At 41.0% G+C, this 72,089-nt stretch overlaps 1 long non-coding RNA gene and 1 other non-coding gene across 2 annotated transcripts; one reads left to right on the top strand and one right to left on the bottom strand.

Annotated features, from left to right (window-relative positions):
• The first annotated feature begins 24,421 nt into the window (after positions 1-24,421).
• Positions 24,422-44,274, top strand: LOC129627152 (uncharacterized). The gene is made up of 3 exons (XR_008702450.1): positions 24,422-24,623; positions 34,844-34,961; positions 43,972-44,274. It is a non-coding gene; the product is annotated as an uncharacterized LOC129627152 (long non-coding RNA).
• Positions 44,275-69,988: 25,714 nt separating this feature from the next.
• On the bottom strand, positions 69,989-70,095 carry LOC129627456 (U6 spliceosomal RNA). Its single transcript, XR_008702605.1, has one exon. It is a non-coding gene; the product is annotated as a U6 spliceosomal RNA (small nuclear RNA).
• Between the last annotated feature and the right edge of the window lie 1,994 nt (positions 70,096-72,089).

Raw genomic sequence — 72,089 nt, 5'->3', positions numbered from 1 at the left:
TGTGCCCTGGAACAAGAGCAGCCCCTGCAACGGAGAAGCTCTTAAACCACAACTAGAGAAAGACTGTGCACAGCAACAAAGACCCAGTGCCACCAAAAAAAAAAAAAAAAAATCAAAGCTTAAAAATGCATTATATTCACATGCTGATGTATGTATAGACATCACACATACAAGCATATGTATGCCCTAAGTAAGTCTCAAACTTGCTTAGTCCTCAACTACACAATACCAACTAATCTGATATTGATATGTTACCATGTTAGTAAAACCTACATTTGTGAGCCCCATCATGAATTATAAAACTGACTTGAATCACCATTTTGTGCTCTTTGCACTGAGTATAAGGCTTTAAGTGTACGCTTCTGTCACTCACTAGCTGTAAGTCTCTTGTGCTGTGGCTCAGCTAGCATTGATGGACACTCACTACAGGCTGGGCAGCGCTGTAAGTGCTTCACACACCTAACTTAATCTTCTCAACAATCCCATAAGGCAGGTACTATCATTAGTCATACCATTTGAAAATAAATGTGAAGAAAAGAAGACACAGAAAGCTAAGTAGCTTGCCGAAGATCACATAGCTACAAAGACAGTCCCAAGAGTTAAACCTTGGCATTCTTGTCCAGAGCCCTTGAGCTTATTATTAACCAGTTTGTTCTCTGTAACCTCTCTAAATTTCAGCTTTTCCTCTATAAAATGGTGTTAATATATATAGAAGTATTAAGGAGATCAAACCAGTCCAGTCAATCCTAAAGGGAATCAACCCTGAATATTCACTGCAAGGACTGATGCTGAAGCTCCAATACTTTGGCCACCTGATGTGAAGAGCCGACTCACTAGAAAAGACCCTGATGCTGGGAAAGACTGAGGGCAGGAGGAGAAGGAGATGACAGAGGATGAGATGACTGGATGGCATCACAGACTCAATGGAGATGAGTTTGAGCAAATTCCGGGAGATGGTGAAGGACAGCGGAGCCTGGCATGCTGCAGTCCATGGGGTTGCAAAGAGTCGGACACAACTTAGCGACCAAACAACAACAACATATACAAAGAAGAATATATAAAATAGGATACAGCTCCTAGTAAATGACAGCTTAAAAACAGATTAGGAACGAGTTACAAATTAATAAAGCTGCAGAAGGCCTATTTGATGGGCACCAGGAACCCTGCTCAATTCCCTGTGCTCAACTACCAAGTGAAAAAGTCAATTGTCAACTGGAATGGTGTTTTTAAAAAGCAAAATAAAACATGCATTAAAATCTAAATCACAATTCTGGGTGAAAGAAACCAGACATAAAAAAGTAGATGCTATATGTACATTCATATAAAACTCTAGAAAATGAACACACTAATCCACAGTGACAGAAAGCAGATCAGCGGTTGCTTCCGTGGGGAGTCAACTCAGAGGGGTGGACTACAACGGGCACAGGGAAGCTTTTGCAGCGTAGTAGTGTTAGTTGCCTGGAGAATCCCAGGGACGGGGAAGCCTGGTGGGCTGCCGCCCATGGGGTCGCACAGAGTCGGACATGACTGAAGCGACCTAGCAGCAGCAGCAGTGTTAGTCGCTCAGCTGTGTTGGACTCTGTGTGACCCCACGGACTGTGGCCCACCAGGCTCCTCTGTCCGTGGGATTCTCCACGCAACAATACTGGAGTGGATTGCCATTCCCTTCTCCAGAGGATCTTCCCAATCCAGGAATCGAACCTGGGTCTCCTGCATTGCAGGCAGATTCTTTAGTGTCTGAGCCACAGGGAAGATCCCTAGGAAGCTTTTGAGGTGATGGAAATGTATGATATCTTGATAGTGATGATGGTGTCACAGATACATACTTCTGTCAAAACTCAAGCTGAACGCTGTTCAATGGGTACAGTTAACTGTATACAAATCATACCTCAACAGAATTATGTCAAAACAAAAAACATTAATATTTTTCAAATAAGCAAACTGCCCTGATTATAACTCTTAACAATTTTTAACTTCATCAAAGTAAAAATTAAATGTTAGCCAGCATACTGCCAAGTTGAGAATATATATAAGGAACACAGACTATCAAAGCTCTATAAAGGAGGAAAAAAGAATCTTCAGCTGATAAAGTTTTTAGAAGAGTCTTACTGAGTACTCCCCTAAGCAGCAGCACTTTTCTTCACTAAATTAAGACCAGGGTATATGAAGTTTACAAACTGAAAAATAACTTTCTAATATTAAATTTCTGGTTTCTTCAACAAAGGTGCAAGACAGGGAACCTTCTCTTTTTTGTTCAAGTTCAAATCAACCAAGCCTTTGTGCTCCTATTCTCTTTCTTCTTTGAAATTTCCATTCCAAGCTTAGCAAGGAATGTGAAAGGGGAACAGAGTCAAAGGCCAAAATTTGACTCGTGAGATTCAGAATTCCAATCTTTGTCACTCTACAAAGGGTCTGAGAACCACAGAAACTGTATCCTACTGGGTTTGGGAATATTATGACTAAATTTACTAAATGCGAAACCAAATGTGGAATGGCCTTGAAAATTCAAAAATGGTATTCATTCTATTTTAGATCCAAATTAGAGTAAGAAATTATTTTAAACAATTTTTTAGAATAATTTTAAGTGACGTAAAATAAGACCGTTGAAAACGTTTTTGTACGAATAAAATCCTAAAGAGAAAAGGTCTAAAACTTTAAGAATTACTTTATATAGAATATATAAAAAATTCTACGTTTGTAAAATACCTCTAGTCCCACAGATTTGCTTTTCTTTTACAAATTTATTTTGTTAATGTCTTATGACAGCATATTAAATACTTTCCAATATTAGTTCAGTGACCTAGTTTGCAGAAATATGACTTTATCACAGGAGTATATTTATCTTAAGTCAAAGGGGAGCTCCTGCAGCAGCCCATAAAATCTGACTTTGCTTCAGGAAGTACTTTTAACATGTCAAGTATCATGAATGGTTGTGAATTATAGTCTGACTCAAAAGATAAAACTTTACAAACCAAATTCATCACAATTAATACTTTAAAATAAGCATTTTAAGGCATTCTTTTAAAGTGATCTAAAATGCAAGATAATCAATTAAAATTTTAAAAGCTTATTTCTCCTTAAAGTCAGAAATCACTAAATGCAATTAATTCTCCACTACTTGTGTATTTTCCACACTTTTCGATTTAGAAGTTTCCTAATTCCTGGCTGGTTCCCCTATCACACAATAGGCTCTTCAATCCACTTCACCAGGCTGTTGTTTGCTTAGGGAAAACCACCGTAATAATACTAACCCAAATAGAAGATAATAAGTCAGTCTGCTGGGTAATGCACGTATCCTAAAAATATAAGCCATGAGCTTAAAGAATAAATACAATCAAACAAATTTCATTTCCTCAAATGCCTATCCACAAAATGTTAATCAGGGGTACTAAGGGGTATTAAATTACAGTATCCTCTTAAAAACAAAACAACAGAAAACTCTGTCTTTCAAGGTCAATTCAAACATCATCTGCAACTGATCCTTTCCACACATGATCCTTTTCTCTTTGAATCCTCGCAGCACTATATGCCTATTTATGGCATTTACCAAGTTCTTCCTTAAGTTTCAGTCATTCAGATAAAAACATATTTAATAAAAGTTACTAAGTCTTAGACACTGCAACTGGGAGCTAGACAAAAAAGGACAGCTGGGATTTTTAAAAATAAAGTTTCTGTACTAATATTACTATTTTAAAAAGACAATGTGTTTCTTACAAAAAAACCAGAAAACACAAACAGTAAATGAAAACCACAGAAAACACAATAAACTGTGCTAATTCAAGAACAATCACTGTTGGTCTTGACAAAAATCTTTCCAGATCACTTACACTACATGAACATGAATACACTTCTTTTCTTCAACAAAAACAGGATGATACCATATATAGTATTTTATGATCTCTTCCTATTTATTTCCTATTAATTAATGTATCAGATTTGGCTTCCCTGGTGGCTCAGTAGTAAAGAATCCACCTGCCAAGCAGGAGACTCTGGTTCAATCCCTGGGTCACAGAGAGTCCCTGGAGGAGGAAATGGCAAAGCCACTCCCGTGTTCTTGCCTGGGAAATCCCACTGACAGAGAAGCCTGGAGGGATCCATCAAGTATAACCATTAGAATTTGACAGGCAAAGATGGAGATAAGATGATTATTTAGGCAGAAAGAGAATGAGAGGTCTAGAGATAACAAAGCGGGTATGTTTTAGTCCTTTACTTTACTATACTACTTACAAGTATAAACACATACTGTCGAAAGCTTCAAGTCACTTTGACCTCTCCCCGCTCCAAAAAAAAAAAAAAGGGGGGGGGGTGCCCAAGTAAAACACTGGTGTTCACAGAAAAGTGGTATCTCTGGTACTCCTGTCAGGACTACCATTACTAACCCCAACAAACCCACAGCTACTTACAATTCCAGGAGATCATGTGCTTGGGTACAGCTCTACAACCTCTACACGACTACCACCACCTCTTCTGGAATTCACAGTTTATGAAGTTCATTAACTCACTCAAACATTTACTTAGCAGTTACCTATGACTGGTTCCAAATACGAAAAGGAGTACGTCAAGGCTGTATATTGTCACCCCATTTAGTTAACTTATATGCAGAGTACATCATGAGAAACGCTGGACTGGAAACACAAGCTGGAATCAAGATTGCCGGGAGAAATATCAATAACCTCAGATATGCAGATGACACCACCCTTATGGCAGAAAGTGAAGAGGAACTCAAAAGCCTCTTGATGAGAGTGAAAGAGGAGAGTGAAAAAGTTGGCTTAAAGCTCAACATTCAGAAAACGAAGATCATGGCATCCGGTCCCAACACTTCATGGGAAATAGATGGGGAAACAGTGTCAGACTTTATTTTTCTGGGCTCCAAAATCACTGCAGATGATGACTGCAGCCATGAAATTAAAAGACACTTACTCCTTAGAAGGAAAGTTATGACCAACCTAGATAGCATATTCAAAAGCAGAGACATTACTTTACCAACAAAGGTTCATCCAGTCAAGGCTATGGTTTTTCCTGTGGTCATGTATGGATGTGAGAGCTGGACTGTGAAGAAAGCTGAGTGCTGAAGAATTGATGCTTTTGAACTGTGGTGTTGGAGAAGATTCTTCAGAGTCCCTTGGACTACAAGGAGATCCAACCAGTCCATTCTAAAGGAGATCAGCCCTGGGATTTCATTTTTTTTTTTTTTTTTTTTTAGCACAGAAAGAGTTTTTTGTTTTTTTTAATACCAAAAATCATTTACTTTGTTGCAAGTATAGGAGTCAATGCACATTTTGCCATTTAAGAGGAAAGAATGTGTGGATATCTGAGGGAACATATTTGTGGCTTGTTTCCATGATAGTTCAGAGCTCCCTATCCTGCCTGCCTAAAAGAGATCAGCCCTGGGATTTCTTTGGAAGGAATGATGCTAAAGCTGAAACTCCAGTACTTTGGCCACCTCATGCGAAGAGCTGACTCATTGGAAAAGACTCTGATGCTGGGAGGGATTGGGGGCAGGAGGAGAAGGGGATGGCAGAGGATGAGATGGCTGGATGGCATCACTGATTCGATGGACATGAGTCTGAGTGAACTCCGGGAGTTGGTGATGGACAGGGAGGCCTGGTGTGCTGCGATTCATGGGGTCGCAAAAAGTCGCACACAACTGAGCGACTGATCTGATCTGATCTGATCTGATGTGTTAGGTACTATGTTACCTGCTGGCCCTACAAAGATGAATAAGGACCTCAATAGCAAGTTCTGCTTTCAAAAGCAAATGTCCTGCAGTAGGACCTGAACTAAAAAATGAGGACGAGTTCGTACCCAATACAATGGCTATTATTCCAAAACAAAAACCCAGAAAATAACTAGTGTTGGTGAGGATACAGAGATACTGGAACCCTTGTGCATCGCTAGCAAAAATGTAGAATGGAGCAGCTGCTATACAAAACAGTTCGGAGGGTCCTCACAAAATTAAACAGAATTATCATGCTATCCTAAAATTTCACTTCTGAGAATAACCAAAAAAAATTTAAAGCAATGTCTGGAACAAATATTTATACATCTGTATTCACAGCAGCTATATTCGTAATAGCCAAAAAGTGGAAGGAACTCAAGTGTCTGATGCATGAATGATTAAACTAAACGTTGGGCATAAATATGCAATGAAATATTATTCAGTCTTAAAAAGGAAGGAAATTCTGACACTTGTTACGACGTGCATGAATCTTGAGGACACTGGACAAAGTGAAATAAGCCAATCACAAAAGGACAAATATTTTATGATTTCACTTAGATGAGGTACTGGAGTAGTCAAATTCAGAGAGAAAGAAAAAAAGTAGAATGGTGGTTGCCAAAGGTTGAGGGGAGGGGAGAACAGGGAATTAGTGTTTAATAGGTACAGTGTTTCAGTTTCAGAAGCTGAAAAAGTAAAGGATAGTGGTAATGACATACCAAGGTGACTGTACTTAATGCCACTGAACTGCACACTTAAAAATGACTGGAATGGGGGAATTCCTTGGTGGTTTCACGGTTAGGACTCTGAACTTTCACTGCCGGGGACTGGGTTGAATCCCTGGCTGAAGAATTAAGATCCCACAAACTGTATGGCATGCCAAAAAACACACAAGAAAAGATTCAAATGGTAAATTTTATGTTATATATATTTTGTGTACATGCATGCTAAGTCACTTCAGTCATGTACAACTCTTTGCAACACTATGGATTGTAGCCTGTCACACTCCACTGTCCATTGGATTCTCCAGGCAAGAATACTGGATTGGGAAGCCATGCCCTCCCTCGAGGGGATCGCCCTGACCCTAGGCTCGAACCCACATCTCCTGCATTGGCAGGCAGTTGCTTTACCACTAGTGCAACATGTATATTTTGCCACAATTAAAAAAAATTCTGAGGAATATTATCTATAAGTGCTACTATGAAATAGCCAGGATATATTGTTAAGTAAAAAAAAAACAAGGTAGAGAAAACAAACAGTATGACACTATACCAAAAGAGCGTGGAAGAATATATAGCTATACACAGATATTATATAGACATTTTCTACAATTACTATAACTTTTAATGGAAGGATAAACAAAAAGCTTTAAAAAAAACCAACTACCCCCAAGGGAAGGAAAGAATAAGGTTAGGATTCAGCTGGTAAAGAATCCAGCTGCAGACTCGGGTTCAATTCCTGGGTCGGGAAGATCCCTTGGAGAAAGGATAGGCTATCCACTCCAGTATTCATGGCCTTCCCTGGTGGCTCAGATGGTAAATAATTTGCCTGAAATTCAGGAGACCTGAGTTCAATCCCTGGGTTGGGAAGATCCCCTGAAGGAGGGCATGACTGCCCACTCCAGTATTCTTGCCTGCAGAATCCCCACGGACACAGGAGCCTAACAGGCTCCAGTCCAGTGGGTCTCAAAGCGTCAGACACAAATGAGTGACTAGGCACAAACACAGTCCAGAAACTAGACTCCTCTCAATGTACCTTGTCATAGATCTCAAGTTTTTAAACATGATTATAAAATAAATTTAAACAAAAAAAATTTTTAAGTCGTTCCTCAAAATCAAAATGAAAAACAAACCTACACTGTATATTGAGTTAAACCAAACAGAGGAGTGCTTAACTCTGAAACACAGCAATCTGACTGCACATCCTTGGTGAAATGCATCCTAAGGACATAAGAAATACAAAGAAACCTTACAGTGCTTTCAGTAATGATACTGATATTATGCTGAAATTATGTCATGTCTGTATATCATAAGGTTTCGGTATGAGAAGAAACAAAAATTCTAAAATTTTAAATAAAAACTCTCCAATAATATTTCATTACAAGTTATCAGTATAAACTCATGCTGAACTTTCTTTTTTTAAAAAAGTATTTCCTAGCTCCATCTTTGAAGAGACCTATAAATTCCTAACCTAGGATCAATAAGCATAGCACCCAGAGAGCAGTCTGTAAACGTCCGTGACAATTCCTTCCAACTCAAAGGAACCAGCGCTCACAAAAGAAACTGATAATTCAAGTTCTGAGGCAGAATTTTATGAAATGAGGTTGGATCATACCAGAAAGCAAGGAAGCAATCAGAAACCACTAGGGTAGTATCAAAAACACTTAGGAGCTATCTTGAAGAGGTGCTCACTGCCAAAAGCAGAACAGACTGAGCCACAACAAAATAATAACGGCAATGGACTGAAACCCATAAAATATGATAAAAATCCATGACTTCATAATGATACTTGAAAGGAGAATGATGATATTTGAAAGGAGAAAGATCTCATTAGTCACTTTTGAAAGATTCTTATGAATCAATTTATTATCCTAAAAACTAACAAAGGAGAACAGCTGCATATTTACTGTCTTTTTTATATAAACCGAACACAAGAGTAACTCAACAGTCCAATAATCAAAATGAGGAAGTTTCTGTTTATAAAGTATTCTAGCTGAGAAACGAAGAATGACAGAGTATCACCATTTTACAAACCCCTAATAAAATTCTAGACCTAGGGAAAGATCGACGGCTGCTAAAATTATACAGAGTAACAAGCAGATATTACAGGGCCTTGGAACTATTCTTTCAAAACAAAAACAGACAGAGGAACATGGTCAAAAGCATCACAGGGATGCAAACAGCAAAATGAAGTCTGAGATAATCTGCGGGGCAAGTGTGTTACGAGAAAAAAGGAAGATGGGAAACGGAAGGAGAAACTATAAATTAAGAGGCATATCAGTTCAGTTCAGTAGCTCAGTCATGTCCAACTCTTCGTGATCCCATGCACCGCAGCACGCCAGGCCTCGCTGCCCATCACCAACTCCCAGAGTCTACCCAAATCCATGTCGATCGAGTCAATGATGTCATCCAACCATCTCATCCTTTGCCGATCCCTTCTCCTCCTGCCCTCAATCTGTCCCAGCACCAGGGTCTTTTCCAATGAGTCAGCTCTTCGCATCAGGTGGCCAAAGTATTGGAGTTTCAACTTCAACATCAGTCCGTCCAATCAACACCTAGGACTGATCTCCGTTAGAATGGACTGGTTGCATCTCCTTGCAGTCCAAGGGACTCTCAAGAGTCTTCTCCAACACCACAGTTCAAAAGCATCAATTCTTCAGCACTCAGCTTTCTTTAGAGGCCAACTCTCACATCTATACATGACCACTGGAAAAACCACAGCCTTCACTAGACGGACCTTTGTTAGCAAAGTAATGTCTCTGCTTTTTAATATGCTGTCTAGGTTGGTCATAACTTTCCTTCCAAGGAGTAAGCATCTTTTAATTTCATGGCAGCAATCACTATCTGTAGTGATTCTGGAGCCCCCATAAATAAAGTCAGCCACTGTTTCCACTGTGTCCCCATCTCTCTGCCATGAAGTGATGGGACCGGATGCCATGATCTTCGTTTTCTACATGTTGACCTTTAAGCCAACTTTTGCACTCTCCTCTTTCACGTTCATCAAGAGGCTCTTTAATTCTTCTTCACGTTCTGCCATAAGGGTGGTGTCATCTGCATATCTGAGGTTATTGATATTTCTCCCGGCAATCTTGATTGCAGCTTGTGCTTCTTCCAGCCCAGCGTTTCTCATGATGTACTCTGCATAGAAGTTAAATAAGCAGGGTAACAATATACAGCCTTGACATACTCCTTTTCCTATTTGGAACCAGTCTGTTGTTCCATGTCTAGTTCTTCCTGACCTGCATACAGGTTTCTCAAGCGGAAGGTGAGGTGGTCTGGTATTCCCATCCCTTTCAGAATTTTCCACAGTTTATTGTGATCCACACAGCCAAAGGCTTTAGCATAGTCAATAAAGCAGAAATAGATGTTTTGCTGGAACTCTCTTGCATTTTCCATGATCCAGCGGATGTTGGCCATTTGATCTCTGGTTCTTCTGCCTTGTCTAAAACCAGCTTGAACATCTGGAAGTTCTCTTTCCACGTATTGCTGAAGCCTGGCTTGGAGAATTTTAAGCATTACTTAATTGCCAACATCCGCTGGATCATGGAAAAAGCAAGACAGTTCCAGAAAAACATCTATTTCTGCTTTATTGACGATGCCAAAGCCTTTGACTGTGTCGACCACAATAAACTGTGGAAAATTCTCAAAGAGATGGGAATACCAGACCACCTGACCTGCCTCTTGAGAAATCTGTATGCAGGTCAGGAAGCAACAGTTAGAACTGGACATGGAACAACAGACTGGTTCCAAATAGGAAAAGGAGTACGTCAAGGCTGTATATTGTCACCCTGCTTATTTAACTTCTATGCAGAATACATCATGAGAATCGTTGGGCTGGAAGAAGTACAAGCTGCAATCAAGATTGCCGGGAGAAATAGCAATAACCTCAGATATGCAGATGACACCACCCTTATGGCAGAAAAGTGAAGAAGAACTAAAAAGCCTCTTGATGAAAGTAAAAGAGGAGAGTGAAAAAGTTGGCTTAAAGCTCAACATTCGGAAAACGAAGATCATGGCATCCGGTCCCATCACTTCATGGCAGAGAGATGGGGACATGGTGGAAAGAGTGTCAGACTTTATTTTTCTGGGCTCCAAAATCACTGCAGATGGTGACTGCAGCCATGAAATTAAAAAACGCTTACTCCGTGGAAGGAAAGTTATGACTAACCTAGATAGCATATTCAAAAGCAGAAATATTACTTTGCCAACAAAGGTCCGTCTATTCAAGGCTATGGTTTTCCCAGTGGTCATGTATGGATGTGAGAGTTGGACTGTGAAGAAAGCTGAGCACTGAAGAATTGAAGCTTTTGAACTGTGGTGTTGGAGAAGACTCTTGAGAGTCCCTTGGACTGCAAGGAGATGCAACCAGCCCATCCTAAAGGAGATCAGTCCCGGGTGTTCAATGGAGGGACTGATGCTGAAGCTGAAACTCCAATATTTTGGCCACCTCATGCGAAGAGTTGACTCATTGGAAAAGACTCTGATGCTGGGAGGGATTGGGGGCTGGAGGGGAAGGGGACGACAGAGGATGAGATGGCTGGATGGCATCACCGACTCGATGAACATGAGTTTGAGTGAACTCCGGGAGTTGGTGATGGACAGAGAGGCCTGGCGTGCTGCGATTCATGGGGTTGCAGAGTCGGATGCGACTGAGTGACTGAACTGAACTGAACTGAACTGGAGTGTGAGATGAGTGCAATTGTGCGGTAGTTTGAGCATTCTTTGCCTTTGTCTTTCTTTGGGATTGGAATGAAAACTGACCTTTTCTGGTCCTGTGGCCACTGCTGAGAGTTCCATATTTGCTGGCATATCGAGTGCTGCACTTTCACAGCGTCATCTTTTAGGATTTGAAATAGCTCAACTGGAATTCCATCACCTCCACTAGCTTTGTTCGTAGTGATGCTTCCGAAGGCCCACTTGACTTGACATTCCAGGATGCCTGGCTCTAGGTGAGTGATCACACCATCGTGATTACCTGGGTCGTGAAGATCTTTTTTGGACAGTTCTGTGTATTCTTGCCACCTCTTAGTATCCTCTGCTTCTGTTAGGTCCCTACTATTTCTGTCCTTTATTGAGCCCATCTTTGCATGAAATGTTCCCTTGGTATCTCTAATTTTCTTGAAGAGATCGCTCGTCTTTCCCATTCTATTGTTTTCCTCTATCTCTTTGCACTGATCGCTGAGGAAGGCTTTCTGATCTCTCTTTGCTATTGTTTGGAACTCTGCATTCAAATGAGGATATCTGTCCTTTACTCCTTTGCTTTTCCTTCCCATCTTTTCACAGCTATTTGTAAGGCCTCCTCAGACAGCCATTTTGCTTTTTTGCATTTCTTTTTCTTGGGGATGGTCTTGATTCCTGTCTCCTGTACAACGTCAATTGTACATTGGAGACAAATGTACTGTACCGTGTACTTGGCAATTGAGACAGTTCAAAATGGTGTGCCAAACTCAGGAATGAGCAATCTTGTTTCTATCAAAAGCCACAATACTCGGGGAAAAGACAGACATCAAGTTAAGAACTTCAGAAAAATTTAATGCGTGTGTTTGTGTATAAATGCACGTTTTGTAAAGAGAAATAAACATACTAACATACTAACAAGGATCTTTTCTCCAATTTAATAAATGGACATTCACCCCATTTATTTGAACATGTTCCAATTTCAATCGAAGTACTGAGGAGGAATTCTCTATACCCAATGAAAGAACACCCAACTTGTTGATTGTGAACAATAATAAGCAAATTTGAAATAACCCAAATTCTGCAATTTCTCTCCTGGCATCCTTAGCTCAATACCATGTATTATTTCATTCGAAGCACTCATTTTGATTTCACCAAACATCAGTACAGGAATGAACCCAAGGCAGGCTTGAAGCCTGGGTCTGCTGAAAGATGCTTTACCTAGGAAATGTCTTTCGACTCATCCAGTCCCACAAAGAACACTCAAGAATGTGCTGGGGTTACCTGCTCCAATTATTTGCTCCCACTAAAAGCTGGCAAGCTGATCCAAAGTTCCTGGATCAGAGACAGGACGGTGTCATCAGCAGACAAGTCCTTGTAAGGACCTAAGAATCCTTACTTCTATTTGCAAGTGTGCTGTGTTGATTGCTGAATTTCCATATCCTTTGCTATTACAGAAACTTTACACTCTCAGACTGTCAGGAGACTCTGTCAGTGGCATCACTGGCCTGATATGACAACCAAGCCAACTATCCCCGACATCACTTCATATCACCAGAGCTTTCTCTTACACATCTAGGTGCTCTCCCTAGAATGAGTGAAATTCAAAAAGATGCAGTCTCACTGCCAGCAAAATGTCTAGCCTATATGGGCATGTTTGAAGAGAGGACAGAGACAGCTCACCATGCCACCACCATTATGAAAGCCCCAGGAGCCCACAATGAGAGATGCAAATTCATATGAAACAAATACATCGTCTTTCTAGTACTTTCTCTCTAGGGTCACTTAGAAATGAAATCTGGAATAGAATGAACACTTCTGGACCATCTATTCTGCATCATGCATTGTGCTAGCTGCTTAAATCTCTCACTTAATCCTAATAGCCATTCAAAGTATTTTTGTTATTAGTGCCTTTTCACAAATGATTTTCACAAAGATGTTGAAGTGAAGTGAAGTGACTCAGTCGTGTCTGACTCTTTGCGACCCCATGGACTGTAGCCTACCAGGCTCCTCCGTCCATGGGCTTTTCCAGGCAAGAGGACTGGAGTGGGTTTCCTTCTCCAGATCACAGAGATGTTAGGTGACTTAATTTCAAAGCCAGAGGGATGGTATGGGGAGGGAGGAGGGTTCAGGATGGGGAACACATGTATACCTGTGGCGGATTCATTTTGATATTTGGCAAAACTAATACAATTATGTACAGTTTAAAAATAAAATAAAATTTAAAAAAAAATAAAAAATAAACTAAAAAAAAAAAGTTCAAAGTCTGAAAGCTACTACGTGAAAGAGGCAAAAGTTAAACCCAAATCAGTATATAAATCTTTATGACTTCTTTCTTACAACTCTATTTGCTTTCCAAAGGGATTATACTGACTTAAAATGATACCAGAACCAAAGATAGTCCTCCTTCATTTTTTTGGTGAGAGAACTGGGTAGTTTTAACACCCAACAGGGACTACCATGCAAGGAACCAAATTCCTATATTAAACCAATACCCACAGTCTATACCAAATCTCTCCTTACCAGTTAGACTGTGTGTAGTCAGTGGAAGAGCAGAAATATTTTATTCAACCTCTACAATATTTTCAAGTATTTGGACTATACAAGTTGCCTTCTACGTTTCAAAATCTATCAATAATCATCTTTCTACAAAATTTCTCAGATTTATGCTAGTTTACTTGGAAGTATTAAATCTTTGAATTTTACAATAAAATGAAGATTCCAAAACAAGTAGTATTCGATTTGCTGAAAGCACTGTAACAAAGGATTAAAGACTAAAATTAAGACAACAACAACAACAACTTTAAATTCTAGGTACTATGTAGCTACATTAATATTAGAATATGAGAAAACGGTAAAAGCTATCACTTTCACAGAACTTACTCCAAAAGTACTGTGCCAAATACTTTATAAATGCTTCATTTTGTATAAACGCTTCATTTTGTAGCTTCCAAAGTGTTAACTCTATTTTACAAGCAAAGTGACAATGGTAAGAAAGCCCAAGTAACTTGACCAAAGTAATACAGATAGAAAGTGGTAGCTGCTGCTGCAGTTTATACACTTCCAAAGCTTTTACCTCTTGTCGTCACAGTTTACTGCCCCCTAATTCCTATCTGGTAAACATACCTTTGTCCACAATTCTAAAACCACTGTTGAAACACATACAAAATTATTTAAACCTATTATTAACTGTATCCATTAATTTGTCATAGCTTCTAAAGTAAGATAATTAAAAAGTGCCTAAAGATGGTAACAACAACCCTGTATGCGAGACAGCAAAAGAGACACAGATGTATAGAACAGTTTTTTGGACTCTGTGGGAGAGGGAGGCGGGGATGATTTGGGAAAATGGCATGAAAACATGCATAATATCATATAAGAAACGAATCGCCAGTCCGGGTTCGATGCGGGATACAGGAAGCTTGGGGCTGGTGCACTGGGATGACCCAGAGGGATGGTATGGGAAGGCAGGTGGGAGGGGGCTTCAGGATGGGGAACACGTGTATACCCGTGATGGATGCATGTTGATGTATGGCAAAACCAATACAATATTGTAAAGTAACAAAAAATAATAATAATAAAAATAAATAAATAAATAAAAGTGCCTAAAGAATTATCATTAGAAAAATTCAAGTAAGGCAACCGATTTTCAGGACGTATTGAGAGGTCAACAACAGATAATTCACACAACAAAACCTCTATCACTGCTTGGGAGTTACTGTTCTTAAATTGATGTAAAGATAGTAAGACCAGGATACCATCTTAAGTATTTAAGACAATGTAAATACTGTAAACCCACCAGCCTAAAGGCTGAACCAAAGCACCCATTTTCAAAATCATGTTACCTTCAATATTTACTAAGTGAATTATGAATAGTATTATTATAGTCTGCTCCTTAAAGTCTTATTATCAAATAACAGAAAAGATGTAACCATAACTTGGACAATTTAAACTTCTGAAAAGCTATTACTTCCCCAGTTCCAATGTTTCAAAGTTCTTCATAAAAGAATAATATCTGAAAACTAAGATAAGTAACATCCCCCAAACATGAAATCGTCAATCTATCCGAGTCTGAGCGTAAATACATAACTTTTTAATGTACAAGATGCAGTTAAAAATAACATGTTAGTTGTTCCTGTTGTTTATCAAACACATTCATTAGACTGATTAAAAGGGCAATACAAGAATAATTTTCTACAATATGCCAAATAATAGATGAAGTCTTACCTCCATTGCTGAAACTACCATCTGTTGGTCATAGTGATTCAGAAGATTGGGCATGAAGGCAGTGTTATAAGGCAAATCCTGGCACACCCTCAAGGTAATGGGCTCAAAGAAAATAAACTGTGCCTACCTGTATGGCCCACAAACATAGTCAAGGGCCACAGTTAAAAGATGATCCAACTCATAGCCACGCTTTCTCGATTGAATGGGATTCGGATGATCAGGCCTACTCAAGATGTATTTTAGATCTTTGTACACCTACAGGTCTCAGCTTGAAAGTACTTCTTCTATCTTACTGTTAAGTTCTTCAAACAGAATTACTCTGCACCGTCAGAGGTTTGTTAGCTTGGTCTCACAAAAGGCATTTGGTTTTGGTTTCACAATATGGGAAAATGACATCATCTTGCCTCTTCTTTTCATTTTCTTACATCGGGTACCATGTGGCCAACGTGTCAAGTTGATCAACCACATTCCCAAACAACAGATTCCATCTTAGGAGAAGAGCTATTTCTTCCTTTGACTGAAATATCTGAAAAATAATTGAAAAAAAAATGGGTGAAATTAGCAATTTCCTCTTAAAATATTACAAGCTTGATATTAAAACTTTGATTAGCTCAGTAAAGTTGCGGGATACAAAATCACTATACAAAAATCAGTTGCGTTTCTACACACTAACAATCAGCTACTAGAAAGAGAAATTTTAAAATACTGCCTTTGGGACTTTCTGGTGGTCCAGTGATTAAAACTGCACACATCCACTGATGAGCTCCAGTGCACTCCCTGGTGGAGAACTAAAATTCCAAGCGCCAGGCCTGTGGCTAACAACAACAACAACGATCACAAACTTTGACTGCCTTACAGATAAAATACATGGATATTTCAGAAAAGATACGACAGTTTCTCTACCTTCTCATTCTTGCTATAGATATACAAGAGAATCCATAAACAGCATTTAAAGGAAAGCACTATTTCCTCCCTCAGTTGTTTATATAACATAGAGTTTAATTTCCCATCTACAGTGGTAGTTTTTCATTTGTCACAAGACATAATTGATCCATTTTGAAAACCTTGCATGCTGCTGTCCTAAATTTTATTTAAATATCTGCCACACTTAATAACAAGTTATTTAAATGTTATTATATACGTTTTAATCATTACATGATTCAGCAGATGGTATCTGTGAAAGGTGTAAACTCTAAAGAAATCAAAAGATATGGATTGAAGCCTCTTTCCAACTATGTGAATCACTTAACTTCTCTGAGCTCAGAATTTTCCTTTCTAAAAACTGCACCTCCCTGTCAAAGATGTATGAGTGAATTATAAAATAATGCCCTCTATAAAAGGTAAAGCAACATCAAACTTTAGGTCGTTTTATTACTGAATGACAGCAGATACAAAGACTTACTTCTATCAACCAATACTGAACTGGCAAACAGAAGATTCTAAAAGTAGCATCAGGACATTTTCCCAACAATGCTTCATCCTTTTAGATAGTACAAAAATTCAGTACATAGATGGAGAAAACGTTTGATCAACAAATGCCTCATTATACACAGTCAGGCTGCAGAGAAGAGTCAACTCTAGAGAGTTACAGCATGGAATAGGAATGATTTCCAGTTAAGAGTTTCTACCAAGTTTCAGAGTTGGATTTGACACTGCCTTTCCTGGGGGCTTCCCTGGTGGCTCAGACGGTAAAGAATCCGCCTGCAATGCTAGAGACATGGGTTCGATCCCTGGGTTGGGAAGATTCCCTGGAGGAGGAAATGGCAACCCACTCCAGTATTCTTGCCTGGAGAATGCCATGGACAGAGGAGCCTGGCAGGCTACAGTCCGTGGGGTCGCGGAGAGTTGGATGCAACTTTCACATTCACTTTTTTTCTAGGGACAAAAATATGCATCTCTTTTGGGGCTGGAAGGGTAGGTAGAGCGGAAGGCAGGATTGGTAGGAAAAAAGCATATTCTAAAACTATCATACTTCCATTTGGTTTTGTAATGATGTTAAGTCTGCTTTTACTTTATTTTTGCTTCACAGATGTCAAATATTTCTGTTTGAAGTACACAACCTCAGCTGGGAAAACATGAGAAAGTCAGGTTCAGAAATTCTCAGAGACCCAGGTTAACAGGACAACTCAAATAGATATTAGGGCCTGTGACAGAGAACTTGAACCGTCTTGGCTAAAGCAGAAAAAGAAACTGTCCTTTGCGCACTACCAATGACAGGGACCTCTGCCTCCCAGGCTTTCATTACTGGGCAGAAAAAACTATTTGGAGAAAGTAAAGCCATGGCTGAATCTTGCCAATTTCTCCCCCAAGCATATGGTCTTGAGTAGAAGAAGAGAAAAGTAAAGTCTACAACCTTAGGAATTAGAGACACCGAAGTCACAAGCAACCTCTGCCCCACACGTTTCATCTCTCTAATACGCAAATCTCTAAATCAGAAATATTTGTTAAAGCTTCTTGGCCTGCCATTTTCTTTCCTCCTTCAAGCTGGGCCCAGAAATGTGATGTCTGGCTATGGAAAAGAGATATTAAACACAGTCATGTATATTTAAGCTTAATTATCATGCAGCACGGTACCAATTATGCATATCATTACATGTGTCAAATAAGCCCTGAAAGCTTTATTTGGCTACAGTATCAAACATCCATAGAAGTTCCATTTTTGTAGTTTGCTCCTTATGCAGCATGTTCATCTGCTTGCAACTTAAAAAAAATTAAAGGGGACATTGCTCCCTACTGAATATGTGTATAACAATGAGAATTTCAAATTTTTCATTTAGACTATTATTCAAGCTGTATGGGTTCTAAATTTATGGTTCAAAGAAGATGACCACACAAAACTTGAGGCAGAAACAAGGTAATATTGAGTTTTTTAAACTAGATGAGAAACCCCCTTATACTTCTGTCTACTCTATTTTACTTGTTTTTCCCTCAGTTATTCCTTTTGCCTCATTTACAAACAATGCTTCTCACAGACTTACAAAAGTGCTTTCCTTTATGCACTTTAACATTCAAATTTCCATATATCCAAACATTTTTGTAAAATTATTGTTAGCCTGGGATAGGATAAAACCTTAATACATTAAGACTGTAGTTTACGATTATTAAGATAAATAAGAAAAAACAGTAGAATGCCATGAGACAAGAAGAAAAACAGGAACAGTAAAAATATTAAGGAATTCATATTTCTTCCAAATTAGAGGTTCCCTAATTTTAATGTGCAGTAGATTCATAGAAACCCCACGGGTCTAAGAAATCCAAACCTCTGGAAAATGAATGATATACATGCATTCTAATGATTATCTCTGTACTGTTACAAGTGATCTATAAGTTATATTTTGAGAAATGCTATCCTAAAATAGAATAACTTAAAACAGTACAGGATATTTGCACATAATTATGTGCTTAGCAAAAGTAATATATAAAATGAATTTTTTTTAAAGCAGATAAAGAATACTACCTTAATAGAAAAATCGAAAAAGGACATAAATTTACAAATGGCCAACAAACATATGAAAAGATACTCAACTTTACTAATAAAAACAGACAAACATGATATTTAACATTTTTGCCAATCAGATGAGCAAAGTAAGAATAACAGAACACAGTATAGGAGAGGGTGCAGAAAAAGGAATATATTCAACATTCCAACACATGGAAGTACTTTTTTTTTTTTTTTGGCTGTCCCACACGGCTTGCAGAATCTTAGTTCCCCAAACAAGGACTGAACCCGGGCCAGAGTAGTGGAGTGTTTAACCACTAGACCGCCAGGAAATTCTCCATTTTCAAATACTACTGGAGGAAAAGCAAAGTAGTTGGTATTTCAAAAAAATAGCTATGGACATCAAAAGCCCTTAAAATGTATATAATTTGATTCAGCAGACCCATTCTACAATTTATGCTAAGAAAGTAAACACAAGTACACATGATGTATAACTGAAATGTTAGTACAAAAACCCAGAGAGAATCTGAAAGTCTGCCAATATGGAATTGGTTAAACTAAGGTACAACCAACCTATAACACACTCACTAAAAATGATGAGCAGGATCTGTATATACTGACTTCAAACGACAGTAACAGTACAAAAACTGAAAAATAAAATTTTAAATGGTTTACAAAACAGCATATAGTCTCCCACTTCTGTCAAAAATATACATACACGGAACAGAATAAAACTACCTGAACTGTTTAAAAATACAATATTATAGGGACTTCCCTGGCAATCCAGTGATTAGGACTCCACACTTCTATGTCAGGGAGCTCGAATTTCATCACTGGTCAGGGAATTAAGGTCCCACAAGCTGCACAGCGTGGTCAAAAAACAAAAACAAAACAAAAAAGTAGTAAAGTATTATAAATGCTGCAATGTTATTTTAAAGTCCGTCGCATGTTATTTATGTATGGGAACATTAAGTGCTAAATCTATGAATGTGTGCTGACAATACTACTACTTGAATCAACGATTTACTGGCTGTTGATTAAATAACAAGCCAAGGGACACAAAAATACCCTCCTACAGGCAGCAAGAAAAGCAAAAAAAAAAAAAGATGATCAATTTAGAATGGGTCAAAAATTGATTTTGAATACTGAAAAAAATCAGATCACCTCTCAGCTGAACCAAATATTATGCACAGTTAAAAAACAAAACTTTTGATATATATTCTAAGTTGCTTTTCAATAACATAATGAAATAAATGCTTCTAATCAGGATCACGTGAGTATGGATAGCAACAGTCCTTTTTCCTAAGAGAACCATCCTTGAAGAAGCTGTAAGTTTCAGAGGGGACACAGAAGATTGAGGAAACCAGGAAATACTGACAAAATACAGCAACTGATCACATAAAGGTTAAAAGATTTTTTGCATTCTTTTTGATATTATATCTTTTACTATAACAATCTGCAGAATCTCAGTTGAATAAAGGGAATTGGTGAATTAACTGGAGGGAAAAGTCTCAGGCGTCAAGGACCAGTAAAAAGTGAGGGGTCTGGCAACAGTTTTTCATGCCCTAACCCTGAGCGAAGACATTCACTTCTTTACAGAGCAATATATGTGGAAAACTAATTTCCAATTAAGTGACCTGATGACTATTTCATCAGAAAACAAAAAGGACTAGATACACTTAACCCTACATTTTAATTTTTATCAATGTGTAACATCAGGAATCTGATATTCCCCAATTTACCAGTTCTCTTTTGATGTTAAAAAGTAAAAGCCCCTAAAATAAGTTGAGTATTTGTCCTGAAGAGCAGCAATAAAGGGCATGCAATCTTGGAAGACTGTCTTCAGAGGCTGGCTACAAAGCCAGACCCAAAGAACTCAGGTGGGAAAAGCAAGAGATGGCAACTGTGAAGAGGAAAGAAAGCCGGCAGAATCCCAGAAGAGACAATGACAAAAGTGGGCCCTGGGGGCTCGTCAGCAAGGCCCTGCAACAAAAGATATTAGCAATTCTATTCCAATTCACACTTTCTGTACAGAAAGTGATTCCTTTCATCTTTCTCAGCTTAGATTTACTTATCTGGACACGCTATACATATACATAGCATTTTGCGTATCCAATTCACAAATTAAAGGTTGCCTCAAACACACTGGCTACAATGGGAACCGGAGGATATTCTTTTGTCTTCTTTCAGAGTTTTCCAAGACTGCATTATAAGGATTAGCAATCACTACCTCTGAAGCTTCTTCTCTCAAGGAAATCATCATCTTGTAAGAGAGCAAAGTACACACTGAGAGCATATCACTGCTCGAAGTGCTAGATTCCTTTTCCTAAAACTCATGTGGGTTTTGGCCTTTTGTTTTCCATATCTTGTTTAAAAAATAAATTCATTCTCAGGATACTGTTTTCTGGTTGCTAAAGTGTCAGTTCAGTTCAGTTGCTAAGTCGTGTCTGACTCTTTGCGACCCCATGAATCGCAGCACGCCAGGCCTCCCTGTCCATCACCAACTCATGCAGTTCACCCAAACCCAAGTCCATCGAGTTGGTGATGCCTTCCAGCCATCTCATCCTCTGTCGTCCCCTTCTCCTCCTGCCCCCAATCCCTCCCAGCATCAGAGTCTTTTCCAATGATTCAATTCTTCGCATGAGGTGGCCAAAGTACTGGAATTTCAGCTTTAGCATCATTCCTTCCAAAGAAATCCCAGGGCTGATCTCTGCTCCATCTTTAATTCATCAGAGAAGGCAATGGCAACCCACTCCAGTACTCTTGCCTGGAAAATCCCATGGGCGGAGGAGCCTGGTAGGCTGCCGTCGATGGGGTCGCACAGAGTTGGAAACGACTGAAGCGATTTAGCAGCAGCGTATTTAATTCATAGGGCCTAGATTCTTACAAATCTCAAGGTATCATTTTGCTACTTTATCTAGTTTTTAAAGTCCGTCTAGTCATCTACTGATTACAAAAGATAATCTAATCTTCCAGTGTGCTGAGTGATGGGGCTTAAAAAAATACAGGAAAAACAAATAAAGTTCAAAACTAAAATGAATAGCAGGCATCAAACTCCAGTCCATCTTACAACTTATATATACTTTTAATACTAGAGACAGCAGAAGCAGAAGATCTTTTAAAACTAAAACGGGAAAGTTAAAAGATGGCCAGAAGTGAAGTGAAATGAAGTCTCTCAGTCGTGTCTGACTCTTTGTGACCCCATGGACTGTAGCCTACCAGGCCTCTCTGTCAATGGGATTTTCCAGGCAATAGTACTGGAGTGAGTTGCCATTTCTTTCTCCAGGAGATCTTCCCAACCCAAGGATTGAACCCAGGTCTCCCGTATTGTAGGCAGACGCTTTACCATCTGAGCCACCAGGGAAGTCCTAAAAGATGGCCAGAGTCTGGACTTTAAAAAAAAAAAATCAGGTTGAAATTCCAGCCTCGTTTCCCTGTTCCATTAAAATGTGTTCAGGAAATGCTCTAATATCAGGGATCAGAGCTCTGATGGAGCAAAGGTGTTTTAATTAACATGGTGTGGGCATATAGACTGTCTTACAAGGTAGTTTTTCTCAGCAAAGATAAAGATGAAAATTCCAGACTTACAAAACATAGGCGATCCATATTAAAGAGAGAGAGAGTTGTAAACAATCACTTTTACCGTATGGTTCACAAGAAGGAAGAGGGTACTTATCTCCGTATAGAAAATCTAATGAAGGAAATGCCTGGATTCCTCAGCCCCCGGGAGACACTTGAGTATTTAGGAATTAATAAGGAACAGAGAATTTCTGACAGATCCAAAACAGCACACAGGAAGCCTCCTGTTAAATGCTTCCTGAAAACTAATTACCTTATTTTCCTGACAGTTTCAAAGCATTTGGGGAGAGGGGGGTAGAGGAGGAACCTCTTATTTCACTAAATAAAAGGCAACACTGTAAGAAGAACTGCATCTTAATTATCTTTTATTTTCAGCGACATCCTTGCAAGCCTGCCCACTTAAACTTTTACATCACTTTCCTATCTTATTACCTCTATGTTGTGGTTTGGTACTTCAAACAAACACTTTTTTTTTTCCTTCTTCTTATGGAGGAAGAAGATGGTATTGATTTGCTTAAAAGTACGGATTGGGGAAAAAAAAAAGGATGGAGGGAAATCATTATCTTGAGGAGTAAATGGTTCTTAATAACAGAACTACGGATTTATCCATCCCTTTGACTGTTAGCATGCCACTAAAGGCTAAAAGAAGGCTCAAGAGGGAGGTTAACATCCCCCTCGTCAAGTGTTTGTTTCCTTGCTCCTGCGGTATTGGCTTTGCCAAGTAACCCAATTCCCGTACATAAACGTTACAGGTCTCTCCAAACTACTTCTATAAAATAAGATATTGTTTGACCAATCTTACCGAGCAGTCATTTATTTCTATAGCTGCTGGTCTGCTCTGCTGCTCTGTCTGCCTACATTCAGAAGGGAACAAAAATTCAAAATTTCATTTATTCTGGGCCCAAAACCAGACCTTTTGTCCTTCCTAGATATTTTGCAATTTCGAGTTGACTCCTCTGCCTAAATTAGTGGCATATGTATGCTTTTGTTCTTTTAAGAAAGAAAGAAAGAAAAAACCACCCCTTATTCTCTTATTGAGGAAGGCAACTAATTCTGAAAAAAGCCTCTAGAAAGATGTTAAAATGTCTTGAAATGTTTAACAGAACCTTATTTCTGAGGCTATGGATGAACCTCCCCGAGGTACCCCAGGGCAAACACACGGAGCGTCCAAGGGGGCAGAGGGGAAAGCCTCGAGGAGGCATATGCAGACTTCGCAAAACTGACGGGAGGGAGGAGAGGGGACAACTTTCAGGACTAGAAACAGGAAGCAGTCCAGATGCTGCGATGCTGCCCGCACCCCCGCACCCAGCCCTCCGTGCATCGTCCCCCCGGCAAGCAGCCGCGTGCTCCACCCACAGCCCCCAGTGGCCCGGGAGCACCACACGCCCCTGCGGTGCCGACCGAGCCCCAGGGCTGGGCCGAGGGCAGCGTGCAGGGAGCGCGGGCCACACTCGAACAGGTTGCTCGGCGCAGATTCGGGACCGAGAGGGTTAATCCAGTCCGTGCACACAGTCCGCCCAGCGCCAAACTCGGGCTCCCCCGCCGGCCCGCCACCCACCCCGAGAAAGCCCGGAGACACCCCTCCACAGCACAGCGCCCAAGGCTTTTGTTTTGTCGGAGACGAGAATAACGATCCTTGAGGAGGAGGTGCCACAGCTGCTCGTGGCTCTTCGGCACAGGCTTAGACCGAGGAGCGGGCAGCCGCCGCGGCACCTCCTCATTCCCCACTCCCAAGTCCTTTTCCCGCTGAGCAGGACGGGAAGGGGCCTGCACGACCCGGGGCTCACCTCACACATCGGGGCCGGGCTCCCGGGGGGCTGCGGCGCCGGCCGGGGGCAGCCGCAGGTCCCTCAGGTAAACAGAGCCAGCGAGGACCACCAGCGTGCGCCTCCGAGCGACCTAGAGCTTTCGCGATGGCCGCGGTACATGCGCACGCACGTACGGCGCAGGCGCGCTGCGCACGCTCGGCCGAGCGCTCCTAGTTTGAGCCCAGCTTCTGGATACCCGTCTGCAGGTTTCGTTACTCTTGACCTTGCGCCGAGGCTGATGCCCGGCCCTGTCCTGCTCCGGCCGAGTCGTCGCGTGCTCTGGAAGCTTTTCTTAAATGCCCTGAGTCCCCTTTGCAAAGCTCTCCCTCCCTTCCCTGCTGAGACAGTGCAGCGACTCTCATCACTCAAGCCTGGAACGCTATTATTGAGAGACCACCAAAACCTGTTTGAGAACCAGTGTGCCCCCTGGGAACCCGGGCATTGGAATTGATTAAGAGGTGGGTGCTGAGAGTGGTACTGGGTGCAGATAGAGGTAGTCAGCTTTCATATCGCAGAGCTCCAGGCTGAAGCAGCAGAGCAGATACCCTCTTTACCAACACCCACTTGAGTGAGCAGGTGGGGCTTGAGGTTATTGGTGACATGCCCCATCTTCTGTTCTTTGAGAAATGTTTCTTCTCTCTTTTTCTTCGTAAGTGATTTTATTTTTTTCTACCTAAGCTATTTCAGAACTTAAAGATTCCTTAGAAATCATCTAAACCTAACCTCTCATTATTCAGACGTGGAAAAGAATGGTCCAGAAAGGTTAAAAAGACTTAGCCAAAGCCAGGCAGCGTTTTAAGGGCTGAGTCTGGATTCACTCATTCCAAGCCAAAGCTGTTACCTTTGCCTCTATCATTTTACCTACCTTCCTTTCTCTTCCTTTCCCTCCCTTTTCAACCTAGACTTCACAGGCATCATTTTGTTCTATGGTAGCACACAGGACTTAAAGAAATACTTTGCTCTTGTAGCATAGTATGACTGTACTTAAGGTTCTTCAACTGTACACTTGCTTAAAATGGTGTATTTTAGTATAATCTTCTGTCTGAATCTTTGCCACCCCATGTTAGGAGACTGACCAAAAACAGCTATATAATCTGTGGTTTGTCCAAACCCTTGGGACACATCTCTGTGGCCTCTTTAATTATAGGCAACTATTTTATACAAAGAAAAGTGGAAGTGTTAGTCCCTCAGTCGTGTCCGACTCTTTGTGAGTGATCCAATGGACTGTAGCCCACCAGGTTCCTCTATCCATGGACTTCTCCAGGCAAGAATACTGAAGTGGGTTGCCATTCCCTTCTCCAGGGGATCTTCCCGACCCAGGGATGGAACCCAGGTCTCCTGCATTGCAGCCAGATTCTTTACTGTTTGAGCCACCAGTGAAACAATCTGTTTTGAAGATGCTCCCTAAATGATAATAAATACTGAGCTTAGACAGTCATAAATATCGTTTAATGTCAGAAGATGAGCTATGCGAATTGCACCATAAAGGGGATCTGAAATGACATTTTCAATTTTGTTAATAAATACTAATGCAGTAATACTTTCTTAAAAAAAAAAATAACATTGATCCATAGGCTGATTCTTATCAAGTCATTGTGTCTTGTGGAGCCAACACTGCCTCTACTGAAGGTGAGTGAAGCAGCTAAGAGCATTTATGAAAAGCAGTATAGACCTGCTTCGGGTACTTCTAGATCCCTTGTACCTTCAGATCCTCTAGAGATGTGCTGCTCTCGCATTTTTATGCAATTTACACATGGTCTTGTGAAAACTGTCAGGCATAGAACATATCTTGGCTCCTAGTGGGAGGTGGAAATGATGTAGAAATTATCGTTGAATGTGTCAACATGATCACATCTCAGAAATAGACCACTGAGTGAAAGAAGCGAACTACAAAGTATGTAAATTATGATAGCTCTTTAAAACAGTCACACTGTTTACAAGGCCAAACATGTATATATAATAAGCAAAAAAAGTGGACAAGTAGACAGCACACTAAATTTTATGACAGTGGATGCCTCTAGGCAGGCAGGGTGGGAAATGAGATCTGGGCAGCATGTAAAACAGGCTTCAACTCTTAATCACACACATGAAGCAAAATGTTAACATTTTTAAAAATCTCTGCAGGGAGAAAAGGGTGTTTCTTAGGCAAGTCTGTAGACTTTTCTTTATGGTTGAAATGTTTCCTTTAAAAATAATGTTGAGGGGCTTCCCTGGTGGTCCAGTAACTAAGATTCCACCCTCCCAATGCAGAGGACCTAGGTTTAATCCCTGGTCTGGGAACTAGTGAAAGACAGGGAAGCCTGGAGTGCTGCAGTTGATGGGGTTTCAGAGTCACACACGACTTAGCGACTGAAGAACAACTGGGAACTAGATTCCACAAACTGCAACTAAAGATCCAAGATCTTGTGTGCTGCAACTAAGATCCAGTGCAGCCAAATAAATATTTTTAAAAGGAATTTAAAAAAAATTTTAAATGAAAGTAATGTTAAATTTTCAAGCACATTGAGCCCATGTGCTCACCGTGAACACAATGTGAATGGTGGTGTTCACTGGGGGATCAGCAGTCACACTGATGAAGGGCTGAACAAGGAGAGGTCCAGAGGATGCTAGTTGAGAGGATCAATGAAAGGGACCTTATTTTCAGGGATAAAAATATTCAGATCTAACAGGGATAAAGTGTCGGGCTCTCTTTAATCCCATCTTTCTTTCATTTAATGTTATAACCACCAATAGAAAGTCTTTAGGGCTTCCCTGGTAGCTCAGGAACTTCACCGAGACCCAACACTCTCCCAGGGAGTTGTTAAAACTGGTCTCTTTCTGGATGAACCCATTTTGAAACCATCCATGTTAACCGGTAATACATGGTAATTCAGTAATGCATCTACTTACCTCCCCCAGGCCTCCACCCCTGCAAAAGTCTTTGTTTATTCATTTTACGTACAACCTGATCATAAAACATACAACCATACTTAAAACCACTGGGATGGAATTCAGACACCATAAGTTTCAATTTGGCCACTTACTGATCCTTTGTCAACTCTAAAGAAAGCAGCAACCTCTATGAGCTTTACTTTTCATTTTCTTTTTAAACGGGAGATATACGAATGCTGCCTATTTCAAAACAATGAAACAATATAAACATAGGGTTTACATTTATTTACCTTGGAAGAGAGTACATTTTTATGTATTTTAGAGAACGTGAGATAATGAGAAAAGTCTTCTTTTTTGAATTTGGTTAGCTGCTGCCCATAAGAACTGTTTTACACTAACCAGATGTCCCTTCTGAAATGTTGTTTTTCTCCAGCATTAGTTTATAGTTCTATACCAGTAGTTATTTCTACATTGTACTTTCAAATCCTCCTCATTAGATTTCTTTTTTTTTATTCTTGCATTCTCACTCTGCCTCTCATTACATGGTAGATGCTTCATAAATTTCATTAATGAAATTAGACCAGATTGAAAAATTCCCCAAATTTGGAGTTATCCTTATTCAGGCATGCCATCTGCTGGTTCCCTGGTGTATCTGTTAGTCGGCCTGAATTCCTTAATCCAATCAAGTACAATTCATGTGGAAGCATTGCTGAGTTTGTGTGTTGGGCAATTTTCCCACGTTCTTTCACTTCCTGTGTGCAGGTGCTATTCTTTCACTGAACCTCTCCAGAATTGTTTTTCCTGCAACCTTCTTTTACCTGTTGGCCACTCTAAAAACCCGGAGAAACGGAGTTTACGTTTCAGAACCCCGGTGTGACCAGAACGATATAACTGGGCATGCTCAGTAGGTTGGCCTGATTTGGAACATACTTACAGCTTGAAAGGGGGCATTTAATGCTGTTTGTTTCAGGATTGGCTGCATATTCGTCCTGGCACTCTATTGAGAGATGGCAGCCTTTCCCACCCTCTGGGCCCTCCCACTTTTCCATTTTGTCCCCGTGCCCAAATTTGGAGCCAGCCCTCCAGGATCTCCCAGCCAATCAAGAGACCACACATTGTTGCCTAAGAGACCCCGGATGCCAGCGAAAAGATTTATAGGTAGTGATTGGCCTACTGGAAGGGGTGGGGGCTAGACGGAGTCACAGAAACAGGAGCTATGGCAACACCAGCGCTAGAGGCTTGAGGAGAAAGACTTGAAGAGAAAGCCTTAAAGAGGTGAGAGCAGTGATCGGTGCATGAAAAAGATGGAGACTCTTTTGAGAGCTCTTCTCTCAGGTCCTCCTGGGCTTCTCACGAGCCTTGGCAGTGACCCCGGGAATTACATTTTGCTGTGTATTAGCAGTTAAATGACCAGGTGCATCGTATATATGAAATTAACAACCAACAAATAATTACTTCTGTGCTTATCAAAGCACTAGGTCTTTGCATTGTCTTATAGTTTCTCTTTGTTTCCACCTCGTTGAATATAAGATGAATTCATATTTAAATCTAGATCAGATTAGATCAGATCAGTCGCTCAGTCGTGTGCGACTCTTTGCGACCCCATGAATCGCAGCACGCCAGGCCTCCCTGTCCATCACCAACTCCCGGAGTTCACTGAGACTCACGTCCATCGAGTCAGTGATGCCATCCAGCCATCTCATCCTCTGTCGTCCCCTTCTCCTCTTGCCCCCAATCCCTCCCAGCATCCGAGTCTTTTCCAATGAGTCAACTCTTCGCATGAGGTGGCCAAAGTACTGGAGTTTCAACTTTAGCATCATTCCTTCCAAAGAAATCCCAGGGCTGATCTCCTTCAGAATGGACTGGTTGGATCTCCTTGCAGTCCAAGGGACTCTCAAGAGTCTTCTCCAACACCACAGTTCAAAAGCATCCATTCTTCGGTGCTCAGCCTTCTTCACAGTCCAACTCTCACATCCGTACCCTATTTCCTGATCATTTCCTGGCAGTCTCTATTTCCTTCTCTGATGATACTGCAGCGTACAATGGGTGAGCTGTGTGTTAGTGGAGAAACTCAACAGTGTTCTGCTCTGTAAACGCCAAATAAAAACCCGATTATCCTGAGTCTAACCCCAATGTTCGGTTCCTAATGTTGAGTTGTACCTTCTTTGCCACTAGCTTTAATCCTTAAACCACCTCACCTCCACTATTGTGTTCATTCATTCCGCTGATTGAGACAAGGTTTTATTGAGCACCTACTGTGTACTACTGAGTTTAGGATTCAGGTGAGCACATTCAGAAAACCACATTAGCAGAGAAGCACCAGTTTTGTACCACATTCTCTGATCTGAAGTTCAGTGTGTCTGTACAGATAGTGCATGAAGGGAGAGGAAGGAGGATGAACCAAAAAGGTAAATTCATGGTGCACCTAGATCAGCATGCTAAGGATTCTGTAGCCCTTACTGAGTCTCTGAAGGTTTTTGAGCTGACAAATGACAAACAGACCTTTAAAAAAATACTTCCCTGAATAGAGTAGTGGTTAGCCAAAGTTGGGGAGGAGGGAAGTGTGGAGATATTGATCAAAGGGTACAAACCTTCAGTTATAAAAGGAATAAGTTCTAGAGACCTTATGTACAGCATGGTGACTATGTGGTGATGGTGGTGGTAGTTTAGTCGCTAAGTTGTGTCCCACTCCTGCAACCCCATGGACTGTAGCCCACCAGGTTCCTCTGTCCATGGGATTCTCCAGGCAAGAACACTGGAGTGGGTTGCCATTTACTTCTTCAGGGGATCTTCCTGCCCAGGGATCATGGTGACTATAGTTAATAATAATATATTATATACTTGAAATTTGCGAGAAGAGTAGATCTCAAGGGTAATCACACACACAGAAGCACACACATGCACACACACGCACACATGCACACACACACAGTAACTATGGGAGGTGATGGATATGTTACATAGTTTGGTTGTGGTAAGCATCCCACAATGTGTACATATACTAAAACATCACCTTAAATATATACATTTTTTTGTTAAAAAAACCCTCTTGTAGTAGACTGTAATCTCCATTATAGGCAAGACTTGTCTTTATACCTGTAATACAGACCTAAGAAGTCTTTAGTGAAGTTGTGCAATGGTGACAGTGTGAAGAATGGCTTTGAAGATGGGATTGGAGGTGTGTTACCACTGGAACTTGACCAGAGGACCTAGCCTTGCCTTTAAGCATGACACTAGAAGCACACACTGGGGGTAAGGGCCAGAAGCCCTTTTTCTTCCCCTTTATCAAAGAAAAATTAAAGGGGAACATGCAAGGACAACCATTAAGGGGGAAAGAGGTCATGAAAAAACAACAGCCAGGTTTGTATGTAGAAGGAGGGAAGGCAACTTGCTTTGTCTTGTAATTTTTTGGTATGTTGTATGAAAGCGTCTGAGTGGTCTATACTGTGAACCAGTGTGGACATGCAGATATGCACACTGCCCATCTTCCAGAGTGGACAGAGGAAAAAACTGTAAAAGGATAATGACAAAAACCAGGGCAGGATACCTCCATTTGCCTGCTTCAGGAAGACTATTACCAAGAGGGCTCTTTTGCTCAGCCAGGCCCATCTCCTGAAAACCAAACTTTATTCAAATTGATTTGAAAAAAAAAGCCTAATTCAAATGATTTCTAGCTCTGAAGAACCAGGAAGGAAAAAAAAAACAGCAAAACCTTAGGGAGGACCTGGAAAAACTACTTTGTCTTAATCAGAAATCGTGATTAAAATCAGTCAGATTGTTTTCTACTCAAACGGGGAAAAGAGAGTTTCTGAGCTTACAACAGAAGTTTTTAACCTGGTATAAGAAAAATGTAATGTTAATATGTGGAGAAGGCAATGGCACCTCACTCCAGTACTTTGCCTGGAAAATCCCATGGATGGAGGAGCTTGGTAGGCTTCAGTCCATGGGGCCACTAAGAGTCGGACACGACTGAGTGACTTCCCTTTCACTTTTCACTTTCATGCATTGGAGAAGGAAATGGCAACCCACTCCAGTGTTCTTGCCTGGAGAATCCCAGGGACGGGGGAGCCTGGTGGCTGCCGTCTGTAGGATCACACAGAGTTGGACACGACTGAAGTGACTTAGCAGCAGCAGCAGCAATGTTAATATGAATTTTTCTAGGGAGAAGATTCATAGTTTTCATCATATCCTCAAAGAGTTTTATAGGCCTGAAAAAAATAAAATAAAAGATGGAAAACAATTGGTTTAAGGAATTCCCTGGCAGTCCAGAGGTTAGGACTCTGTATGTTCATTGCCGAGGGCCAGGGTCAATCCCTTTTTGGGGACTAAGATTTTGCAAGCCGAGTGGCTTAGCCTAAACAGATAAATAAAAATTGTTGTGTACACACAACTTCAATCAATTTAAATAGAAGAAACATCAACCATGAATAAATAGCAATAAAGAAGGAAATATGTGATTTTTAACTGAGCAGATCTAGACTCAGTGACCATGCTTTATATATTTGCCTGCTCATGTGTATTTTTATAGCAGCCAATTAATAATACTGTAATGAAATCATTTCTTACATCTTTGCAACTTAGCTGTTAGGAGCTAAGAATGTGAGGGCTCATCTGAACCTCCTTTATTTCCCCTTATTCCAGTGGAGTGGTATCAGCAGGCAACTGCAGGAAGACATTATCTATGGTTTAAAACCCTGAGGTTTTAAAACTATTGGCTTTCTCTTCAGCTCTAATTTAAACCTGAGAAGGAATATTACATGTCAAGTGAGAGTCACAAAATTTCAGATCTAGCATTTGGGGGAATCCTCTGTAAGTCCAAAACTAACGGTTAATTAAAAAAAAATGTTTTTATTTATTTGGCTGTTCCAGGTCTTAGTTGTGGCATGTGGATCAAAATATTGTCTGGGTGAATTCCCTGGTGGTCCAGGGGACCTGGGTTCTATCCCTGGTCAGGGAACTACATCCCACATGCCCTTACAAAGACCTGGCTCAGCCAGATAAATAAATAAAAATAAATTTTGTTTTAAATTGTCTTATATTTGTTGCTATAATTTTTGGAGCCCTGGGTCACGCAGGCAAATCCTGTGCAGGCTCCAGCTCAGCACCACTGCTTTGGATCTGAAACATACCTTCAGAGAGGAAGAAGGCACAAACAAACAGAAACACTGAAGCTATATACTGAAAATGCCATCCATCTGCTTTAAATATTTTTTACCTTAAAATATTTTGTTGTGCCCCCTTCAAGGACAGGCTTTGAAGAACTCTGGAAATAACAGGAAGTTCTAAGAAAGTCTGTGGTGATGCTATTTTATGTTTTTTTTAACTTTTTATTTTGTGTTGGAGTATAACCAATTAACAGTGTTGTGGTAGTTTCACATGAACAATGAAGGGTCTCACCCATACATATACATGTATCCATTCTCCCCCAGCCAGGCTGCCATTGAGCACAGTTCCTTGTGCTATATCATGGGTCCCTGTTGGTTATCCATTTTAAGTATAGCAGTGTGTACCTGTCCAAGTCAATCCTAAAGGAGATCAGTTCTGAATATTCATTGGAAGGACTGATGCTGAAGCTGAAGGTCCAATTCTTTGCCCACTTGATTCGAAGAGCCCACGCATTAGAAAAGACCCTGATGCTGGGAGAGATTGAAGGCAGGAGGAGAAGGGGATGCCAGAGGACAAGATGGTTGGATGGCATAACTGACTCAATGGACATGAATTTGAGTAACCTCCGGGAGATGGGAAAGGACAGGGAAGCCTGGCATGCTGCAGTCCATGGAGTTAGTCGGACATGACTGAGGGACTACTTGCAAAAAGTTTCAAAGCTAGTAAGTTTTAGAGCCAGGATCCAAACTGTGTAATGTAAAAAGTTTTGGTTGCAAACAACAGAAATAGATTCTAGCTAATGTGTGTGTGCTGTGTGCTTAGTCGCTCAGTTGTTTCCAACTCTTTGTTGCCCACCAGGCTCCTCCGTCCATGGGGATTCTCCAGCCAAGAATGCTGGAGTGGGTTGCCATGCCCTCCTCCAAGGACCCTTCCCAACCCAGGGATCGAATCCAGGTCTCCCGCACTGCAGGCAGATTCCTTACCATCTGAGCCACCAGGGATGCCCCTACAAGAAGGGTCTTCTAGCTAATGTAGGTGAAATTTATTGAAGGCTATCAGGTGGCTCACAAAATGGATAAGAAAGGACATGCATGCACGCTAAGTTGCTTCAGTCGTGTCTGATTCTTTGTGACCCTGTGGACCATAGCCCACCAGGGTCCTCTGTCCCAGGGATTCTCCAGGCAAGAATACTGGAGTGGGCTGCCATGGCCTCCTCCAGGGGATCTTCCTGGCCCAGGGATCAAACCTGCATCTCTTCAGTCTCCAGAATTGGCAGGCAGATTCTTTACCACTAGCACCACCAAGGAAGCCCCTCCAAGAAGAGTCTAAGAACAGCTTAACAGTCTACTCAGAGCATCTATGGTACTTTGAATGATCACCTTGGCTGTAAAGCAAGGATAAGCCAGCATCAGTTACCTGGCCTAGCTTAGTCTTATGACTGGGCAAGGGGAGGCCGCCTCGATTAACCAACCCAGCAGACCCTAAACACTGAGGGAAAAGTAATCCCTCGTGGAAATTAGAGTGCTTTAATCCAATGAAGACACACATAGGGACTTCCTTGGCTGTCCAATGGTTAGAATTGGATCATAAAGAAGGTTGAGCATTGAAGAATCGATGCCTTTTAATTGTGGTACTGGAGAAGACCTTTGAGACTCCCTTGGACAGCAAGGAGATCAAATGAGTCCATCCTAAAGGAAATCAACCCTGAATATTCATTGGGAGGACTGATGCTGCAGCTGAAGCTCCAAAACTTTGGCCACCTGATGCAAAGAGCCGACTCCTTGGAAAAGACCCCGATGCTGGCAAAGATTGAAGGCAGGAGGAGAAGGGAGGCAAAAGAGGATGAGATGGTTGGATGGCATCACGAACTCAATGGACATGAGTCTGAGCAAACTTGGAGATAGTGAAGGACAGGGAAGCCTGGTGTACTTCAGTCCATGGAGTTGCAAAGAGCTGGGCACAACTTAGTGACTGAACAACAGCAGTCATGGTTAAGACTCAACATTTCCAATACAAGGGATGTGAGTTCATCTCCGGTGGGAGAACTGAGATCCCACATGCCATGAGGCCACAAAAATGAAGGCAGACATATACAGTACTGGGTGTACTGTATATTTTCCCCAGTGTATTTTTCTCAATAAACCCAAATCTGTCCATATATAAATTCTTGGCCTTGTCCATTGTACTATTCTACTTCTTAAACATGGTAGCAAGCTAGAGCCCTTGTTAGCTAGATGTCAGAAAGTTAACAGAGGAAGAAGGAGGTCACAAGGGACAAAATGGAGTAGATCAGATTGCACAGTGATTTTATAAATACTTCTTTCTGACCAATATGGTATGTTCTTAGCTAAGAGTGATTCTGATTTTTCCCGCTTGGTCCAATGAAAATCAAACAGAGTTAAACAGACCTGGGTCTGATTCTCTGTTTCACCACCTACTGTCTGTATAACTCTGGGCAAAGCAAAGGGAGCCTCATTTTCTTCATCTGTAAAATAAGCTAAAACCCACCACCTTACCATATTGTTATGGGTTTAACTGAACAAACCTGTTAAGTGCCTGACATATAAAATACTCCCAGTAAATGTCACTCTCCCGCTAGTCCCTGTCCCAGTGCACTGAAAAAGATTATATGGTATTAGTATTTTTAGTATTCTGAAGATTGTATGATTCATTTCTTCTGAAGACATAGTTTTTCTTACAGAAGAATATCCAGTTATTTCATGATGGCATTTGCACCTCCAAAAAACACAAATGGTCCCAAAATGCAGACAAAGATGAGTACCTGGACACCCCTAAACCATCAGCTTTTGAATGACCAGGTGAGTAATAAGAACTATTGTATTAGTTGAAATCATACTTTGAAGGGAAAAAAAGCATTAAAATTTTGGTAATCAAAACATCAACAGGAATTGCTTAGGATTGTATAGTGGATAAAAAAAAAAAAACAAAATGAAGGATTTCTTCAAACATTTTAATTGAAAAAAACTGAAATACATTTAGAACAAAAATAAAGAAAACTTTAATTGCGCCCCAGTTACATTGCCAGAGGTGGCAAGAGATACAAAGTTCCTGCTTAGAAAGAAAGATCTTAGGGACTTCCCTGGTGGTCCAGTGGCTAAGACTCTTTGCTCCCAGGGCTGGGGCCCAGGTTCTATCACTGGCCAGGAAATTCAGTCCCACATACTGCAACTAAAGACCTTGTGTGCTGCAACTAAGACCCAGCACAGCCAAATAAATTAATAAACATTTTTTAAAGATTTAGATAAGAAAGCTGTGGTACATATACACAATGGAGTATTACTCAGCCATTAAAAAGAATACATTTGAATCAGTTCTAATGAGGTGGATGAAACTGGAGCCTATTATACAGAGTGAAGTAAGCCAGAAAGAAAAACACCAATACAGTATACTAATGCATATATATGGAATTTAGAAAGATGGTAACAATAACCCTGTGTACGAGACAGCAAAAGAGACACTGATGTATAGAACAGTCTTATGGACTCTGTGAGAGAGGGAGAGGGTGGGAAGATTTGGGAGAATGGCATTGAAACATGTAAAATATCATGTATGAAACGAGTTGCCAGCCCAGGTTCGATGCACGATGCTGGATGCTTGGGGCTGGTGCACTGGGATGACCCAGAGGGATGGAATGGGGAGGGAGGAGGGAGGAGGGTTCGGGATGGGGAACACATGTATACCTGTGGCGGATTCATTTTGATATTTGGCAAAACTAATACAATTATGTAAAGTTTAAAAAAAAAAAAGATTTAGGAGATGAGAAGGAGGAGTGTCTACCAGCTCCCCTTCACCTCCATATCCAACTGGTTTTCAGGTTCTGTGAGTCTTCCTCCGAGGTCTCTTCATCCAGACCCCTTTTCTCCTTTGACTTGTGCACATCCAGCTCCACGTTCTCAGTTCACACACTCACCCCCCTTTGCCTGGCACATTGCAGTAACCCCTCAGCTGGTTTCACTGTCTCTAATCCATCCTCTATTCTGGTCCCAGAATGATCTTTCTAAAATGCCAAACTAATCCTATGAAGCAAGAGATAACAGACTGTTCCAAAGAATAAATTCCACCCTACCCACCATGCATAGCACTGAGGACCCCTTCATGTGTGTTAGTCACCGAGTCATGTCCGACTCTTGGAGACCCCATGGACTATAGCTGGCCAGGCTCCTCTGTCTGTGGGATTCTCCAGGCAAGAATACTGGAGTAGGTTGCCATGACCTCCTCCAAGGGATCTTCATGACCCATGGATCGAACCCAGTGTCCTTTATATCACCTGCATTAGCAAGTGAGTTTTCTTTTTTTAATTTATTTGGTTGCAATTTTGTTGAAGCATGTGAACCCTTAGTTGAAGCATGTGGGATCTAGTTCCCTGACCAGAAATCAAACCCAGGCCCCCTGCATTGGGAGCATGGAGTCTTAGCCCCTGGACCACCAGGGAAGTCCCAGCAGGTGAGTTCTTTAACACTGGCTCCACCTGGGAAGCCTGAAAAGCTTTTGTCAAATTTTATGAGAATTTCTAGGGAATTCCCTGGTGGCCCAGTGGCTCAGTCTGTGCTCCCAATGCAGGGGGCTGGGTTCCATCTGCGTTCAGGAAACTAGATCCCACATGCCGCAAGAGTTTGCATGCTGCAGCTAAAGAACCCACATGGCACAACTAAGACCCAGTGCAGTCAAATAAATAAAAATGTTTAAAAATTTCATGATTATTTCTAGATGAGCAATGATAAGAGAAATAACAATTTCTATTAGAAATGATATTTATTTTGTTGTTCAGAACTCCCATTTTATCACCCACCCCGCCCCCCCCCACCATTTTTAGTTTGGTTTAGTTAGGTTCTAGTTTGGAGTAAAACTATTTTCAAAAATCTTAGCCTGCCATATGTAAAATAGATAGGCAATGGGAATTTGCTGCATGGCTCAGGAAACTCACACAGGGGCACTGTATCAACCTAGAGGGGTGGGGTGGGGAGAGAGAGGGGCTGCCAAGTCACTTCAGTCGTGTCCGACTCTGCGACCCCATAGACGGCAGCCCAACAGGCTCCCCCATCCCTGGGATTCTCCAGGCAAGAACACTGGAGTGGGTTGCCATTTCCTTCTCCAATGCATGAAAGTGAAAAGTGAAAGTGAAGTCGCTCAGTCGTGTTCGACTCTTCGCGACCCCATGGACTCCAGCCTACCAGGCTCCTCCGTCCATGGGATTCTCCAGGCAAGAGTACTGGAGTGGGGTGCCATCGCCTTCTCCGAGAGAGAGGGGAGGGAGGTTCAAAAGGGAGGGAATATATGCATACCTATGGCTAATTCATGTTGAAGTTTGATAGAAAACAACAAAATTCTGTCAAGCAAAATCCTTCAATAAAAAAATAATTAAAATTAAAAAACTGTCAAATCACTATGTTGTACACCTGAAACTAACATTATATTGTATGTCAATTATAATTCAATAAAAATTAAATATAATACAAATAAAAAAATCTTGCACCGTGTATATACCCATATGTATGTGAATGAATGTATCAGTACTTAAGACACACACATGGAATTTGCATATGTATACAGCAAACTGATAATAGTGTGTGCACAAGTGCTCAGTCTTGTCTGACTCTTTGCAACTCCACAGACTGTAGGCCTCCAGGCTCCTCTGTCCGTGGAATTTTCCAGGCAAGAATATTAGAGTGGATCGCCATGCCCTCCTCCAGGGAATCTTCCCATCCCAGGGATTAAACCCACGTCTCTTTATGTCTCCTGCATCGGCAGGTGGGTTCTTTACCGGTTGAGCCACCAGAGAAGCCCAACTATCAATAGTGGTTTCCCCTAAAAAGTTGGACAACATGGAAGAGTGGGAGGGAAGTCTGTTGGAAGAGAGAGTTTTTGTTTTTTACCGTATACAGTGCAATGATTTTTAACAATTTAAAAAACAAATACAAGTAAAAGCGAGCAAAGAACAGTAATGCTGAGAATTAAAAAACACAGGTTCCAGATCAGCTATACTAAATAATCTCCTGCTTGACTTCAGCGAGTCTCTTATGCCTCTGATCTTTACTACCTGCCTTTGGAAATTGAGTGGCTTGGATCAGATGACCTCAAAGGCCCCTTCCAGGTCTAACATTCTGACACTGTGAAAGGGGTTAAAAATAGATACCTAAGTTTACAGCTGGGCAGACCGTGTCCATACGATAACTTCAAGGGCTTTTCTACACTTCTACAACAGGGCATTTGCCAGTGATCAGCGTAATTTTGAGGTCCTCTTTTTCTGTTTTGGCCACACTGCACAGCATATGGGATTTTAGTTTGCTGGCCAGGGATAGAACCCAGGCACCCTGCATTGCACGCGTGGAGTCTTAAACATTGTACCACTAGGGAAGTCCCTGGTTTTTGTTTTAATTTTGCCTTTTTTCTATTCTATAGTGAAATGAAAAATATGAAACTGTTTCAGTCTAAAATAAACCTCATAGGAGTTTAACTTCACAAGAGGCTTTAAGCAGAGGGATTGAATTCAAATGTAGATGCCAAAATTATAGCATCCTCATATTACAAGATAATTCAGACCTTGTGAAAACGTTGAGAGGAGGAATGTTTTATAAGTATGTATTTCTTTGCTGTCTAGTGTAGGTTTTTTTTTTCTATCTAGTGTTTTAATTGAAAGTGATCAACATTTCTTTTTTTTTTTTTAATATGGTTCACACATGTAGTACAGTACACATGTAGTTATAAAGGGTGTTCTGAGCAAAAGCACCTAACCACCATCCATCGGTCATAATTTGGGAGCCCCAAAATGTCTGATGCCTCCATGGGAATGATGTCATATGCTGAAATATGCAACCACAGTGTCAACAGACTAAAATAACAACCATGGGATTTTGACTTAACAGCAGGCTCTGAATAAACTGTGATGTGAGTAAACTGTGATGTAAACCAACTGCAACATTCTTCAAGGAAAGACGATTCTCTCTAATGTTTTCCACTTGAAGTGATACTGTTTCCGGGCTCTTTTTTTTATTTTAATTGAAGTATGGCTGATTTACAATGTTGTGTTAGTTTCAAGTGTACAGCAAAGGGATTCAATTATACATATCTATTCTTTTTCAGATTCTTTCCCTTATGGGTGATTACACAATATTGAGTAGTGTATGTACTATAAGTAGGTCCTTGTTGGTTATTTATTTTATATATAACAGTTTGTATATGTTAATCCCAAACTCCCAATTTATCCTTCCAACCCTCTTCCAGCTTTTTAAGATCAAAAATCTGATTGCAAAGCCTTGGAATGAAGACTTGCTCCCAACCAGAGACTATAAGATTCTGAGTCTGCCTGAGGGCCTGACAGTTAAATAATTTGTTCCAAATTATACTTCTTGTCAAGGGTAGAGTCAGAACCAGATCTGAGTTTGTCTAGTGTTTCTCTTTCTGCCCATCATGCCTATCAGTTCCTACCTGACTCTAATCGCCTTTTGATGAAGAACTGGATTTGCTTGGACTCTGCTTAGACTTGGTCATTGGCCCTCTAAAGACCCTATCTCCTACCCTCTTTATTTGATTTTATTATCAATGACTGACTTTATTTATTATTTATTTATTTAAATATTTATTTTATTTATTTGTTTGACTGCACTGGGTCTTCATGATGGCATGCAGGATCTCTAGATGCGGCGTGTGGAATCTTTTTAGTTGCAGCAAGTGGAATCTAGTTCCCTGACCAGAGATGGAACTCGGGCCCCTACATAGGGAGTTTGGAGTCTTAGCCACTAGACCACCAGGGAAGTCCCCCTGCCACCTTCTTGCTGACTCTCCACACCCCTTCAAGTCGGTGCCCCTTTCTTTCTGATGCCTTCTGTTGTCATTGGACACCATGATGGTCCTCCCAACCTCCTTTTGAAAGGAGGTTGTCATCCTGGGACCTAATTGTTTTTTGTTTCCCACTGTCAGGTCAAATCATGGGCAGCAATTCATTGAGAATGTAGGGCTTGAGGTCAGAATAGGGAAGATCAAGGTTGGGGGTCAGAATAGAAAGACCATGGTTCTAGCAGGGTTTCCTAGGTGTTAGTGATAAAGAATCTGCCTGTCAATGCAGGACATGCAAGAGATGTGGGTTTGATCCCTGGGTCAGGGAGATTCCCCTAGAGTGGGAAATGGCAACCCAGTCCAGTATTCTTGCCTGGAAAATCCCATGGACAGAGGAGCCTGGCAGGCTACAGTCCATGGGGTCTCCAAGACTTGGACATGACTAAGCACAAGAGATGGGAATACCAGACCACCTGATCTGCCTCTTGAGAAATTTGTATGAAGGCCAGGAAGCAACAGTTAGAACTGGACATGGAACAACAGACTGGTTCCGAATAGGAAAAGGAGTTTGTCAAGGCTGCATATTGTCACCCTGTTTGTTTAACTTCTGTGCAGAGTACATCATGAGAAACGCTGGACTGGAAGAAACACAAGCTGCAATCAAGATTGCCAGGAGAAATATCAATAACCTCAGATATGCAGATAACACCACCCTTATGGCAGAAAGTGAAGAGGAACTCAAAAGCCTCTTGATGAAAGTGAAAAGGAGAGTGAAAAAGTTGGCTTAAAGCTCAGCATTCAGAAAATGAAGATCATGGCATCCGGTCCCATCACTTCATGGGAAATAGATGGGGAAACAGTGGAAACAGTATCAGACTTTATTTTTCTGGGCTCCAAAATCACTGCAGATGATGACTGCAACCATGAATTTAAAAGACGCTTACTCCTTGGAAGGAAAGTTATGACCAACCTAGACAGCATATTCAAAAGCAGAGACATTACTTTGCCAACAAAGGTTTGTCTAGTCAAGGCTATGGTTTTTCCTGTGGTAATGTATGGATGTGAGAGTTGGACTGTGAAAAAGGCTGAGCGCCGAAGAATTGATGCTTTTGAACTGTGGTGTTGGAGAAGGCTCTTGAGAGTCCCTTGGACTACAAGGAGATCCAACCAGTCCATTCTGAAGGAGATCAGCCCTGGGATTTCTTTGGAGGGAATGATGCTAAAGCTGAAACTCCAGTACTTTGGCCACCTCATGCGAATAATTGACTCACTGGAAAGGACTCTGATCCTGGGAGGAATTGGGGGCAAGAGGAGAAGGGGATGACAGAGGATGAGATGGCTGGATGGCATCACTGACTTGATGGACGTGAGTCTCAGTGAACTCTGGGAGTTGGTGATGAACAGGGAGGCCTGGCGTGCTGTGATTCATGGGGTCGCAAAGAGTCGGACACAACTGGGTGAATGATCTGATCTGATCTGAAGCACACTTGCACCACATGGCTTTTTAGTGAGGAACCGAGTATATTATTCAGCTGAACATACAGTCTGGAACCAGTGATTTTTCTTTAAAATCTATAAAGGTAACCCTTTGGGCCTCTGCTTATCCTCTCTAAAACAGAAAAAGTGAACCAAAAGATCCTAAGATTCCTTTTAGCCCTAAAATTCTATGACATCTGAATCTCTTGTTGTTGTTCAGTCAGCAGGTGTTTTGTTGAGAGCTTCCCCTGGAACCTGTGGATCATATAAGGGAAAGTAGGTGTAATCTACCTGGGAAGAGAAAATGAACAGAATCATCTGGTGGGCAATAGCGAATCCTAGAAAGGCCAGGTGGAGCATGGGCTGCAAGTGGAGGAGGAGTTGAGAAGAGTGAGACCAGTGGGTGCCAGAAAATTGCTGGTGCCCGAGACTTAGGAGGGGAATTAGATGCTTGATAGGACTTTGTTAGACACAAGAGAAGGGTTCAGGAAATGTGTGAATCCTGATTTTTCTCTTTTTTTTGTTGTTATTCTTTATTTTTTCTTGGCTGCACTGAGTCTTCATTGGTGCACGAGGGCTTTCCCTAGTTGCAGCGAGTGGAGGCTACTCTCTAGCTGCAGTACGTGGACTCTAGGCCGTGCAGGATCAATAGTTGTGGATCACTGGCTTAGCTGCGCCGAGGCATGTGGAATCTCCCCGACCAGGAATGGAACCTGTATGCCCTGCATTGGCAGGCAGATTCTTAACCCCTGGACCACCACGAAAGCCCTGAATCCTGATTTTTCAGTCTTCTGAAAAATTCTATAGGTTTTAAAATTTTATTTTATAGGCTCTCTTCTATTTTCCTTTTCTTTGTTTGCTTGTTTTGACCACTTCATTGGCCTGTGGGACCTTAATTGCCCAACCAGGGATTGAACCTTTGCTTTCTGCAGCAGAAACACAGAGTCTTAACCACTGGACCACCCGGGAAATCCCCTCTACTATCTCTATTATCTAGAAATTCTGAGATCATCTGTCACTGTTATTTGAGGGTCCTAGTAGCCCAAGGGGCAGTTAATTAGGAGGGAGGAGAAAATGGTATTCTTTTTCTTTTTCTCTAAAGTATAAAAAGTGTCTACCTGTGATATATGATATTCCCTGGTTAGTAGCAAAGATGGCATTTTCGGCCTTGAGGTTGTTGTTGAATCAATTATTTCAGTCTCCATTTTGCCTGCCCTTTGAAAGAAGAATTTGAGAGTCTAAAAAAAGAAAGGAAAACAGATCTGTTGGAAGCATGAAACCAGCTCCTCATCCTCCTCCACAAAAGCGAAGAAATAGCCCTGAGCTAGTTTCTAAATAGGAATAGTGCAAGAGAATTTAGAAAGTGCCAGGAGGAAGGGAAAACATGGAGCCCGATTTTGAAAGCCCACAGAGCACAGGGTGGGCGCCAGAGAGACAGTCACACCTGTTACCTGCTGTCTCTTGCTTCCTGGCTCCAGCTTGCCCTCCTCTGCCAAACCTTCTTGCTCGAGTTGTCCCTTCCTCACCCATTCAGATAGATACACATGTGACTGAAGCTCAGGAAAACACCTCTCCACTAATACGTAAATACACTCACATGGTAGCGATACATCCAAAGGATATTCATTTGTCACAAGCATATTCATTCCTTCCAGCAAGCTTGAGCACCTGTAATATGCCACATACAGCACTCTGCAGTGGAGAAGTCAAGGTGAATAAGACATAGTTTCTGTCCTCAATGGTATATAACAACAAACCTATACACTGAGCTATAAGCCCAGAGGTGCACATATGCAAACATATATGTAACGTACACCCACTGGTATGTGAACTCATGAAATAAAAAAAACAGAGCTACTCACTCATAAATTTCACAAGTTCTAATACTAGTCATGCTGAAATATTTGGAGGGAGGTTGTCCGTTTTCCAATTTTTCCTTTGTCAGTTTTGTCATTGCCTTTCATATTCCAAAAATGATTTCACTTTATAGTTCCATTCTTTTCTTATTTCTTGCCTTTAAAAAATTATTTATTCTCTAAGATGAATTGTCTCACATGGAGAAACTGAGAAAAAGGAAAGTTTGCCCAAGTTATAAATAAAGTTACCCTTTCAGGTACAAAATCTGTCTCTTTATACTCAGTTGATAAAATGGAAAAGACTGGCAATATTTAGTGATTGATCCTTTAATGATGTCTTTTTAAAAATTCATTTATTTTATTTTTGACTGTGCTGGGTTTTCATTGCTGTGTATGGGCTTTCTTTAGTTTTGGCAAGCAGGGGCCACTCTGGCTGCAGTGAGCAGGCTTCTCATTATGGTGGCTTCTCTTGTTGGGGAGCAGGGGCTCTAGGGCATGCAGGCTTCAGTTCTCGTAGCACTTGTGCTCAGTTGCACCTAGGCATGTGGAATCTTTTGGAACAAAGGATTGAGCCAATGTCCCCTGCATTGGCAGGCAGATATTTAACCACTGGACCATCAGGGAAGTCCTAATGATGTCTTTTTAATGGGTATTTTGAACCACAAAATATGAAATCATTCCATCTTTATTTTTTTAATTGTAGGTATTTGAAGAAAGAAGAGCTCTGCTTGGAAAATGGGTACCTATTTAAAGTATACTTGATTCTAAGTCAGAAAGAGAAAGACAAACACCATATGAATATCACTTATATGTGGAATCTAAACTGTGGCACCAATGAACCTACCCTCAAAACAGAAACAGACTCACAGACGTAGAGATCAGACTTGTGGTTGCCAAGTGGGAGGAGAGGAGGGAGCAGGACAGACCGGGAGTTTGGGGTTGGTAGATGCAAGCTATTACATTTAGAATGGCTAAGCAACAAGGTCCTACTGTATAGCACAGGGAACTATATCTAGTATCCTGGAATAAACCATAATGAAAAAGAACATAACAAAGGAATGTATATAAATCTATATATCCATATGTAAGTTACTTTCACACTTCCTCAAAGGAAACACAGTCTCAATGACCATTGTCCATGATCAAAGTACAGTAAGTCCGCTCTGTATGAATGAGTTCTGTTCCAAAAGCGAATTCATAGGTCCAATTTGATCGTAAATCCAACACAGTCAGCCTCGGTACCCAACTAACACAACTGGCTACACCCCGCTGTTTGTAAGCTTGCTTCCAGACATCCTGGGCTTGAAATTAAAAAACTGCTCTGCTGTACTGTAAAGTACACAAAAGCACAGCCACCTGTAGTGGATGGACACACATGACCGTGCACGCCAGACGCATGAACTAATGTGATTGGACATGCGAACACACATTCGCATCTTTGAAAGTTCGAAACTCAAATGTTTGTATGAGGGGACTTACTCTATTCCTCTCTGGCTAATGTGTATTACTCATCAAATTCCTCTACAGTTCTCATTGAGAGTCTCTTCCACCCAAGAGAACTGGAAACATGGTCATACAAAAATGTGTACACTAATGTTCACAGTGGCATTATTCATAATTGTCAAAAATGTAAACACCCAAACGTCCATTTGGTGAGAAATGGATAAACAAAATGGGGTCTAGCCAAACAATGGAACAGTGTTCAGCCTGAAAATGAAAGGCAGTTCTGTTTCAAGCTACTCATGAATGAACTTTGAAGATATTGTGCTACGTGAAATAAACCAGACACAAAAGGACCAATATTGTTTGACTCCACTTTTATGAAGCTCTTAGAATAGGCAAATTCACAGAGAAAGAAAGTAAAATACAGGTTACGAAGAAATAGGGATGTTACTTAACCGGTAGAGTTTCAGCTTGAGTTTTAAAAACAGTTCTGCAGACGGATGTGGGGATGTTGCACAACAGTGTGAGTGTGCATCATGTCACTGAACTGTACACTTAAAAATGGTTAAATTTTAAAAAGCACGGGCAAGAAAAAAGAATGAAGTACTGATATATGCTACAACGTAAACTTTGAACGTAGTATGCTGAGTGAAAGAAACCAGACACCGAAGCCATCTAGCATACGATTCCATTTACATGAAATATTCAAAATAGACAAATCCATACAGACAGAAAATAGCTGAGTGGTTTCTAGGGGCCAGGGAGCAGGGGGGGAGTGACTGACTGTAATGGGTGTGGACTTTATTTTGGGGGTAATGGAAACATTCTGAAATTAGACAGTGGTGCTGGCTTTACAGCCTGTGAATAGATGAAAATGCTGGGTGGGGTGGTGCATGAATCGTACCTTCATTTAAAAAAACAAATCAGGATCCCTTTTAAAAAATTATGCTTTGATTTCTTTAACTCTAGATGTATATAATGAACTTGAAATAGTCCATCTTTAAAGCATACAGTCAAAGCCTTCTTTCCTTTTAAGGGAGCATCTTTGCCCCAGAATACAGCAGTAGACAGAATATCCTACCTTGTGAGTTACTGAGATTCATTTTCCCGTATGTCTTAGTCCATTCCAGGTGCTATAACAGAACACTGGTGGGGGTGGGGGCTTATAAACAGCAGAAAATTCATTTCTCATAGTTCTAGAGGCTGGAAAGTCCAAGATCAAGGTGCTAGCAGACTCGGTGTCTGCTGGGAACCTGCTTTCTGGCTCAGAGACTCTCCATGTGTCTTCACATGACAAAAGGGCTAAAGGTCACTCTGTAGTCTCTTTAATAAAGGACACTAAACCCATTCATGAGGGCTTCCCTGGTGGCTCAGTGGTAAAGAATCCGCCTGCCAATCAGGAAACTCTGGTTCGCTCTCTGGGTCAGGAAGATCCCCTGGAGTAGGAAGTGGCAACCCACTCCAGTATTCTTGCCTGGGAAATCCCATTAACAGAGAAGCCTGGCGGGCTACAATCCATGGGGTGGCAAAGAGTCAGACACAACTGAGCGACTGAGCATGGATGCTCGCAATCCCATATGTGAATGCTCTCCCTCATGACCTAATCCTCTCAAAGGCCCCACCTACCTCCCTGGGTCATTACCACAGGGTTAGGGTTTCAGTTTCGGAATTAGGGGTGACATAAACATTCAATCCATCATAAAGCTCTGTATCTTACTGGTGTTGTTTGTCTGATTTAGTCACCACTTCTTTTCTGTGCTGGTCTACAAGCTCCAGTCTAAAGATATTTACTAACCTAAAGAAGGGAAAAAAAAGTCATGTACACAATGTTTCTGGAAGACTTTACATATCCTCTGGAGAAAGAAATGGCAACCCATTCCAGTATTCTTGCCTGGAAAACCCCATGGACAGAGGAGCCTGGCAGGTTACAATCGTGGGGTCGCAAAGAGTTGGACATGCCTGATCGACTTCACTTTACTTTTACTTTTACAAGAAAAGGGGCAATATTGATTTCCTTCAGACAGGAAAACTGTCTAAAGGGTTGAAGAGACTCTTACCTGGAGAGCGTTTTGTGTCTTTTGAATTTTTAATCATATGAATGTTTTTAATCATGTGAAGGTAATATCTATTCAAAATAATAATAAAATTTTATAAAATAAATTCACTAAAAATGGCAAAATGAGACATACCCGAAATTTAAAATCTAGCTAAGTTTTTCTCATATTGTATTTGTGTTTTTAAACTAACTTTGTTACCAACAACTTAAAAAAGAGACTTATAAAAAAAGCAAATAGATAAAATAAAAAGGGACATATTTAAAATGACTATCTTTGCATTTTCATTCTACTTACTATGAATGTGAATCCCTAAATTAATATAACCAGGGCTAATGTTCAGGCAGAATTCATTGGTATGGCTGAGCAGCCTCTGCCGATTTTGATTGGTTGATAGCATTGCCAGTTGTTAAACATTTTTAAGATCACCCTGGATAAAATTGAAGGTCTTCAAACTTTTAAAAAGATCTTGTTAATTCTTTTCTTTTACCATAACTAATAGAAGCATATATTTCAAAGGTCACTGATATTTGCAAAGATCACTAATTATCTCTCTACTCCAATCAGCCAAACTATAGGGTCAGGCATGGTTTTACCATGCTCCTTGTTGTGCATTGCTTGATGCTGTCAGGCATCTAATAAATATTTTCTAAATGAATAAATGGTACTCACTGGTTTTTCTCTTTTGCCCAACAACAAACTTATTCCATAAATTCACTAGATTATATGGTAATCTTTACACCTCCATGAAAGCCACAGGAATTAAGTTTGAAGGGGATATTTCCAGTTTATTTTTATTCAGTTTTCTCTCTCCAGTTTGGGTTTAGGCTTTATTTGTCTGTGTGTTTTATGAACAGCATAACAGATTGATAGCATAAGGAATGCATTTTCAATAAAAAAAAAGAAAGGAGAGAAGTAAGCAAGCATACAGGTTTTTTTTTGTTTTTAATTTTCCTTTATTTATGGCTGTGCTGAGTCTTCCTCGCTGCACAGGCTTTTCTATAGTTGTGGTGTGCAAGCTTCCCATTGCCAGGGCTTCTCTTGTTGCAGAGACTGGGCTCTAGAGCCTTCTCATTTAAGTTGTGGTGCATGGGATCAACACAGGCTCAGTAGTTGTGGCACACGGGCTTAGTTGCTCCACTGCATGTAGGATCTTCCCAGATCAGGGATCAAACCCATGTTACCTGCGTTGGCAGGTAGATTCTTTACCACTGAGCCACCAGGGAAGCCCAAGGATACTGATTTTTAAACCTAGCATTACTTGGGATTTTCATTGTACGAGTCAAGTATTGGCTTTAAAGCTCAATCTCATATTAGAAGTAAAGTCACTTTTAAAAACAATCTGGATAGTAAAGGGCAAGATGTAATGTGAAACCTATTCAATGATAGACAATCCAAAAAGTATTTTATATTTAGCCATGTGTGCATGCTCAGTCGTGTCTGACTCTTTTGCGACCCCATGAACTATAGCCCACCAAGTTTCTCTGTGCATGGGATTTTCCAAGCAAGAATATTGGCGTGGGTTGCCATTTCCTTCTCCAGGGGATCTTCCCAACCCAGGGATCAAACCCAGGTCTCCTGCATTGCAGACAGATTCTTTACCAGCTGAGCCACCAGTAAAGCCCAGGATAATATAACCAAAAAGCAAAAAAAAAAAAAATAAATAAATAAAATAACAGCCTCTTCCTTCATCTTGACCTCACTGCCTGAGAACTTTCCTCTCCTTGCCATTTGGTGTGCGATGAGTGGCGCTGATGCCCTAGCAATGGTCCTCACATCTTGAAAGTGCAGCAAGAATCCTTGTAACAACTACTCTGAAAATGGGATTTTCACAATCCTATTGTCAAGAAATCCGGAAAGGCATTAAAAGTAACTATAAAATATAATTATGATATGATATAAGATAGTATTGTTGCTGTTTAGTAACTAAGTCATGTCTGAGTCTTTTGCGACCCCGTGGACTGTAAACCCACCAGGCTCCTCTGTCCATGTGATTTCCCAAGCAAGAATACTGGAGCCAGTTGCCATTTCCTTCTTCAAGGGATCTTCCTGACCCAGGGATTGACCCCCTGTCTCCTGCTTGGCAGACGTATTCTTTTCCACTGAGTCACCCGTGATGGTCATAGCATATAAGATAGTGTAGCATAAAATAATGTAGCACAATGTCGTATACTAATTACATGGTATTAATATTAAAAAGGAACTAACTGTAAAATGAGGTATCATACATGGTACTAGGATAAGAAAACGGTCTTAGCTGCTCCCCTACCTCACACATTAGATCCCTGGCTGTGATGGTATGGCTCTTTTTTCTTGAAGAGCTGAAGCAAGAGATGTGGGACAGATATATATACTACTATATATATATAATAGATTTGAAAAAAAAAAAAAAACAAACCCAGGAACCTACTGTATAGCACAAGGAACTATATCCAATATCTTATTATAACCTACAGTGGAAAAGAATCTAAAACAGAATGTGTGTGTGTGTGTGTGTGTGTGTATACATATATAAATCAATATGCTAGATACCTAAAAGATTGTAAAATAACAATGCTTCAATTTAGAAATTTTTTTAAAAAAGAGAAAGATACTGGGCGATTACCAAATTCATGTACAGTTAATTCTTCCATGGATTATCTACTTTTTGGATTATTCCCAGCACCTTTTAAATTCCAAGGGTTTTCCCCCAGCTGTTAAGCATTCTTCTCAGTCATCTACCCACCTTCAACTGGTAGAAGTTCAAGGAATGCAAATTTGTTTTCTATTAGACTAAATAAACACAATTAGAAAGGAGAAACCCCCAAGGCAAGAACACCTATCAAAGCCAAATATAAATTATCTTTGACTGTTATAATCAGGGAAATAAATGAGAAACCAATGTAATTATCTTTTTAATCTCTAGAGGAAAAGGTTTGAATGTTTTCTTTTATAGATTTCTTCAGCGCTTTATAATCCTAATGTTCTTTTATATTCATTCTAAATCACTGTTCTTCAATCTGAGCCTGTTCTCTTCTTCTGGGCATCCGTGACAATAATTGAGCTGACCTCAATCCTTGCAAATGTGCTTCCTGTCCTTGTTAATGTACAAACATGGTAACTTTATGCTTTGTAATTTAATTATTATATATGTAATGATTTACCCCTCATGCTTATTATTTTTAACATCACTATGATATTTTCTAACAGGGGTCCCCAACCTCTGGGCCACAGACCCATTGGTACCTCTCATCAGATCAGCAGTGGCATCACATTAGAAATAAAGTGCACAATAAATGTAATGCTGTAGTTTTTCCAGTAGTCATGTATGGATGCGAGAGTTGAATCATAAAGAAGGCTGAGTGATGAAGAATTGATGCTTTTGAACTGTGGTGTTGGAGAAGACTCTTGAGAGTCCCTTGAACTGCAAGGAGATCAAACCAGTCAATCCTAAAGGAAGTCAGTCCTGATCGTTCATTGGAAGGACTGATGCTGACGCTGAAACTCCGTACTTGGGCCACCGGATGTGAAGAGCTGACTCATTAGAAAAGACTGATGCTGGGAAAGATTAAAGGCAGGAGGAGAAGGGGACGACAGAGGACCAGAGGGTAGGAAAACATCACTGACCCAATGGAGGTGAGTGTGAGCCAGCTCCAGCAGATGGCGAAGGACAGGGAAGTCTGGCATGCTGCAGCCCATGGAGTTGCAGAGTCAGACATGACTGAGTGACTGAACTACAATAAAATGCAATGTGCTTGAATCACCCTGAAGCCATCCCTCCCTGCCTGTTCCCCCTGTCCGTGGAAAAATTCTCTTCTATGAAACTGGTCCTTAGTGCCAAAAAGTTTGGGGACCACTGTTTATAACATTAGCTACCATGAGTTCAAAGAGTCATACACTCTTTCAGGAATTTTATACATATTTTCATTTCTTTAATCTTCCCAGTAACTCTAAATTTTGATATAATTATTCAATGTGTAAAGGAAGGAATTAAGAGATTCTTAGTGAGACTCTGAATGGCCTCACTCCCAAAGCCCCCATGCATCCTTAATGCTGTATTTTCTCTTATCATGTTGCTGAGCTGATTCACTATTGTGAGGCATTTGGGGTTATTTCTGATTTACTGTAGTGATAATTATATCCCATAAACATTTCTTCCCTCATCATCCTGGGTCCCCACATAGCTCAGTTTCTACAGAGTAGCTCGTAGCACTGCCCAAAGTAATTTTAAAGATGAATACCAATTTTCATGTTGTCTCTCAAAGAAAAATCACAGGGGATCCAATTCAGAACTCATAACACTACTTACCAGATCCCCTTTCTTCACTCCCCAGTTCTCTCACACTGTATAACTGCTGGAAGGGCAGTTACAGTCTGAACCGCCACAAACTGCCTACACGCCAAAACCCTGCAGCTCTCCTATCTCCATATGCCCCCCACTGGCTCCTTGTTTTAGAGATCACCGCAGCATCGTGGGCTGGTCCTTCCCCCAGCCCTCACCACTCTGGTCTGGCTTCTCTATCATTCTAATAACCCATCCCCAAAGGAAAGAAGTCTCATATTACGTTAGTTAGAAATATGGACTGTGCAGAAACAGGCGGAGAGGAAATCTGGGAACATTCATACATGAATACATTTTATTCACTTATTTGTAAATTAAGGTTTCTGATGTTTTTTTTTTTTCTTTTTATTTCATTTGAGAGTCCCCCCTCCCCCTTGAATGATAGTGTCCAAAGTGAGATTGATGAGCGCTGAAAAGATCTTGTAACAGTGAATAGTTTTTGTTTTATTTAAAAATCTTTGGTTTGGCTGCACTGGGTCTTTGTTGCAACACAGGCTTTCTCTAGTTGTGGCATGTGGGCTCTTAGTTCCCTGAGCAGGTTATCAACCCTAGTCCCTTGCATTGGAAGGCAGATTCTTTTTATTTATTTGTTTATGGCTGAGCTGCGTCTTCGTTGCTGTGTGTGGGCTTTCCCTAGTTGTCGTGAGCATGGGACCACTCCTCCCTACTTGAAGGACGCAGTCTTCCTACTGCAGTGGCTTCTCTGGTTGCAGAGCACAGGCTCTAGGGTGCTTGGGCTTCAGGGGCTGTGGCACGTGGGCTCAGTAGTTGTGGCTCTCAGGCTTACTTGCCTTGCAGCAGGTGGAATCATCCCAGACCAGGGATGGAACCCATGTGCACTGCACTGGCAGATTCTTAACCACTGGACTTCCAAGGAAGTCCCACAGTGAATGGTTTTAATCGAGAAGTACTCCAACTAATTAAAAAAAAGTAGATCCTATGATTACAAAGAAGTTGACTTGTCATAAGGCTTAAAATACATTTTTACTTTATATGCCTTTTTTTTTTTTTTTTTTTTAAAGGGCCTCCCTGGCGGCTCAGATGGTAAAAGCGTCTGCCTGTAATGTGGAAAACCCAGGTTCGATTCCTGGGTCGGGAAGATCCCCTGGAGAAGGAAATGGCAATCCACCCCAGCACTCTTGCCTGGAAAATCCCATGGACAGAGAAGCCTGATAGGCTACAGTCCATGGGGTCGCAAAGAGTTGGAAATGCCTTTACTTGCACTTTCATGCCTTTTTAGGTGGTCAATGTATTTTATGATTAAAACTAAAGTATTATAAAATTCTGATTACTTTATACTAACTAGCAAATATCTATTGGTGAAATGCAATAGTGTATAAAATACAAGTAGCCCCAAACTTTCCTGTTTTCTCTCCTCTAATGGACTAAAGAAGAAAAACAGAGGTTTAGACTCTGATAACAGCTCCTTCCGCTGCTAGCTGTTCCCATAAGAACCTTTCTTTTGATTTTGGCCAGCTCTCACACTCTCATCTTTGATTAGTCACTCATCTTGGGACTGGTTTGGGGTCATCACTGGGGAAAATTGTGAAGTAACCCAAGCGTTTGTTTGGTATGCCCCAGATTGCTTTGGCATGTACTTCCTGTCTCTGGCACTCTTTTTTTTTTCCAGGTCCTCCTATCAACTTTTCCTTTCCAACCATATCAATCATTTACATATTAGTAGGACTTTAACTCGGAGAAGGCAATGGCACCCCACTCCAGTACTCTTGCCTGGAAAATCCCATGGGCTGAGGAGCCTGGTAAGCTGCAGTGCATGGGGTCGCTAAGAGTCAGACACAACTGAGCGACTTCACTTTCTTTTTTCACCTTCATGCATTGGAGAAGGAAATGGCAACCCACTCCAGTGTTCTTGCCTGGAGAATCCAAGGGACGGGGGAGCCTGGTGGGCAGCCGTCTATGGGGTCGCACAGAGTCGGACACGACTGAAGCGACTTAGCAGCAGCAGCAGCAGGACTTTAACTGGAGCTTCCCAGGTGGTGCTAGTGGTAAAGAATCCACCTGCCAATGCAGGAGACCCAAAAGACACAAGTTCGATCCCTGGGTCGGGAAGAGCCCTTGGAATAGGAAATGGCACCTCATCCCAGTATTCTTGCCTGGAAAATTCCATGGACAGAGGAGCCTAGCAGGCTCAGCAAAGAGTCAGACAAGAGTGAGTGACTGAGAACACACACACACACAGGACTTTAACCCTATATACTCCCCCTTCTCAGAGATATTTGCTTGTATTGCCTTATCTCTAATTGTGAATGCAAAGGTTTGTTTCTGGTCCTGGAGTTTTAATCACTAATGAGCTGATGTAAACTATGGGGGAAGACTGACTGCCCGGGTGTCTTCTCTTAAGGTTGTACAGACAGTCTGTGGCTTAAGATGCTTTGGCTTAGCAACTTTTTGGCTTTACAGTGATGCAAAAGTGATAGACATTCAGTGGACACCATATTTAAAATTTTGTATTTGGGTTTTTTTGGGAGGGGTGGCTAGCCATGTGCAGTAGGATACTTATTTATGGTTCTGGGCAGCCAGTGAGCCACAGCTCCCAGTCAGCCACTCAGTCACAAGAGTACAGGCCAAATACACTTAAAACCATCAGTACCCAGACAGCCATTCTGGTTTCACATTCAGTGTGCTTGTATATATGCTAAGTTGTGTCAGTCATGTCCAACTCTGTGCAACCCCATGGCCTGTAGCCCCCCAGGCTCCTCTGTCTATGGAACTCTCCAGGCAAGAATACTGGAGTGGGTTGCCATTCCCTTCTCCAGGTGTAGTAGTCAATAAATTACATGAACTAGTCAACGCTTTCTTCTAAAATAGGCTTTGTGGTAGATGATTTTGCCCAACTATAGGCTCATGTGAGGGCTTCCCTGGTGGCTCAGTGATAAAGAATACTTCTGTCAATGCAGGAAACTCAGGTTTGATTCCTGGGTCAGGAAGATCCCATGGAGGAGGGCACGGCAACCCACTCCAGTATTCTTGCCTGGAGAATCCCATGGACACAGGAGCCTGCTGAGCTACAGTCTATGGGGTCGCAAAACAGCTGGACATGACTGAGCGACTAAACAACAGCAAGGAGCATCAGGGTTCATGTAAGCGTTCTGAGCACGTTAAGGTAGACTGGGCTAAGCTAGGATGTTTGGTACGTTAAGTGTATTATGTGCATTTTTAATTTATGATACTTTCAACTTAGGATGGATTAATTGGGATATAGCCCCATCAGAAGTTAAAGATCTACATTTTACAAGTCTGTATATATTATCAGTTTACGACTATGACCAGCTCCCAAATTTTTCTGTAACTCCAAGTTTTGAGGTCAAGTGCATGTCTATGTCAACACTGGCCTTGCTTGGGCTCACACACACACATGTGAGAAAGAACAGGTAGGTGGTAAAACATGGGGTGTACTTGTTAGGGAAAGAAATGCATGCAATTCGTTAAGAATAAGTTACTAAACTCACTTTCTATGCAGTTCTTTATCTCTTTCATAATGCATCTCTGGTGTCAGACTAAACCTGGAGCTTTTTTTTTTTTTTTTTTGCTTTGCTTTTTTTTTTCTCCAGTTTGACAAATGGATGGACACTCAGAGGAGAAGAATCCTGACAGTCCTGTTAGAACGCTGCTCCCTGTCACAGCAAAAGTTCTGCTGTTGAAAGCTTCAGGAGAAAATTCCAGCAGAAGCTCTGGATTTTACGACCAAGCTCCCAAAGGTGTTATCTTTATACATCTTTTCTTTCCTGGACCCCCAAAGCCTTTGTCTCTGTGCACAGGCACAGATAAAGAAGCAGGGTTCAGTGTTTTGTAAAGACAGCCTAGAAAACACTGAACCTTGAGGGAAAAAGGAACGCACGCATACAAAACCGAGCACCGACAAGATGCTCACCGCGTTTCGTTTGCACGGTTTGGATTGGCCCCAGCTCTTTGTGTCTGGCTGTGCACTTAGTGCTCAAAGGGGAGAAAAAGTAAGCCATCGCTAAGTGTCCGTAAAATAGTATTAGCCAGTTGGGGAAATATATACACATGTATATAATGGTTCATCATCAGAATAGCCTTATATTGCACAGCAGAGGACCATAAGAGTGTAGAGTGCAGGCCATTCATAAATAGAAAAGCATGAAATAAGGTGCTAATGTGATAAATACAGAAGCATGTGAGACTAAAGGAGTTCAGAGTGGGCAAATGTGCTCACAGGTTGGAAAAGCATCTGACCATTATTTTCTTACAAATAATTTCACGGTGTATTCAAGTATATTTTTTAAGACATAAAATTGATAGTCATTTTGTTGATTTCTTTTCATAGTCTAGAAAGACCAGAAATTCCCTGTTACTGTGCATTCACAGGGTAACTTTAGTTTTTAAAATTAAGAAAATGAAAAAAAAAATTAAGAAAATGAATGCAGTAAGATAGATGACGTATTTAATAATTGGTGCTGGGACAATTGGGCAGTATCTGGAAAAAAATTCTAGAAGGATAAAAGATTGATATGAAATTATGGAAAACCATTCCCTACTCAAAGGAGGGAATTCCCTGGTCCAGTGGTTAAGTCTCTGCTCTTTCACTGCTGAGGGCAGAAGTTCAATCCCTGTTTGGGGAACTAAGATCCTGTAAGCCACCAGGCATGACTAAAGGGGGAAAAAAATGTAATTAAAGGAAATCTAGGGAAGGAAGACTTTGTGAGTAATCTATAATATTCAGAGCCTCAAAAGAAAATGTATAACTTAAAATCTTTCTTTATTTATTTTATATATTTTGTATATATATTATATATGCTTTATAAATAAAGAAAGCAAGATTTTAAGTTGTGATTATAAAAGTTAAAATTTTCTCCATCGAGAAGAAAACTGTAAATAAATACAGACAGTAAACAGGAGGGAGCTCCCTGGGAGTGGTTAGGACTCAGTGCTTTCACTGATGAGGGCTCAGGTTCAGCCCCTGGCCGGGAGACTATGAACCCACAAGCTGCTGCAGTGTGGCCCCCCAAAATTAAAATAAACTGGGGGAAAACATATTGCCAGCAAAGGGGTAATTTTCTTATTTTTTAAAGAAAGACTATAAATCTACATTAAGAAGAAAAAAAAAAGAGCAAAGCCTAGCAGAAAAATGAGCAAAGGAGGCGAACAAATAGTTCACAGAAAGAAAAGCAGATGTTTCTAAAATAGATAAAATGCTTAGCCTCATTTTCATGCCATCGTTTGTGACTCAGATGGATTGAGTTTCTTTTTTTCTTTTTTTATTTATTTTTTTAATGATAACATTTTATATTGTTAGGGGTGTGGGGAAACAAGCACCTTCATATGTTGCACCTTCATAGATAAATTGATGCAAACACCAAGGAGAGCAATTTGGTAGTACCCAATTTTTAAATAAAGATTCCTGGACATTCCCTGGCGATCCAGTGGCTTTCACTACCAAGGGTGTGAGTTTGATCCCTGGTCAGGGAACTGAGATCCTGCAAGCCATGAGACATGGCTAAAAACTTTAAAAATCTTTTTAATTAAAAAAAAAACAACAAGATTACCTTTGGCCAGTAGTTCCACTTCTTGGAATTTGTCTGATGGGTATACTTCAACACATGCAAAATGTATGTCTATATAAGAATATTGCATCATTGTTTGTGGTAGCAAAAGGTTGGAAACAATGGAAATGTCTGCTAATAGCAGACTGGCTGCAACTATCTCCTCAATATATCATCAATAAAACAACAAAGGTGCAGAATTATCCTACCACTTTGGAAGAATAAAAGAATGCATCCATATTTCTTGCTCTTCTGGAATGGCACACAAGAAGCCAGTAACAATGGTTACATTCACAGAGGGAAATGAGTGGCTACATGACAAGGATGAGAGAGGCTTTTTTTTTTTTTTTTACTTTTTTTACAGTGTGCCCCTTGGTATCTGTGATTTTAGTATTGATGTACACATATTATTCTAAAACTGAAACAATTTGTTTTTTAAAAAAACATAGTGTTTTAAATGCCCAGTAATAGAGTATCATTCTGCCATATAAAGAATTATTAGGCAGTCATTAGAAAACATGTTTTGCAAGAACAGAGATGCTTATTATATGTAAAATGAAGAAAGCATGATTTTAAATTGCATGCAGTTTCCCAATTTTGCTTTCATATATACCTGAAAAACAGAAAGGAAAATAACTCTACCAGCTTGTTGATAATGTTTGGTCATCTCTGATTGACAGAGTTCTGGGTATTGTTTTTCTTCAGGTTTCTCAGAATTTTCCATGTTTTTCACAATGAGAATGTTATCATTCCAGGGAGATGTGATATGAAATAGATAATCTTATCATCTATGTGTACCATATGTCAATCTTGGTAGATTTCAACATTTTATTTTATTTCCCAGAACTGACTGTGAGGCAATTGTTCTTTAGCTAGATTTAAAGTAAACAATAAAGTCATTGCACCAAGATGAGCTTTGAGCTGTTTAAAAATGTGGTGGCGGTTGTCTTACAGTTTTGAAAGAGCTTCCCCACCCTCAACTTTCCTCATTCCTGTTTAGTTTTAAACAAACAAAAAGCAGCAAAAATCAAAAACAAAGCAAAATTTTATCTATCCCCAGTGCGGGGGCAGTGGGAACCCCAACTTAACTACCCAGGTCTAAACCCGATCTAAGTCAAAAGAGGAAAAGGATGAGAGTTGAGAAAAACTTTCTCCCCATCCCCTCCCTCCCAAATCCCACATCTTGATTGAATTAACTAACCAAATGAGGTTTAAGGGCAGTGCAGTTTCATTCTGGGTTGCCCAAAGTGGTTGTGATCTCTGTTTCTGCCTGCAGTGTTGTATAAGATCCTCTAAGCCTTTTCCTCCATCTAGATCCTGAACCTACTGTTTCTCCTATTTGTGCCCCACTTCTGCTTCCCTCTCCCCTACATGTCTTATCTTCAGCCCATAAAATAATCCTGGACATAACACACGGGCCACCTGATGCAAAGAGCTGACTCATCTGAAAAGACCCTGATGTTGGGAAAGATTGAAGGCAAGAGGAGAAGGGGACAACAGAGGATGAGATGGTTGGATGGCATCACCAACTCAATGGACGTGAGTTTGGGTAACTTTGAAACTCCGTACACAATGGATGGAAGGAGGGAGGAAGACAGACAGATAGATAAACAGATGGATGGGTAGTGAGTTCCATTACAGAGTGTTCTGCTCCTTTTGGGGGCACTCAAACATTATTTATTATTGAGTTAACCTTGAAAAAGAGGCCAGTTTTCCAAAGATGGAATGAATGTGAAGACTAGCTACCATCTCTGCAATTCATGTTAAGAGATATGGAATGCCTAGTCTGAACTTTATCTATGGACTTGATTCTAGTTTCTACTAAGACTTATTTAAAACCTGGAATAAATTATTTTAAAAACTACTACACATAATAGGGTCACCTCCACCATTTGCTGGATATGTAGGATTGACCATAATGCTATGAAAATGGAATGTACAGAATACTTTTTAAAAAATGTATTAATTTGGCTGCACCAGGTGTCAGTTGCAGCACGTGGAATCCAGTTCCCTAACTAGGGATCAAACCCTGGCCCCCTGCACTGAAAGCATAGAATCTTAGCCACTAGACCACCAGGGAAGTCCCCAGGACAAATACTTAATGCTTCATTGAATCTTAAAGGCTATTTAGGACACATCAATATAGTATTAGTCATTGTGTTCCCTTTATATATTGAGTTAAATCATAAGCATGGAGGGAAAACAGAAGCATATCATGAAAAAAATAAGCAATGTGCCAACTGGAGTTTCTGTAGCCTTCATACAACGTTCATATGCAGGCTCCCAGAGATCCTTCAGTTCAATTCAGTTCAGTCACTCAGTAGTGTCTGACTCTTTGTGACCCCATGAATCGCAGCATACCAGGCCTCCCTGTCCATCACCAACTCCCGGAATTTACCCAAACTCGCGTCCATTGAGTTGGTGATGCCATCCAACCGTCTCATCCTCTGTTGTCCCCTTTTCCTCCTGCCCTCATTCTTTCCCAACATCAGGGTCTTTTCAAATGAGCCAGCTCTTTGCATCAGGTGGCCAAAGTAATGGAGTTTCAGCTTCAACATCTGTCCCTCCAATAAACACCCAGGACTGATCTCCTTTAGGATGGACTGGTTGCATCTCCTTGCTGTCCAAGGCACTTTTAAGAGTCTTCTCGAACACCACAGTTCAAAAGCATCAATTCTTTGGCGCTCAGCTTTCTTTATAGTCCAACTCTCACATCCATACATGACTACTGGAAAAACCATAGCCTTGGCTAGACGGACCTTTGTTGGCAAAGTAACGTCTCTTCTTTTTAATATGCTGTCTAAGTTGGTCATAACTTTCCTTTGAAGGAGTAAGCACCTTTTAATTTCATGGCTTCAATCATCATCCGCAGTGATTTTGGAGCCGGGAAAAATAGTCAGCCACTGTTTCTCCATCTATTTTGCCATGAAGTGATGGGACCGGATGCCATGATCTTAGTTTTCTGAATGTTGAGCTTTAAGCCAACTTTTTCACTCTCCTCTTTCATCAAGAGGCTCTTTAGTTCTTCTTGACTTTCTGCCATAAGGGTGGTGTCACCTGCATATCTGAGGTTATTGATATTTCTCCCAGCAATCTTGATTCCAGCTTGTGCTTTCTCCAGCCCAGCATTTCTCATGATGTACTCTGCATATAAGTTAATAAGCTGGGTGACAATATACAGCCTTGATGTACTCCTTTTCCTATTTGGAACCAGTCTGTTTTTCCATGTCCAGTTCTAACTGTTGCTTCCTGACCTGCATACAGGTTTCTCAAGAGGCAGGTCAGGTGGTCTGGTATTCCCATCTCTTTCAGAATTTTCCACAGTTTGTTGTGATCCACACAGTCAAAGGCTTTGGCATAGCCAGAGATCTTTAGGAAGTTCCAAAGTCTTATCTGAAGCTTAGTTTCCCCATTTGCAAGGGAAGAATATTAATTATACTACTACCCTTCAGGTTGTGATGAGGATGGTTAATAGGTGCTCGATAAATATTAGTTGACTTGGATTCTGTCTGAATTAACATTAAAGAAAAGAAAAGAAAAAGGGGTACCCAAAGCCAGTGCTCTGTGAGAACCTGGAGGGATGGGATGGGGAGGGAGGTGGAAGTGGTGTTCAGGTTGGAGGCGACACATGTATACCTATGGCCAATGTATGGCAAAACCATCATAATGTTGTAATTATCCTCCAATTTAAAAAAAAAAAAACTTCCTGCCTTGTTAGGAAGCACTTCAGGTAAGAGTTAACTTGGTTGTGATTTGGAAAAAAGGACCAAAAAGAAACTACTTGTGAATTCCAGGCCTGGTTTATCAAGTTAAAATTATGTTTGCTCTGATTCATTCATGAACGAATCCATGAATCCACTTCCCCAGTGGCTCAGTGGTAAAGAACCTGCCTGCAGTGCAGAGAAGTGGATTCGATCCCTGGTCAGGAAGATCCCTTGGAGGAGGGCATGGCAACCCACTCCAGAAAAAAAATAAAGACGTTCTCTCAGTACCAGGGTGACGGCTCAAAACCTAGAGAAAGTGGACATGTAAGCTGAATAGTTTTTTAACATTGTTTCTCCAGGTGAGCTGGCATTGGAAGAATTTAACTGAACTGGATCAGCTCTGGATGCTAAAATGTTTACGGTTTAACTGGTATATCAGTGTCTCCCCAACTCCCTATGAGCAGGGTGTATGGAAGAAGCATTATATTCAAATGGTGAAAGAACTCCATGTTACCAAGCCCAAGGTAAATTTGGGAAAAGAAGAATTACTAACATCAGCTACTTAAGAATTCTAGAACTAAGTTGGAGAAGGCCATTGTTTCAAAAGAAATATACCATGACTTCAAAATTCCCTTGTTCTAAGAACTTAACAGCTCTTTTCAAGATATCCATGTTAGTTGAAAGTAATCTGACACTCACAAACCACAGTTCCACCAGGTTATGACTTGGAGCTCCTCATTCTCTCCAGATTCCTGGATTTCTGTGTCTCTGATGCCTACAGTACACAATTCTGACACTGGGATTCTGTGGGTAATGTGCAGTATTTATTACCTATGGGTCATCAAATTTTACTTAACTAATTCAAATTTTCTGTGATTCTCCCAGGCAAATTGAAGTTTATGTTTCTATCATTAATAAAGAAAAGTTTGCAAAACATTAGTAACTAGGAAATGGCATAATGGGCATATTAAAGTTCTTTTCACTTTAGAAACTAGCAATGTAAAGTCCTTACATAGAATTGTAAACAGTAAACAGTATGAGCATAAATTTTTTCTAGTGGTTTTCTATGCATTGCAACCAATGTTTATGTTCATTCTTATAGTCAGAGTTAATTAGATAACTTATGGGAAATTTGTATGAGCTTTTTCTTTATGGCATAATCTATATACATGCAGAGTTGTGCATCGTTTTGTATAATAGAAGAGTTCCTGAAAATTATGTGTAAATTACAATTTTAAAATTATTTTTAAAACCACAGGGATTTTTTTTTTATAGAAAAGCTGCAGTGAGTCCTTTTTGAATTGGAGAATCCTTTTGAAATATGAATAGTTGGCTCTTAACATGCTGATTTACGTTTCATTTTATTGTGTTTACTTGAAGTAGAAACCCTCTACATTTAATATAGTAATAAAGTGCATAATTAATATTGTTATAATTACAATGATAAAAGCAGTCTTTCTGATTTCAATGATGGCTGTTCTTCGTGCGAATTTCTTTTAAAAAGAAAAATGTAAAGTGCAGTGGTGGAAGAGTTATTTTAAAAATTACAATAGCTATGACTCCTTTCATCACAAGGTTTCCCTTAACTCTCCTTCAACGTCACTCATAGCCAGGGAAAGGCTTCAATAGCTGGCGCGTGGGCTGTTCTGGGACAGAGGAGAGAAAAGTGATCCACCAGGTTGTAGAATGAAAAAAGGTTTTGAGTATTGTATGTAATACTGATTTTAATACTTGGTCTTCAACAATAACTCTTTTTCCAGAAACCATTTATGGACTTCCCTGGTGGCTCAGATGGTAAGGAATCCACCTGCAATGCAGGAGATGCAGGTTTGATCCCTGGGTTGGGAGGATCCCCTGGAGAAGAGAAAGGCCACCCACTCCAGTATTCTTGCCTGGAGAATCCCCATGGTTGGAGGAGGTTGGTGGGCTACAGTCTGCAGGATCATAAAGAGTCGGACATGACTGAGCAACTAACACACACATATTTTAAGACGATGAATAGTTCTGATACAAGAAAATTGCCACATTGTTGCTTAGTATTTCATTTCTTTAGGGAGTAGTTTGTTATAGTAAATTTCAGTTTTTCTATTAAAGAAAAAATTGGCAAATTAAACCTGGTAAGATATAAAAAAGGAATAATACATGATGACCAAGTGGGATGTATCCAAGGAGAGTAAGGTTGGCATAATATTAAAAAAAATCAGTCCATGTAATTCACAGAATAAAAGAGAAAAGATGTCTGGTTATTTCAATATATGCAAACAAAAGCATTTAAAATTTTTTCACCATTTGCCATTTAAAAAAGTCTCAAATGGCTTTGGGTAAAGGGAACAAAGTTTTTGTTTACTTAACAGAAAAGTCATCAGTTTTCATTATTATCTATTCTGTTAATGGGTCAAATATTTTGTACTTTTCAGAATTAATGTTTATGTATATAGTTACGAGCATTCATGCCTAAATTTTCTCCCCTGAAAATGCTTTTTTATTATCATGTATTCTTTATTACCAGTGGTGTTAAACAAGACCTCTTCCAGCAAAAATAGATTTCATTCAATATAAACTCAGAAAAATGAAATGAATGCCCATCTTATTTTATTTATTTTATTTTTTTGGCCACTCCGTGTGACTTGGGCTCTTAGTTCCCTGACCAGGGATTGAACTCCTGCTCTCGGCAGTGAAAGTGTGGAGTCCTCACCACTGGACCACCAGGGAATTCCTTGAATGTCCATTTTAAGTGAGATCCGCACTGTGCTGTGCTTAGTTGCTCAGTCGTGTCCAACTCTTTTCAGCCCCATGGCCTGTAGCTCACCAGGCTCCTCTGTCCATGGGGATTCTCCAGGCAAGAGTATTGGAGTGGGTTGTCAGGATTCACACAAAACACTGAACACTAATCTTGTAATGAGCCATCGATTATATAAAAGTAAAATGTCTTCTTACTCTACTACTTACAATCACCCACTAAATCAGTAAATATGTATTAAATACTGTTATGTGCTAGCTGCTAAGGGTACAATGGTCTTAACCCCACTTTCTGGGAGCCTAGTCTATGGCCCAGGACACAAACAGATAGTTACCACACTGAATACGAAGTACTATCCTGTAAGAGAAATATGCACAAAGAAAGAGCAGTTGAAACAAGGATAAGAAACTAACTGATTCTGCTTGGAGGAACTTGGGGAATTTTTAAATTTTCACAAACAATTTAAGCAAATCAATTTACTGAGCAAAGCTTCCCTAATCTCTTAAAGAAAAAAAAAATTAAACCTTTAATGGCTTCTCAATGTAGCAGTATCTCTTCCCTTAGGCTACAACCGCATAAAAACCCTTATGAATTTTATATACAAAAGAACAAGACTTTCATTTTGGGCAATTAAAAAATAGACTTTCCAAAAAAAAAAAAAAGATTTTCATTTCCCAATTCTTTAGGAATGGCTGAAGTTTTGATAATTGATAAAATCTATAGTTTACCCCTACATAATGGAAATTGTTTCTGTGTTTTAGATAGGTAGAACAGGGTACTGTTTTTAAGAACGTATATTGTTATGAACAAACTAACTGCAGTTGTGGAATAGCTGTATAATGATATGGTAGGAGAGGTGGCGACACAGGATAGAGAAGCTCACTGTGTGGCCTGAAGCTGGAGAGTCCCGGATTCAAATTCTGACCCTGGGTCTTACTGCTTATGTCTTCACAGTAGTGGTGGAAAAATTTATCAGTTTATCCTACCTTTAGTTTTCTCTTCTGTAAAATGGAAGCAGTTACAATTACCTTTTAAAGTTATTATGAAGGTTGAATAAAGTAATGTAGGAACGGGACTTTCCTGGTGGTCCAGTGGTTAAGACTCTGTGCTTCCAATGTAAGCGGTGCAGGTTCGATCCCTGGTAGGGGGAACTAAGATCCCACATGCCTCACTGTATAACCCCCCTCAAAAAATAATAAGGTAGGAATACTTCCTGAGACAGTGCCTGGCACATACAAGTACCTCTGGGTTGGTGGCTGCTATAATCACTGCCACCATTATCAGTGCCATCATGGTGATGATGATAATGATTCTTTTAAAGGATTTATTTATTTATTCATTTTTGGTTACAAAGGGTCTTCGTTACTGCCCTTGGGCATTCTGTAGTTGCAGTGAACAGGGGCTACTCTTTACCTTCCGTGCTCAGGATTCTTATTGCGATGGCTTCTCTTGTTGCAGAGCACAGACTCCAGAGCTCTGGCTCAGCAGTTGTGGCACACGGGCATACGGAATCTTCCTGGACCAGGGATTGACCCAGTGTCCCCTGCATTGGCAGGCACATTCTTAATCACTAGACCACCAGGGAAGTCCATGTTCTTTGTTTTACTTTTGTTATTATTATAGTGTTTTGAGAACAGAAATAATTTTCTCCTTCTGCTGCTGCTGCTGCTAAGTCTCTTCAGTCGTGTCTGACTCTGTGCGACCCCATAGACAGCAGCCCACCAGGCTCCCCTGTCCCTGGGATTCTCCAGGCAAGAACACTGGAGTGGGTTGCCATTGCCTTCTCTGACAAACTAGGAGCACAATCGGACATTTCTCTGGCTTAAAAAACAAAACAAAAATCAAAGGCTAAACAGAAACCCTCTCTCTGGGTTTTTGACATTTACCATCTGTCACCCTCTAGCAGGGCTTGCTTAAGTTAAAACAGTCATAAATTAAAGACTTCAAAAGTTGTGCTCATTCAAGCTGAAAGGGAAACCAGGGCAAAGTAAACACGGATGGAACACCATTAAGCTACGAGTAGGTGAAGTGTGTGATTATATGGACCTACTTGTGTGTGTTATTTGCTCAGTCATGTCTGACTCTTTGCGACCCTGTGGACTGTAGCCTGCCAGGCTTCTCTGTCCATGGAATTCTCCAGGCAAGAATACTGGAGTGGGTTGCCATTTCCTCCTCCAGGGGATCTTCTGACCCAGGGATCGAACCTGGGTCTCCTGCATTGCAGGTGGGTTCTTTACCATCTGAGCCACCAGGGAAGCATACTTGTGTGGTTTCTGTAAATATGCTAATTAGAATCACTATTTCTGCTTAATTATGATAAGGAGCATTAAGGCATAATTAAACCCTCCAAAAGTGAGCTGGGATGTTTGACTCAACATTGGTGTCTATGATATGCATGCATGCTCAGTCTTGTCTGACTCTTTGCAACCCCATGGACTGTAGCCTGCCAGGCTCCTCCTTTCCATGGAATTTTCCAGGCAAGAATACTGCAGTGGGTTGCCATGTCCTACTCCAGGTGATCTTTCAGACCCAGGGGTCGAACCCGAGTCTACTGCATCTCCTGCCTTGGCAGGCAGAGTCTACCACTCTGCCACTGGGGGAGCCTTGTGGCTGTTCAGGCCGCAGACTGCAGGTGGCTAAGGCCCCCTCCCTCCACTGCGCCAGTTTGCCCCCCACCCCCCCACCCCCCGCCCACCACACTCCTACATGAGGCAAGGTGATTGTGAAAATGAAATACTAGCTATGGGGCCTGAGAGGAGAGGAACTGGGTTTTGAGGAAATTCATTTAGGGGACATAAAGAAAGTAAGGAGTAAATAAAATCTGACAATAAAATGGATAATGAAGGACCTACTGTACAGCACAGGGAACTCTGCTTAATGTTATGTGGCAGCCTGGATGGGAGAGGGGTTTGGGGGAGAATGGACACATGAATACGTATGTCCGAGTCCCTTTGCTGTCCACCTGAAGCCATCACAACATTGTGAATCGGCTGTGCTCCAGTGTAAAATAGAAAGCTGAAAACGAAACAGAAATGACAAGTGCAGCTGTGGAGAGAGTGTGGTAGACACGGCCCAGGTGTGATTAGAGTGGAGAAAACCACAGATTCATTAGATAGAAAGTTCTTGCATCATTTAGACAGGTTTATCTAGGAAGATTCAGGAGGAACTAGAGAAACAGGGGAGCAGGAAAAACTTAGGGGAGCGCCTTACAGAGCCAGGATGAGAAGGACAGATCACCAGCGCCCAGGGAGGACCTGAGGCCTGAACACTGGTGTGCACCCTGCCCCTCAAAGTGGGAAGAGGCATGTGACGCTAGGGGAGGTTAAAGCTTTGTGAGATGGGGCAGTTAGAAGACAAACAGTGTGGGTGTGAAGGACAAAGAACATTCCTTTGAATATCCCCAAACTTTTTGGCACCAGGGACCAGTTTTATGAAAAGGGATTTTCCCCATGAATTGGAGAAGGGGGGGTGGTTTCAGGATGATTCAAGTGCATTACATTTATTGTGTACTTTATTTCTATTATTATTACATCAGCTCCACCTCAGATCATCAGGTATTAGATCCCGGAGGTTGGGGACCCCTCTCTCAGCTCTCTCTCCAGGGCATGGCTATCAGGTCACTGAGGCATTTTCTCTGTTTGCCTGTCATTACTTAGAGCCTTCAAATAAGAGAATTATCCCCCCAAACAGAAACATTCTCAAAGAAACAGTTTCAAATCTGTGTATATTGCTGTGAGTGGGTGATGTTTTCTACTATTATTAGGTTTGAGTTTCAAGGGTACCTGATTCCCCTTTGAATTCTAGCACTGCCTCGTCATAGCTGCTTCATTGAACCACCTTTTGGTGTGAATCATTGATAGAAGCTAGCCTTCCCATGTGGCTCAGTGGTAAAGAATCCACCTGCCAATACTGGAGACACGGGTTTGATCCCTGGGCCGTGAAGATTCCCCTGGGAGAGGAAATGACAACCCATTCCAATATTCTTGCCTGGGAAAATCCTATGGACAGAAGAGCCTCGCGGGCTACAGTCTGTGGGGTCCCAAAGAGTTGGATATGACTGAGTGAATCTCTATTTGATTACTAATGTTTTATCATTTTGAAGATGATTTATTAAAATTATGTAAACATCAAGGTATGTTCATTCCCATTAGTTTTTTGTGGTAGTGGTTGTTTGTTTGTTTTGCTTCTTGGCCACACCATGTGGCATGTGGGATCTTAATTCCCTGACCAGGGATTGAACCTGTGACCCCCTGCATTGGAAGCTCAGAATCTTAACCACCGGACCATTAAAGAAATCCCATCATTAGTTATTATAATAAAATTCCAGACAGAACAAAGCCTTGAAAAAAATACAAGCACTACAGGACAGCCAAGTGCCACCTTAAACTTCAGAGATTTTCCCATGTTGAGTAAAGACGTGAAAAAAATAATTGTTTGAAATCTTAACAGCTGGCCCCATGATTCCTTTTTGGGAAGAGGAAGGAGGGAGCTGTCTCCTTGGGGGAAAGCCACTGAGGAGCAAATGCTACAGGCACCTGGACTCCAGGGGAGGGAAAACCTGCCAGGCTGGAGATTAGAGGAAGAGTTTCTTGTTTCTGCTCCTGCAAGGAGAGGAGAGTAGGGGCAGAGGGCAGAAAGGAAAGAAATAAGACCATGAAAGAAAAGCCAGCCGGATGGATGGAAGCTGAGCCCGGGCAGGGGAAAATGACATGTCAGTATTAGATGGTAACCCAGCCATTCCCAATCAAATTTGTTCCCTATTACTGGGATGTAAAGCCTGACTTCCATCTCTTTAGGAAATTGGACTCAATTTACACATGGAAGCAAGATCTCAGTAGTCTAGAAACCAAGAAAGCCCTTCAGGACTATTTACAAAAACCAAGGTGGGGAGGGTGGGACTTCCCTGGCAGTCCAGTAGTTAAGACTTCACGCTTCCAGGGGGTGAAGGTTTGATCCTTGGTAAGGGAACTAAGATCCTACACACTGAACGTGGCCAAGGGAGGGAAAAAATGCTATCCTTAAAAATAAAACCAAGAGGGGCGGGCTTTGGGCTTCCCAGGGCTGGAATTGGGACCCAGCTGAACTGACATCTTGTTTTTTCTTTCCTTTTCCCTACCAAGTTAAGTATAAAAACAAATACCTTTTTGTCTCACGCTCAGCTTTTTTTTCTTGAAGGTTAGAAGTCCTCACTTTCCAGGTTTTGATTTAGCCAAGGATTTCAAAAAGCTTTCTGTTCACAGCGTTCAGCTAAATACAAGTAACAAAAGCTTACCTGCTTACTCTAATTGCTTTAGATTAAGACCTTATCTTGCCTGGTTCTCCTCCCCTTAACTCCAGCCTCTGTGGTTACCGTCTTGACCTCCTTCCAGGATAACTTGATTCTTAATGTCCTGATTGTTTGGGTTTTTTTTTTTTTTTTTTTTGATATTTTAATTGTTTCTTTATTTTTAAAAGGTAGTTTTATAATTATAAAACATTTTTTTTAATTTTATTTTATTTTTAAACTTTACATAACTGTATTAGTTTTGCCAAATATCAAAATGAATCCGCCACAGGTATACATGTGTTCCCCATCCTGAACCCTCCTCCCTCCTCCCTCCCCATTCCATCCCTCTGGGTCGTCCCAGTGCACCAGCCCCAAGCATCCAGTATCGTGCATCGATTGTTTTTTAATAGTCTTTAAGCTTTCTCACTTTTCCCCCCCCATCTGGATTAAGAGAGGAGGAGAAAGGAGTATTCTCTAAAGGAATTCATGGTTCATGTCTAAGAAAAAACAATGGTTTAAGAATTGGGAAACCCCAGGTTCTGGCCTTAGCTCTACTGTTGACTAGCAGACACTCAAGCTATTTCTAAAATAAATTAGAATTGCATTTTTTTAAATAACTGAGGTTTCTTTTAAATATTTAATTTATTGAGTATTTATTTCACTGCACCGGGTCTTAGTTGCAGCACATAAGATCAATCTTCCTTGTGGCATGTGGGATCTAGTTCCCTGACCAGGGATCGAACCCACACCCACTGCATTGGGAGCACAGAGTCTTAGCCACTGGACCACCAGGGAAGTCCCTGAAATACCTCTTTAATGTCTCTTCCAGGCTAAAGTCTGAATCTCTGGACCCTCATAGTTTCCCACCACATTTACTCTCTGCTTTCCCCCAGTACCAAGAAAGAATCCAGTGTATTCATGAATCCTAATTCCAAATCATTAAAAACTGGTTTCTGTTTCCTTTTTTTTCCTTCAAACTTTAGAAAACCTAAATAATTAAAACAGAAGAACTTATAAAACATAGTTTATACAGTGGTTTTCTTGCAAGCAGTCTTTAATAGACTTCTTTCAAATTCTGACAAATACACTAGGTGTTTGGCTTGGATATGCAGAACTAAAAATATCTAAAGGAGGGATTTTTAATTACTTAGTTCAATCCGTGAAATTCCTGCGAATTCTATCTGGAAGAAAGAATAAGAAAGAATATGAGGGACTTCCCTGGTGGTCCAGTGGCTAAGACACTAGTCCCACTGTAGGGAGCCTGGGTTTGATCCCTGGTCAGGAAACTAGATTCCACATGCCAGAGTGAAGACCTGAAGAAGCCAAATAAATAATGATAAAAAAATAAAATTTAGGAGCAAAACAACAATATATATTTTTTAACAAATAGAATATGGGCTTTGCAGTCTGAGAGACCTGGCCTTTTTCTTTTTCATGGTAGCAAGCAAACAGGATTTATTTCAGAGAGAAAGTACAAAACTCTCAGCATAGACACAGAGGAGGTGAAGTGCCCCAGACCGGGACTTTGCAGTGCAACTTTAGATAAGTTACTTAACCTCTCTGAGCCTCAACTTCTAAAGAAATTTCCCTGTTTCATTCATACTTTTTTAACTTTATTTTTTAATTGCAGGAAAATCGCTTTACAATGTTGTGATGGTTTCTGCCATAAAAACATGAAATGCTTCACCAATTTGCATGTCATCCTTGAGCAGGGGCCATGCTAATCTTCTTTGTATCATTCCAATTTAAGTATATGTGCTGCCAAAGTGAGCACTGAGCCTCAATTTCTTCATCTATGAAATGGGAATGATACCTCCCTTGCAGGACTGTTGTGAGGATCACATGCCAGGTATATATTAAGTACTCAATACATGTTCATGTTCTCCTCCATTAAACACCATCTTATTTTTTACTTTGCTCACCAAGAGCACACGTTTGGGCCTGAAACAGCCTAGGTTCAATGGCCTGATCCCACAATTTTAGCAACTCGGTGATTTGGGATAAGTTGTTAACAATCTCGGAAGCACTGTTTTCTCATCTGGAAAATGGAGTTAGCACCAACAGTGCCCAGCTCCAGGAAGCGTTCATGAACTAGTCACATCCATCAGAATCACATTAAATCACCATGGAGACAGCAGGGATACTGAGAGAGTGCTGATGCTGAGTGGCTGCTGAGTTGCTGATGAGGGGTCAGCCAGGTGGCCAGGAGGAGGCTCCATCCTTCTCTTTCTTGATTTTACCTTTACTTGCCCCACTTTTCTTTTTTTAAATATTTTAAATTATTTTACAGCTACGCTGCTGCTGCTGCTGCTAAGTCGCTTCAGTCATGTCCGACTCTGTGCGACCCCATAGACGGCAGCCCACCAGGTCCCCTCGTCCCTGGGATTCTCCAGGCAAGAACACTGGGGTGGGTTGCCATTTCCTTCTCCAATGCATGAAAGTGAAAAGTGAAAGTGAAGTCGCTCAGACGTGTCTGACTCTTTGCGACCCCATGGACTGCAGCCCACCAGGCTCCTCCACCCATGGGATTTTCCAGGCAAGAGTACTGGAGTGGGGTGCCATCGCCTTTCAGTTCAGTTCAGTTCACTTCAGTTCAGTCGCTCAGGTGTGTCCGACTCTTCGCGGCCCCATGAATCGCAGCACGCCAGGCCTCCCTGTCCATCACCAACTCCCGGAGTTCACTCAAACTCACATCCATTGAGTCAGTGATGCCATCCAGCCATCTCATTCTGTTGTCCCCTTCCTCCTGCCCCTAATCCCTCCCAGCATCAGAGTCTTTCCCAATGAGTCAACTCTTCACATGAGGTGGCCAAAGTACTGGAGTTTCAGCTTTAGCATCATTCCTTCCAAAGAACACCCAGGACTGATCTCCTTTAGAATGGATTGGTTGCATCTCCTTGCAGTCCAAGGGACTCTCAGGAGTCTTCTCCAACAGCACAGTTCAAAAGCATCAATTCTTTGGCGCTCAGCTTTCTTCACAGTCCAACTCTCACATCCATACATGACCACTGGAAAAACCATAGCCTTGACTAGACAGACCTTTGTTGGCAAAGTAATGTCTCTGCTTTTCAATATGCTATCTAGGTTCGTCATAACTTTTCTTCCAAGGAGTAAGCGTCTTTTAAATTCATGGCTGCAGTCACCATCTGAAGTGATTCTGGAGCCCCCCAAAAATAAAGTCTGACACTGTTTCCACTGTTTCCCCATCTATTTCCCATGAAGTGATGGGACCAGATGCGATGATCTTAGTTTTCTGAATGTTGAGCTTTAAGCCAACTTTTTCACTCTCCTCTTTCACTTTCATCAAGAGGCTTTTTAGTTCCTCTTCACTTTCTGCCATAAGGGTGGTGTCATCTGCATATCTGAGGTTATTGATATTTCTCCCGGCAATCTTGATTCCAGCTTTTCATCGCCTTGGTGGGTCTCAATTGCAGCATGTGGGATCTTTCATTGTGGGGTGCGGGCTTCTCTCTAGATGTGGCTCCCGGGCTCAGTAGTTGTGACTTGCAAACTTAATTGCCCTGTGGCTTGTGGCATCTTAGTTCCCCCACCAGGGATCAAACCCTCGTCCCCTGCATTGGAAGGCAGATTTTTGACCACTGGACCACCAGGGAAAGCCCCTCCCCACTTTTCTTTGTCTTTCTCCTTTATCTTCTCTTTCAGTTTCTGCTGTGTGAAAAATGGTTGCATCCAGAGTGGTATGATATGTAACCCATATATTTTCTTTCCCTGCATGGCCTCCATAAATCTTGTGTCTGTGCATGACTC

The sequence above is a fragment of the Bubalus kerabau genome, chromosome 14 (genome assembly GCF_029407905.1).
Source record: "Bubalus kerabau isolate K-KA32 ecotype Philippines breed swamp buffalo chromosome 14, PCC_UOA_SB_1v2, whole genome shotgun sequence".
NCBI lineage: Eukaryota > Metazoa > Chordata > Mammalia > Artiodactyla > Bovidae > Bubalus > Bubalus kerabau.
The sequence above is the reverse complement of the archived record's forward strand: the minus strand, read 5'-3'. Positions and strand labels throughout refer to the sequence as shown.